Genomic DNA, 71,014 nt, shown 5'->3' on the forward strand with positions numbered 1-71,014 from the left:
GTTTACTCTCATAAGTAGGCAAAGATCCGGCCCACCTGTTGCACCCACCCAGGAATCTGTGTTGCTGAAGTTAGAATCCAGAGCTTTAGTAGAGACTTCAAATTTGCTTGATTTCCCAGGTGTGTTCTATAGAAATATTCAGCTAGTTTTTCTTTCATTTTATTTTTATTAGCACTTTTTGTTTGTATATATCACTTTCATTTCTGAATATATCCCTCCTTCTTTGCCTATCTCCAGAGATATTCCTTGTCATAAATATTTCAAAAAGAAGAGAAAAAACAAATTGAACAAAACCGTTTCAGAGAGTAAATGAAATATTCTACCCCTAGAGTCCCCCACCCCTTCAAAAAGAAAAGGGAGGTGCATTTTCTCAACTGCTCTGGGGCTAAGCTCCATCTTTGTAATCACACATATTTAGTTAGTTCTTAATGAAAATAATAGTAGTTCCATTTCTATAGCAATTTTGAGGTTTTCAAAGTACTTTCCTCACAACAGCCTTTGAGGGAGCAGGACAGGTATTAGTATATTCATTTTTAAAAAGATGAAATTAGACTCAAAGAGAGGAAATTATTTTTTTCACTTTCATTTGTTTATTCATCTTCTTGTACAAAATGACTAATATGTAAATGTTTTACAAAATTGCACATCTATAACCTATATCTGATTGCTTACAATCTCAGGGAGGGAGAGAAGGAGGGATAGAATTTGGAACTCAAAACTTTAAATAAAAAGGTAAAAATTACAAGAAAAAAAAAGAGAACACATCACCAAGACGAGAGGAAATTATTTTGCCCATGCCCCCACAGCTAATAAGTGTTGAGGCCAAACCTAAGTTTCTTGACTCCAACTCCAGACTCCAAAGACTCTTTCCACAAATATCTTCTGATCAGCTGAGTCACATGGGACCTCGGGAGCTGGCTATGAGCTCCTACCTGAATGGGTATATCCCTTCCCAGGATCCCCAATCTAACAACCATCTTGAAATTAAACAAGTAATTCTGTTGAAGATTTCTTGGGACTGCCATCTCCCTAGACTACTTTTTGTACTTTGGACCAGTTAGAATTGCCTCATATAGCACAGGAATAATCCGCATCATGGCAACTTCCACTCGCCACCCCTATGCTCTAGGGCCAAGCAGAACGAGTTTGGGGCAGGAGAGAGCCTGGGGGGGGGGGGGATATGATAACGAGTTCTAAAATTTTTTTTTCCAAATTTGGTGACAGTGACTCCAAAGGACCTCTGGGGACAGGTGTCCCAGGTTTCTTAGCGCTGTTCTGGAGCTGGAGATGAGAAGAGAGAATGTCCTGGCCTAGGGAGTGAGGGTGGGGTGTTCTTTGAAGGTGAGGTTCTCCCGTGCCCAAGTGCATTTGTTACAGAAATAAAGCTGCCTCTCATCCAAGCATCCAGGTGAGGGGGAAGGCAGGGCGGATTCTGCATCCCACGCTTACTCAGCACTTGTACAGTCAGGACCACACAAGCTGCAAGAGACTTCGGACTGAAAACCACTAGGGGAGACGAATGAATTCTGCTGGGGCTGCGCATGCACAGACAGGGGGTGAGACGATAGGCGGGAGCAGAGAAAAAACAGGGAATGAAGCCAGAAAGCAGAGGAGGAGAAGGGGGGGGGGGGGGCCCGGAAAGAATAGGGGGAGGGGCAAGACGGGGGGGGGGGGGGGGCCAAGCCCGGGATGGGAGGGGAGGGGGGGCAAGAAAAACAGGTCTAGGACTAGGATGGGGCGAATGAAATCAGGGTGGGTGGGGCCAGGACTGGACTGAAATAGGCGGGAACTGTCATGGGGCGGGGCCGGACCCAGGATTGGGTAGGAGGTGGAGCAAGAAGCAGGTCTAGGACTAGGATGGGGGGAATGTAGTCAGGATAGGTGGGGCCAGGACTGAACCAGGATAGGTGGGGCCTGGTGTAGGGAGGGCCCCGGCTCAGGATTGGGTGAAAGGTGGAGCAAGAAGCAAGACTAAGAATAGGATGGGTGGGGATGAAGTCATGGTGGGTGGGCGGGGCCAAGATTGGGAGGCAGGGCAGGAGGAGCCAGCCTCCACCCCACTCCCTATTCGGAGTTCACTCTGCCAGGTATCTTCCCCGGCGCCATGGCCTCGGAGGGGCACAGCAAGGAGGAGACCCTGGCCCTGCGAAGGCAGCTTATCGGGTAGGAAGGCGTACAGACGGGACCGGGGACCTAGGACTTGGCCTCTGCGGAGGCTCCAGGGGGGTCAGGTCAGGTCAGGCCAGGCGAGGCCAGGGTGCCACGTGGTCAGCGAGGGTGGGCTCCCACAGTCGGCTCGCGGGCCTCCTTCCACTCCCAGACCCTTGACCCCAGCCCACCGTCCCCCTCCCTCCCCTCCCCTTCACCGCAAGCCTCTGCCAGTGCCTGAGGGACAATGTCCTCTGCAACAGCTGCTGCTTGGACACCTTCAGGATAGGGAGCTCACTACTTAGTCCCCGAGACAATTGGTTCCAACTCTTGGACAACTCTAATTGTCAGGAAGCTTTTCCTTGATGTCGAGGTTAATTTTGCCTCTTTTCAACTTCTGCCCATTCCTCCTAGTTCTGCTCTGGGACCAGGCAGAACAAACCTAATTTCTCCTCTCTGAGTGACAGCCCTTCCTAGACTTGAAGGCTCAGGGAAGAGGGAACCGGGCTTGAATTGGAAGACTGCAGTTCAGGAGTTCTTATCCTGGGGTCCCTGAACTCCTTTTAAAAAACACTTTAATAACATTCTGTTAATGTAATTGTGTTCCTTTCTAATTCCATGCATCTTACTTTATCCATTTAAAAACATTCTGAGAAAGGGTCCAGAGGCTTCATCTGATGCACCAAGGGGTCCTTGACACTAAGAATCTCTGCCTTAAGCAGGTCAGGTCCTGACTCCAGATCCCTGAACCTCAGAGTTGGAAGGGCCTTCAGAGTTTCTAGTCTAATATGTATCAAACAGGAATTCCTTCTAGACAAGTGGTATAGACGAGTCAGGTAGCCTTTGCTTGAAGCTGTCTGGTGAGGAGAAGCTGACTGCTTCCTGGAACCAGCCTTGGCTCACTTTAGGGTAGATCTAATTATCAGAGAGTCAGTAAACATTTATTAATCACACACTATGTTGGAGGCACTATGCTAAGCATTGGAGATATAGACAGGTAAAAGACAGCCCCTGCCTTCAAGAAGCTCACAGTCTAACAGGAGAGACATGTAAACAACTATGTACAAACGAGCCATATACAGAATAAATTGGAAATAATCAGCAGAGAACTGAGATCAGGAAAGGCTTCCTGTAGGTGGTGGAATTTCAGCTGGGACTTGAAGGAGCCCAAAAGCTGGAGATAGGAGGCAGAGCATTCCAGGAATGGGAGACAGCCAGATAAAATGCCCAGGGTTGGGAGATGGAATATCTTCTTTTTGGAATAGCTAAGAAGAGGTCATTGTCACTAGATTGAAGAACACAGGGGGAAGGGGCATAAAGTGTAAGAAGACTGGATAAGGGCAGGGGAGTGGTGTGAGAGCAGATTATTAAGTGCGTTGTATGCCGAAAAGAGGATCTTATATTTGATCCTGGAGGTGACAGAGGGCCAGTGGAGTTTATTGAGCAAGGGTGGTGAAGGGTGGAGGAAATTGGACTCGAGTTTTAGGAAACTCATTTTGGTGGCCAAGGAGGATGGATTGGACTGGGGAGAACCTTGTAGCAGGCAGACCCACCAGCAGGCAATCGACATAGCCTCCCCTTAAGGTAATGAGGGCCTGAAGCAGTGTGGTGACAGTGTCACAGAAGAGAAGAGAGCTTATCTGAGAGATGTTACACAGGTAAAATCCACAGGTCTTGGCAAGAGATTGGATATGAGGGGTGAGAGATAGTGAGGGACTGAGCATGACACTTGAGTTGGGAACCTGGGAGCCCGGGAAGATGATGGTGCCCTCAGCAGTAATAGGGAAGTTTGGAAGGGGGGAAGGTTAGGGGAGAAAGATAAGAGTTCAGGTTTGGGCATGTTGAGTTTGATATGTCTACAGGAAATCGTGGAAAGTTTTTCCTCACATCAAGTCCAAACCTGTTTCTTTGCAATTTCTACCCATGACTCCTAGTTCTCTGAACCAGGCAGAGCATGTCTAAGATCCATTCCCCACTCCCATTTAATAAGATAATAGGTGTAAAGTACTTGGCAAACTTTAAGTCACTCCATATGTAAATATTAATTGTTGAGAGGATGGTGGTGGGGATAGGGAAAGGCAGTTATTGCCAGGCTGAATGTTCCCAAATCTCCTATCTGTGCTGTAAATTCAAGACACTTCACCATCCAGTTTTCTCTTCTCCGGCTACCTGCTTTATCAATGTCTTTCCTAAAGGAGGTATCCCCATCTGCCCAGACTCCATCCAGATGTACCACATCCACTCCCTATGTCCTAGACCTCTCATGCCTTTGCCCCAATTCTTCTCATTTACCCTATCCCCTCTCATTCCCCTAGACTACCCCCAATAGTTATATGTCCCCTGTACTATCTGCTTCTTGGACCCTTCAGTCCTTTGTCATGAACTCTCTGACACATTTTCCCTTCAGCTTCCCCTACCTCTACCCCAAACACCCCACATGCCCTGCCTCGTAGGTCCCCCAGACTCCCCACATACCCTGTCCTCCTCAGCTTTCCCCAAACCCCCTCCTCCCTAATCTTACATAGACCCTAGCCCCAAATTCCCCCATAGATGCCATCGTACCTCCTCCTCCCCCCTACACAGCCCCTCCTCCAAAACCATTCTAACCCTCATTTCAAACTGTAGACATAGCATCCCCTCATCCTCCCTCTATCCCAAACTATTCCCCCACACCATCCTACTCTACCATTTATAGGCACATTATCCCACTCCCAGCCAAACTGTTCCCTATCCTCCAAGCCAAAATTCACATACACACCCCCCACCACCACTTACTTCCCTATCCAAATCTGCCTCTGCACACCATTCCTCCCATCCAACCCCTTCTCCAAACTTCCTTCACAGTCCTGTCCACTTGCACACCCCTGCACTGGCTCAGCTCCCCAACATGAATACACACTCCCACTGTGGTCCCACATACCCGGCCCTCAGCATCACACACTCCTGAGCCCTTGGCCCCAGAACCTTCCTTTCCTCACAATGCTCTACCCCAAACCCTGTAGCTCTTCATACCTGACTGCCCACTCCTCACTCCTCTGCCTCTTAGACCTTTTCTTGGCTTCCATATCCCTGACCCCTGATCTTGCCAGAGTGGAGCTCATGTCCTTACTGCCCCCCTCCTTCCCTAGGCAGCCACTCACACTTGTAGGAGCAGCAGGTTGGAATTCTTTGTCTCAAGTTAGTGCCCTCTGCCCCTCAAGAGAAGTAGGCAGAGGATTCCAAAGTCTTTGGCCCGGTGCCTGGGGCACCACCAGCCCCTCCTTTCCCTTCCCCCCTTCCATCCCGAAGGGGCTCCATCAGCACTTTTCTTGGGCCTGCAAGAAGGACACAGGAAACCCAGGGCCAAAGGTACAAGAGGGAGGAGTTTTTCAGAGTGTTCTTGCTTGCTGGCAGTGATGGTGATCACCACCTGTGGGAGGGGCTGCCTGCCATTCACCAGGGCCATGGAGGGAAGAACTGCTGGGTGAGTGTTTGGGGAATCCAGCAGCCAGGGATCTGAATGGAGAAAGCAGCTCTTGGAAAATCTCAAAAAAAAAAACCAAAAACACTGGGAAGAAAAACTAACTCAGCTAGGGCTTTCCTGGGCAGTTTCAGTCTTATCAATAGAATGCCGCACCCTTCATAAGGCCTTTTCTCTAAGTGCTAGCCCCCACCCTCCTACTACCTCTTCTCCCCCTACACTTTTTTTTTTTTTTTTTTGGTGAGGCAATTGGGATTAAGTGACTTGCCCTGCTAGTGAGTGTTATGTATCTGAGGCCGGATTTGAACTCAGGTCTTCCTGACTCCAGGGCCAGTGCTGTATCACCTAGCTGCCCCTTCCCCCAACACTTTTTAAAAAAAACATATTCTGTATTTACTTATCTGTGAACATGCTGTATTCCCCTGGAGAATATAAACTCTTTGAAGCCAGGGACTATCTTGTATTATGAATGCCTAGCATTCAGTTGATGCTTAATATAATGCTTGTTCTGTTTGCAAACATATCCTGTATTATCTGTCAACATGTTGTATTGTCCCTGGAAAATATAAGCTCCTTGAAGCCAGGGATTGTCTTACTTTTATATTTGTATTACGAGCGCCTGATATTCAGTGGGTGCTTAATAAATGCTCATTGATTAATTGATCTTCGAAGAGCTGGGAGGCTGAGGTCAAACAAATAATCATGGGGCACTATGGTTAGATCCACACAGATGGAGAGCTGGAAGGGACCTCAGAGATCATCAGGTCTGACCCCCCTCATTGGGACTTGAACCCAGGTCCTCCGACTCTGGATCCCCGTCCTCCAGGGAACAAAACACTTGCTTTTATGTAGCTCCCTAAGATTTAGCCGGTGCTTCCTTCACAACCGACCCTGTGATGTAGGTAGAACAAATGTGATTATCCCCATTTCACAGATGAGGAAAAGAGACTCAGAAATGACTTACCTTGGATCCTATCGCGTGCAGGTGTCATTGCTGTATGACTCCAGCTTCCTTCTGACTCCAAAACCAGCCCTCTTCCACTGTATCACACTGTATGCTTGGGCAGGGATAGAAAGATGAACAGAGTGCCCTTCACCTCCCAGGCAGATGAAGGAACACATGCAGAGGAGGGAGCCTCATTCTCTGAGGCGTGATCCCACTCTGTGACCATTGCTCCAAGAACACGGCACACGGCAAACTTCAAAGAGAGTTTGAACGGAGACCGGCTGGCTCCTCAGACTTGATCCTCTTATATTAGCGGCTCCATTTAGTTCAAGGGTCTGACCCTTTCTATCTTGGGGGGCCCAGGGCTTGATTTTATCAACCGACTAAATTTGTAAATGATAATTCCTATGTTGTTGTTATTCATTCATTTCAGTCTCTTCGTGACCCCATTTGGAGCTTTCTTGGCATGGATACTGAAGTGATTTGCCATTTCCTTCTCCAGCTCATTTTACAGATGAGGAAACTGAGGCAAACAGGGTTAAGTGACTTGCCCAGGGTCACGCAGCTAGTAAGTGTCTGAGGCCAGATTTGAACTCAGGAAGATGAGTCTTCCTGTCTCTGTCCACTGCGCCACCTACCATACAGGCTGTTTCCTTGTGGACCACAGCTTAAAACACAAAAATGATGGGTCTTGGCAAGAAGGGAAGTGTGCTTTAACCAGGCCTGATAAAAAGCATATTTGCTTGGAGTGCTACACATCTAACTGAGATGAGTCTAGACAGAAAAGGGAGGAGGAGGGAGAAAACCACCCTCACAGACCTGATAAGCAGGTACCCCAGAGTACAGCACATACTTACAACACAGGAGGAAGAGAGAAGGGAGGACTAGCCATTCCCAGGAGCCAAGCCAAGAATACAAACACACGAAGGGATAAGTTAGGTACACTGGACATCCTGAGGCAAGGAGGCACCCGGGCAGTGGTTAAAGGAGCCTGTTACCTCTGCGGTCTCCCTTTGCAGCTCTTCCTGCAGGCTTTTTTTTTCTGAGGACCCTGTGAAGATTGTGCGGGGCCGAGGCCAGTACATGTACGATGAGAAGGGAGTGGAGTACATTGACTGCATCAACAACGTGGCTCACGGTAGGTACCAGGAGCAGTACCTCGCTCACAAACCAAGGGCTGCTGGGACCATGGAGGTGCTGCAGGGCAGCTAGCAGTGCACGTTTGTCTCCTGTCCTGCCAGGACCCTTGTTAGCCCCTGATTTGACTTGGGATCATAGACCTAAGTAGCGGTGGGGAACCTGCGGCCTTGAGGCCGCATGTGGTTTTCTAGATCCTTAAGTGTGGCCTTTTGACGGAATCCAAACAGTACAAATCTGTAAAATTTGGATTCTGTAGAAAGGCCGCACTTAAGGATCTAGAAAGCTACATGTGCCCTCAAGGCCGCAGGCTCCCCCCGCTTGACCTAGAACTTTCTAGTTCAACCCCTTCCCTTTCCAGATAAGAAAGCTGAGGCCCAGAAAGATGACTTTAGGTGACTTCTCCAGAGCCAGGATTTGCAAGGGGGTCTTTTGACTCCAAATTTAATACTCTTCTCTGTTGTTCTCACGGTGTACTTTTGGTATTTATCCCTTAGATCTCACTCATCTCACAACCTGTTTCTTTCTTATTTTCATGGTATCTTGAGAATTCCCTCTTTTGAGGCAATTAGGGTTAAGTGACTTGCCTAGGGTCACACAGCTAGTAAGTGTTAGAGGCCAGATTTTTTAACTCAGGTCCACCTGACATCAGGGCAGGTTCTCTATGCACTTTGCCACCGACTCCCCTCTTCTGTTAAGCATCTTTTAGCCTTGAAGACTCATGACCTTCCCTTCTGGGGTAAAGGGCAGCAAGGCTTCTCTCTAGCCTCTATTTGCTTGTTTGTCCATGTGGGTGGGAAGGCCTGGGGCAGAATGACCCAACCTATCTGATGGAGGAGGGCTGGCTGACAGGATTGAGATAGAAGCTCAGCCCTTCCAGGGCAACCTCAGCTCTACCCTCTCACTCTGCCCCCTTTCAGTCGGGCACTGCCACCCTCACGTGGTCCAAGCCGCGCATCAACAAAACCAAGTGTTAAACACCAACAGCCGCTTCCTGCATGACAACATAGTGGATTATGCTCGGAGGCTGTCCCGAACGCTGCCCAAGGAGCTCTGTGTGTTCTACTTCCTGAACTCGGGGTAAGTCTCTGAGCCACCAGGGATGTCCTGCTCCCACCCCCACCCCCCAAAGAGGGCTGTACCTTGTTAGCTAGGCCAGTGGAGGGAAAGCTTCTTTTAGGGCAGGGACTGTTTTTGGTCTCATTATCTCCAGTGTCTAGCACAGATCCTGGAAATAGGAGGCACTTAATAAATGTTTGTCGATTGATTGATGGCTCTGCAGTGTAAGAAGCAAGCAGCTAGGTGGCACTGGCTGTCATCAGGCTGGGCCTGGAGTCACAAAGACCTGAGTTCAAATCCAGCCTCAGACACTTAACCAGCTGTGTGATCCTGGGCATATCACTTTAACCTTACTTGCCTCAGTTTCCTCCCCTGTAAAATGGGCTGGAGAAGGAAACTGCAAACCACTCCAGTATCTTTGTCAAGAAAACCCCAAAAGGGGTCACAAGGAATCAGACATGACTGAACAAAAACAATTTGAGACCCTAGGCTACGTGATACCTCCCTGTCTTTCCAGCCTTGCCTGCCACTCCACCCCTCTCTACACTGAGTATTCTAACCTAACTGGACTCTCTCTGGCCCCTAAACAATCCCTGTGCTCTCTGACCCCTGCCTTTGCTCACCTTATTCCCTGTCCTTAGAATAGTCTCCTGCTCCCTCCCCCAACCTTTAAATTCCCACATCCAGCACGGCCTTTGCCGAAGTCCCCCAGAGCCTTTAGGAGGAAGACAGCTTCATTTTTGTCTTTGCATCCTCAGTGCCGGGCACAATTTTTTTTTTTTAAATCTGGACCTGGGATTTTGTCTGTGGAAGAGCTCCCTGGGGGAAGCTCCTTCTACCAGGCAGATAGCAACATCTCCACATCTGAGAGCATCAGAGAACTGCCCAGAGCCCCGAGAGGTTGTGGCCCATCCAGGACCACATACCCAGGGTGTGTCAGGTGGGACCTGAGCCCTGGTCTCCTGGACCCCTGCCAGGCCCAGACTGCCTGGCTTCCGGGCTAGTAAAGCCATATATGCTTGATGAATTGAATTGTTAAATGGAACTTTCCCTGGTGAGTAATCAGTCAGCCTACATTTATTAAAAAAGTGCCTGAGGATACAAAAAGAGGCAAAAAAAAAAAACAGTCCCTGCTCTCAAGGAGCTTACATTCTAAAGATGGAGATAACAAGCAAACAAATAAATACAAACCAGGCTACATACCTGACAAATACGAAATAATTAAGGAGGGAAGGCACTGGAATTAAGTGGGGGGTTAAAGATGGGATTTTAGTTGGGATTTAAAGGAAGCTAAGGAGGTCAGAGTGGAGGAGGGAAAGCATTCCAGAGAGAATGCCTGGAGCCCAGTCACTGGATGGAAAAGTATATGTGGGGGACTAAGGTGTCAGAAGACTGGAAAGGATAGGAGGGGACTAGGTCATGAATGCCAAACAGAGCATTTTGTATTTGCCACAGGACTTTATTAAGAGTGGGAGCCCGTGTGTGTGTGTGTGTGTGTGTGTGTGTGTGTGTGTGTGTGTGTGTGTGAGAGAGAGAGAGAGAGAGAGATAACTGGGCCTGCATTTTAAGAAAATCCCTTTGGTGACTGAATGGAGGACAGATTGAAACAAGCAAAGACTCCAAGCAAGGAAACCTATTATTGCAGTAATTGAGTCGTGAGGCAATGAGGGCCTGCACCAGCGGTGGCAATGTCAGAGGAGAGAAGTGGGCATACCTGAGAGATGTTGCAAAAGTGAAATCAATAGGCCTTGGCAACAGCTTGGATATGGAGGAGGGAGAGAGAGTGAGAAGTCCAGGATGACTCCTAGGATGTGAACCTGAGGGCTGCGAGGATGGTGGCTGTCCTCCTCTATAGGGAAGTCAGGCAGTGGGAAGGATGAGTTCTGTTTTGGACATACTGAGTCTCAGATGTCTGCTGGATATCCAGTTTGAGATGGATGTAAGGCAGTTGGAGGTTGGAGATTGGAGGTGGGCTGAGAGTTTGGGGCAGGATATGTAGATTTGAGGATCCTCAGCAGAGAGATGGGAATGAAATCCATGGGAGCTGATGAGATCACCAAGTGAAGTAGTCTAGAGGGAGAAGAGATGTCCCAGGACACCTGTGGTTAAAAGGTGTGATCTGGATGATGATACAGCAAAGGAGGCAAAGAAGGATCGGTCAGCGAGGTAGGAACAGAACCAGGAGAGGGTGGTGTCCTGAAAGACACCAGTCCTGGAGAAAAGAGAGTGTCAAGGAGGAGAAAGCGATCAACTGCGTCAAAGGCTGCAGAGAGGTCAAGGAGAACGAGGACTGAGAAAAGACCATTGGATTTGGCAACTAAGAGATCACTGATAACTTTGGAGAGACCGATTTTGGTGGAATGATGCGGTCAGAGGCCAGACTGGAAGAGGTAGAGAAAAGAGTAAGAGAAGAGAAAGCGGAGGCACCTCTTGTAAATGACCTTTGTGAGGAGTTTAGCTACAAAGGGCGGAAGAAATATAGGATAGTCATTAGCAGAGATAGAAGGACCAAATGAAAGTCTTTTCAGGATTGGGGAGAGATGGGCATATTTGTAGGCAGTGGAGAGGGAGAGATTGAAAATAATGAAAACAGCAGAGATGACGGAGGGACAAGGTGTTGGAGGAAAAGGGATGGAATGGGATCCCTTCAACAAGTAGAAGGGTGAGCCTCGGTAAGGAGTAAGGCTACTTCACCATGTGAAACGGGGTGAAGGAGGAGTTAGTGGCAGAAGGCACCTGCATGATAGGAGATAAGGAAGAAGGGAGAAGAGGGACCTCATGGCAAATGGCCTCCATTTTTTTTCTGTAAAATATGAGGCAAAGTTCCCAGCTGAGAGTGGAGGGAGATTTAAGGAGGGATGAAAAAAGGCTTGGAAGAGCCATTGTGGAGAGTGGGATAGCGAGTTGGTAAGAAAGGTATAGGAGGGTTGCCTAGTATCAGAGGGCCTAGTTGAAGTCATATAACATAAATTTGTAGTGGGCACACTCAGAAGAATTGTGTGATTATCTCCACTTTCTTTCGTGACTGTGATCCAAGGATGACTTTTGGCTGGGAGTAATCATCAATGTGATAAGGGAGTTAGGGATTCATGAGAGGAAGTCAGTGTAGAGCTGAATTGCTTCACCAAGGGATAAGGCTGGAGAAAAAGAATAGAATGGCTAGTGCTGAGGAGATGGTCTGGGAGAGGATGGAGGGGTCAAGAGATTAGAGGTCATGGTGCAGACAAAAGGTAGGGTTTTGTAAGGGAAGGCAGAGGGATAGGTGAAAAGCCAATTATGGTCAGATCAGAGGATTTTAGAATTCTTTAACCTGGAGGTGGTACATTTTTGGAGGGTGACTATCTTTGTGTGTGGCTGAGGTAAGGTAGTGAAGTAGCTCGTGAGAGATGAGTAAGTTGAGGAACTGAGTGGTTAAGGTATTTGAGGGGGAATTGGTATATATGTGGAAATCCCCTAGTTTGAAGGCAGGAACTGGGGATAGAGAAAAGTTGTGAGCCAGCTACTGAACTCAGTAAGGAAGGGGAGTGACGAGGGGAAGGGGGAAGTCTGTGGACAAGAGTTACTAAGATTTTGATTGGGTGGTAGATGTGAGTAGCATGAAGCTCAAAGGAAGAAAGGTTACCCAGTGATGGAGAAAGGCAGAGAATCTGGAAGTGGCAACGGGGTGAAAGGAATATTCCAACGAGATCTCTCGCCTTGACCAATAAGTCAAGGAGAATAAGTGAAGGTGTAGTCAGTACTGGAAAGGGTGGTCAGTCGGGCGATGTTGTTGGGGGGAATCAGGTTTCAGTAAAAGCTAATGGACAGAAAAAGTGGGAGAGGAGCAGATTTAAAATGAAAGGAAGTTTGATGTTTGTGAAATAGGCATTCCAGAGGGCCCAGAGGAAGGACTGGTGCTAGGTTGAAACTTTGAGGTGGGACGATTGTGGTGGATGGCAATGAGGAATCAGGTAGTGGGAGGTGGGGAATGGGGTTTGGATGATGACCTAGAGGAGTTCAGAGTCACTGGGATGTGAAAGGTAGGACCAGGCATGAGAACGTTCACCATCAGGTAGAAGAAGACAAGCCCAGCAGGAGATGAGAGACAGAAGCCAGAGGCAGGGTTGCTCTTTGTACTGGGGGGTCTCTACATCCCCTTTGGGAGATCAGTCCAGAGCAGGGAAGCAGAAATTGCCTCAGACTGGCACAGTAGCTTTGGGGCAGGTGGGAGAGGCCTGGCCCAGCCCCTAGCGGCCTTTCCTCAGAGACATGACATGCTGTGCTAGGGCACAGGTCTGAGGTCTCTCATCTGAGGGCAGCGGCTATGAGGTGGCATTAGGAAGGGACAGACTCCCTGTGTACAGGACAGATGGAAGGCCCAGCCTGGCCTTTCATCAAGGCACAGGCTGTGCCCAGCAGATGAAATAATTGGATGTAGCCTTTTTTCTTTTTTTAACAGTTCTCAGACATATTTATCAAACATTATCACATACTCTAATTATCTGTGTTCATGTCTTACCTCCCTATTGGACTGTAAGCTCCATGAAGGCAAGGACTGAGTCTTATCTAAACCTGTCCTGCTCCTGGCCCAGTATCGTACTATGCTCACTATAAGTGCTGGAGGCAGCAGCTGGCTAGCAGTGCCTCTCTGGGGCTGCCCAAGAGAACCTAGGGCCAGAGGAAGCCCCAGCAGGGGCTGCTTCTACAGGGGGCCTTCCCCAGCCCCTCTTCAGTCTAGGGCCTTCCCTCTCAGTGATCTCCCATCTAGCCCGTGTATAGCTGGTTTCACCCTAAATGCTTGTTGTCTCCCCCATTAGACTGTGAGCTCCTGGAAGGCAGGGGCCGTCTTTTGACTTTTTTTGTGGCCCCAGCATTTAGCACAGTACATAATAAATGCTTATTGCACTCCACAATGAAAGGAAACCTAGCCTGCTGGTCAGTGATCTGAGTGGTTGTCACCATCTATTGTAGGTCTGAAGCCAATGACCTGGCCCTGAGGCTGGCTCGTCGGTATACTGGACATCGAGATGTGGTGGTAGTGGACCAGTAAGTGCCAGATCCTTCTAAAAAGGTCTCCTAGGGGGCAGCTAGGTGGCGCAGTGGAGAGAGCACCGGCCCTGAAGTCAGGAGTACCTGAGTTCAAATCCAGCCTCAGACCAAACACTTGACACTTACTAGCTGTGTGACCCTGGGCAAGTCACTTAACCCCAAATGCCTAAAAAACAAAAAAAATAAAAATAAAAAGGTCTCCTAGGAACCTCTGTGAGCCTTGGTTTCCCCATCAGTAAAAAGGAGATAGTTATATTCACAGGTCCTACCTTCCAAGGCCATTTACCTATGTGACCTTGGGTTAGTCACTTTCTGCCTGGGCCTCATTTTTCTCTTTTGCAAACTGAGGGATAATTTGGATTTAGAGGACTTTCCAACTCGAGACCATAGATATGACCTTAAGTGCTATGGAAATAAATTATTATTACCACTGTTGGAGAAAGACATGGGCTGGGGATGATTCTTAGGGATGGAGGGTTTTGCTTTGATTTCAGATGCCTTAGACCAGGAAAGTCTAAGGCAGAAAAGAGGAAGGCACCAGGACCAGTGGGTGACAGGAGCAAAGTCCAAGGGTTGGTGGTAGAGTCCCCTATTCCTAGAGAATAACCGTATTCCACATCCACTTTCATCAGGGCTCCCCTGGAATTGGGAGGGGAAGAGGATGACAGAGGCACCTCCGGGGAGGTGACAATCCCTGATATATACACCTGTCCCATTGCATTTGATAATAGTCACGGTATCTGTTTTTGTAGTACAGTACACCTCACATGAGGTGAGGAATCACAGTATTGTTATTCCCATTTTACAAATGCAGAAACTGAGGCTCAGATAGACGTCACGCAGCTCAGGAAGGGTCAGCTCCCAGATTCCTCACCAGGTCTCCTAATGCAAGACTCAGGGCTCTTTTCTGGAGACCTCTTGAGCCAGCTAAGGAGTGCCAGGTCTAGGAGGAAGCTGCCAATCCTGGGGAGTCAGTGAGGGTGGCCATACCCAGGTGTAGCTCATATTGAGGGGTATCTCCTGGGGGTGGGGCAGGGCCTGCAGCTCTACGGAAGGACTGATTTCCCCTTCTCTCCTCAGTGCTTACCATGGGCACCTGAGCTCTCTGATTGACATAAGCCCTTACAAGTTCCAGAGTCTGGAAGGACAGCCAGAGTGGGTACACGTGGTATGTATCCCTAACCCAGGGTCATGATGATATTAGTAACAGCTCAGAGATGCATCAGGGCCTACTAGATGGAGGGCAGGCCTCTGAGTCAGAAAGCGCTGGGTTCAAATTTCTCCTCTGGCACATACTGGTTGTATGCTCCTGAGTAAGTCACTTAACTTCCCAATGCCTCAAAGCAGCTAAGACGGCAAGTCACAGAGAAGGTGCCACCATACACTGGGAGAGGGAATTTCCCCTAGTGGAATTCCCTACACTAATGAAGTCTGGACCTGTCCCTCCCTCCACTCATAAGTTCATACTCATATAGCCCTTTAAGGTTTACAAAGTGTTCTACATGTATTACAGTATTTCTATGCATAGGTCCCTCTCCCAGATACCTTCCGAGGGCTCTACCGAGAAGACCACCCAGAGCCAGCCCGTGCATATGCAGCAGAGGTGAAGCAGGTGATTGACAGCACACAGGAGAAGGGCAGGAAGGTAATGGTCTTGGTAGCATGCTTGCTAAGGCCGTGGGGCCGTGGGGGCCTCCGGGGGCTCTGTGGGAGAGGGTGGTAGGCGAGGAGATCCCAGCCCAGCAGGACTCGTCCTCCCCTTCCCCAGCGCCGAGCCCTCGGCAAGCCTGTGCCCTCTGTGCTCCTTTGAGGGAAAGTGCTGCCCGTGTTAACACAGCCACAGCCTCGCATCGCTCTCTCTGTCCACAGATAGCGGCCTTTTTTATTGAGTCTTTGCCCAGCGTGGGAGGCCAGATCATTCCCCCGGCTGGTTATTTCCAGAAGGCAGCGGAGTAAGTAGGTCATTGCAGAATTACAGTGGGAAGTGGATGAGAGCATCTGTGCCTCACTGAGGGTATCAAATGTGAGAAATCTTAGGCCCTCAGTCCTTATTCATGATCACCTGCCTAGGCTGGGCCTGTCTGTCAAAAACGCCTAAGTAGATCTTGAGTTCCAAGAGCACAGCTTCCACCTCTCAGGACAGAAGTGGTGTACTGTGGGTACAGAATGAAGTATATGTTGTCAGCCATGGCCAGTGGTTTTACTCTTTTGACTTGACCACTGATCTGTTTTAGAACGGTTCTAGAGGTGGTGAGGAGGTGGGAAGGGGAGGGTGAGAGCATAGCCATGAAAAACAAAGAGCATCCATACAGTATTTAGATAAAAACTCTTTTTAAAAATTTTATCTCCAAAGATAGAAGGAATCTTAGAAACCTACCACCCCTGGCCCTCTTTAGTTTGCAGATGAGGAAACTGAGGCCTAAGATTATAGGATTGGGTGGAAGAAAGGACCTTCTCTAGACTAGCTTCTGCCATTTAACAGATGAACAAAGTGAGGCCTTGGAAAGAGAAGCAACTTATCCAAGTTCACAGAGGTAGTAAAATAGCAGAGCCAGGCTTTGAACCAGGATCCTTTGATGCTTACAAGGCAACATGGTAGAGTGGAAACCGTTCCAGATTTAGTCTTGTTTCGAATTAGATCTCTGTTGCCTAGAACGAGCCACTCTGCTTCCCTGTTCCTCAGTTTCCTCATCTGCAAAATGAGGCACTTGGACAAGATGACCTCTAAGGTCTCTCCTAAACCTGTTAAATCCATAGTCCTGTGGAGTCTCCAAATCTGAATCTTTCCAACATGACAGTGACTCCCTGGAATAGGGGTAATGCGACTTGACAAAGGTCACAAAGCATTTCCACGGCCCTAAGAACTAAAATGGAGTCTTTCCCAGGGTTCTCACGTTGCCACATTCCCTAAGTGGGCAGAGGGGAAGCAGCAAATCACCCCCCACCTTACTTTTCTGCAGACACATCCGAAGGGCTGGAGGCGTTTTTGTGGCTGACGAGATTCAAGTTGGCTTTGGCCGAGTCGGCAAGCATTTCTGGGCCTTCCAGCTGCAGGGGGAGGACTTTGTCCCCGACATCGTCACCATGGGCAAGCCCATCGGTAACGGCCACCCCATCGCTTGTGTGGCCACGACCCGGGACATCGCCGAGGCCTTTGCAGGCACTGGCGTTGAGTATTTCAACACGGTAAGGAAATCCCCAGGGATCCACGCCCCTCCTCCCCAGTTCTGGTCTTCTTGCTGAGCACTCTGTCCACCCTAAGCCCAGGCTCAACTGGGAGGACAGAAGCGGGCCGGGGATTCGCTGGCTTAGCTCCAAGGATACCAGGCAGAGGAAGCATTTCTAGTGCAGAGGGATCAAAATTTTTTTTTCCCCTAGTAATAAGACACATGATCGGCAAATGCTCTGTGTGTGGGCTTCAGAAATTCTTGATATTATTACCATATATGATAATAACTTCTACCTCTAGAGTGCTTGAAGGTTTACAGAATGCTTTCCTCTTAACGCCCCTTGGTGGTGGGCAGCACAGATATGATCATCTACATTCTACAGATGAGAAAGGCAGCAGAATAGGGGAAGAGTTGGCCTTGGAATGAGGAAGGCCAGGGTTCAAGCCCCTCTTCCGACACGTCCTGGCTGTGTGACCCCAGGCAGATCACTTAACCTCTCAGTGAAGACTAATTTGTAGAGCAAATACATGTTGACCTACAAGTAGAAGAGGTTTCTTCACTAGATGTGAATGATGAAGTTGCAGGTCTGGTTGAAAAAACAGATGAAGAAATCGCAGCCCCAAGAGGAGCAGGGCTGTGCTCATGTAATAAGAGTCGGAGGTGGGATTGGAGCACAGGTGTCTCCTGACTTCAAGGCCTGTGCTCTTTCTACTGTATCTCACCTTTGCAAACCTGCTAGCATGGAGCCTGGCAGCAGTCATTTACCTAGGAGTGGCAGTAGGCTGTTCCCTGGTGACCTTTGCCAGCTCATGTCGGATAAAAGCCACCTCTGCTAAAATAATTCACCAACACCCTGATGTCTGGTGGGCCCTGTGTGGCCCATGGGCGGCCTGCATGTGGGATGCCTGAGCCCTGCTGGGGTACAGCTCTCTGTCTGGTCTAAAGAAACCCAGCTTCTGAAACCCCACCTCTGATGATTACTGCCTGTGGGAGGTTGGGCAAGTTTCCCCAGCCTCCCTGGGCTCCACATTCTTCTTCTGTAAAAGGAAGGGCTTGGCCTGAATGGTCCCAGAGGTCCCCTTCCAGCCCGTCACCCCTGTGAGGACCGAGGACCGGGCCAGCAAACGCCCAGTACTTAGTGTAGTGGGAGGTCTGTGTGCAGCACTCTGGGAGAGCTGAGCATCTGTATGAGACAGGGTTCACCTGGGGAAATGAGACATTAATCAGCAGTCCATGAAAAGCTGACAACGGGAGAGATAAGGAACAGTCGAATGAAGTAAGTTTCACCAAGCCATGCACAAGTGATAGCCCAGCACTGGGCCAGACAATAAAAACTACAGGAGTTCAGGGGAGAGAGCAGCCACTGTGGGAATACTTTGTCCTGTGCTTATTATGTTCTGTCTTATATTGTAGTTATTCCTGTATTTATCTCATCTCCTTTTCATGTCCGCAGAGCTGTGAGGGCAGCAACTATGTCCTTTCTATCTTTGCATCTCTCCTAGATGCTAGGATGTCCCTGGCACACGGGAGATACTCTGCAGCCCGGGGTGACCTGGGAAAGCTTTCTGGAGGAAGGAAAGCAGTGATCTGGGCCTCGAAGTCTTCCCAATTTAGAATTTAGAGATAGGGAAAGGGGCATGGCATGTCACAGCAAGAACAAGGAGGTTAGAATGCTTAAGGTATTTGAGGTACAATAAGGAGCCTCAGACACTTCCTACCTGTGTGACCCTGGGCAAGTCACTTAACCTGTTTGCCTTAATCCATCGGAGAAGGAAATGGCAAACCACTCCAGTATCTTTGCCAAGAGAACCCCATGGACAGTATCGACACATCATGGTCCATGGGGTCACAGAGTTGGACATGACCCAAAACGACTGCACAACAAAGAGGGACCTAGTTTGTACAGACTGAGTGTCTGTGAAGCTAGGTGCTCAGAAATAAAGTTGAGAAGGAAGTTAAGGGCCATATTATATTGTAAGAGGACTTTGAACCCAACGCTAAGGTGTGGAGACTCTGTAGGTAGAAGGGAGAGCCACTGAAGGTGTGTGGCCAGGAGTATGACATTTTAGAGCTGAACAAACTAGTCCAGAGATCAGCCTACAAGGGCCAGATCTGGCTGGCCGGCCGCCTAGTTTTTGTATGACCTGGAGCTATGAGTGGTTTTTACAGTGTGAAATACAATAAATATTTTAAAACATAAAAACCACTCTTAGCTCACAGGCAGCAGGCAAGTGTGGCTGTAGTTTGCCAACTCCTGACCAACTCCAACCCTTTAATATTGCTGCTGTGGATCACAGATTGAAAGTTGGAGGGGACCTTGGAATTGAAGACCCTTTGTTTTGCGTCTTGGAGATGGGTGCCTTACCTGTGCTCACACAGCCTCTAAGTGTGAGAGGTGCAATCTGAGCCCAAATTTTTTGACTGCCAAGTTAAATGTTCTCTCCACTATGCCATCCATGCGGCCCCTCCTCAAACCAACGAAGGGGATGGGCTCCACCGATGTTACATGACTTACCTACAACCATATTTTTAATTAGTAGCAGAGCCCAGACCTAGATTAGTGCTCAAACCTCCAGACTCCCTCTCTGCCCAGTACCCTGTACTGTCCCATGATCTCTCACAGCAATTTTTTTTAGGATTAATTAGGCAGTGTTTGCAGTATCAGTTGGAAGCAGGAGGCTATTTGAGTAGTTGGTGATCATGGGGATGGAGAGGAAAGAATGGACTATTGCTACATCGTGAAGAAAGAATCAGACTCTGAAGTTCTGAGCTTGTTCCCAAAGGATGACAGACGGCAGGAACAGGGAGGCTGGGGAGGAGTTGGTTTCTAGACAAGATGAGTTCAGTTTGCAATGTTAAATATTTCTGGGTTAGAGGTTGTGGTCAGACGCATACATGGAGTCTGCCCCCATGGAGGCTCGGGAGCTGTGGATTGGATGAGCTCTAAGGACAGAAATGTAGATGAGAAGAGGCAAAAATCGTCATCATAGGGGCTTCAAACACCAGCTAGTCTAACTTCATTTTACAGATAAGGAAACAGAGGCCCCAGGGACTAAGTAACTTGCCCGAGGGTCGCACAGATACTAGGTGAAGGAAAATGAGGCCAAAGAATGGAAGTGTTTTTGCATAAGGCAGCAAAGCCAAATTTCCATCCCCCATCCAGATTTAGTCCACTTAACACTAGACATCAGCTGCTTCGATATGGTATTAACCCTGAGAAGTGAGGGCTTGGCATAGCTCAACTTTGGAAAATAGCCCACTTAAACAACTGCACAAATTGTGGTAAATAACTGAAATACTATTGGGTGTTAAGAAACAATGACTTTAAGGAATAGGGAGAGAATCACAGAAAGCCTTGTATGAACTGGTGCAAAGCAAAAAGTGAGCAGAACCAGGGGAATGATTTACCCACTGACAACAACAATGCAAAGGAAAACCACATCCAAAGGCATCAGAGTTTTGATCAATGACAGGACTAATTGTGACTTCATGGTACCGTAAGTAAAGCATGCTTCCCTCCTCTTAGCAGAGAGGTGGTGGACTACAGGTGCAGAATGAGGCATGCATTGTTAGACATGGCCAGCGTGTTGACTTGTTTGGTTTAGCCGTATTTGTTGTGAGGGCGTTCTACATGAGGAGAGGAAGAGGGTGGCAGCCATATTTTTTTTTAAATAGTACCAATTAAATATTTAGTTTAAAAGAAAATAAATGAATCCATCTGCAAGCGTCCCCTGCTTTTCCAAGAAGGACTGGTGACAGGAATTAAGTAATTGAGCCCTGTTGCTTGCCCTGCATTGATCAAGCCTTACAGTGGACAGAGAAGCAAGACAGGAGATAGTCCCTGCCTTCATGGAGACTGCGGTTAGATCCACAACCAGAGAATGATTCAGTGCTCCATGGAGTGGTACAGGAAGGTGTGGCCTACAATCTGGAGGAGACTTCAGGGTTGGGGTGGACATTTAGGGCCTGGTGAGCCCAGACGGATGGGAAGGAGAGTACGGAGGACCACAGCAAGCAGCACAGAGGAAGTGCAGAGGATCGTGGAATCTGGAATGTCGGAGATGATCATTCCACAAATGAGAAAAAAGACTGCAGGAGTATGAGCACTTCAATGAAGGGCACACGGGTTCACACCAAGTTCAAGGCACAGACCAAGCTCCCTGTGAGGAATGGATGTAAGAGGCTAAGGAGAGACCAAGTTCTCCACAGCCTAAAGTAGGGTAGCACTAGTAGTTGAATGGAAACTGTGACATAAGCATCAAAATATCTCCCATTTACGTAGTGCCAGCATCTATAGATAGCACTTTCAGGTTTACAAAGCAATTCACATTTTTTTTTCAATTGATCTTCACAACCACCCTGTGAGGTAGGTGCTATTATCATCCCCATTTTACAGCTGAGAAAACTGAGGCTGAGAGAGGGTGAAGTGCCTTGCCAGGGGTCAAACAGCCAGTAATGTCTGGGGTAGTCTTTGGACCCAAGTCTTGCTAATTACTTCAGGTCCGGCACTCTAACCATTGCCCCAAATTGCTTCTATTTCAAAAGTGGTGTTTGGGGATGATGAATCTGGCCGAATTTTTGGAGGCAGTCAACCAACTGGGAAGCCATAAGTCATGCAGCTGTGAGATGAGAACTTGGACCAGGGTGGCAGAAATGGGAATGGAGGGGTTGGAGTGGATACCAAGGCATTCCAAACAAAACAGCAGGTCTTAGTGACAGACTGAAGAGACCAACCTACCTTTCAATCAATTAATCAACAAATATTTATTAAGCGCCTACTATATGCCAGGTGCTATGCTGAGCTCTAGGGAATACAAGTATAAAGAATATGAACAGTCCCTACTCGCAAGGAGCTTCCATTCTAATGGGGAAACAAATACATATATATGAATATATGCAGCATAAACATAAAGTGAATACAAATAAATACAAAATAGTTAAATATAAGATAGCTTGGGAGGGAGGGCACTAGTAGTTGGGAAATAGAGAAAGGCTTCATGCAGAAGGTGATGTTTGGATTGATATTTAAAGGTGGAAGATAAAGAGGAAGTTAATTCCTGACATGTGGGTTGGCCAGGCCAAAGGCATGGAGATGGGAATGGAGGATCATGTCTGAGGAACAGTAGGAAGGTCAGTTTGAGGTTCAGTGAGGCTGGACAGGTAGGCTGGGGCCAGGTTATGAAGGGCTGTTTAAGAGAGGAGTTTCTGTTTTATCCCAGGAGTCAGCAGAGGTGATTTTAGTCACACTGAGTCACTGTTCTCACTAAGCAAGCAGTCGTGTAGGAGGTTATCTAAGTGAAAGGGGATGCATATCTGCACTAAGGTTAGCTATGTGAGTGGAGGTCACTGAAACAAGGTCTGGAAACGGATTGGCTTTGAAGGGGCGAGGGAGGAAAGGATGTCGAGGCTCATGCCCAGGTTACAAACCCAGGACACTGGAAGGATGATGGAGCCTTAGACAAGGAAGTTTGAAAGAGGGAAAGTTGGGAGGGGGAAAAGATACTGAGTTCTGTTTTGGACATGCTGAGCTTGAAGTGCCGGGACATCCAGTTTGAAATGTCCAGCGGGGAATTAGTTTGACATTATCTCCTATTTGCTTCTTACTGGAACCCTATTTTAATTCAAAGAGGGCAGACTCAATTTCTCCAAATACCTTATACACTCTCTGCCACTGAACCCCACCTTCAAGATTTCGTCTGTCCGCAGCCTTCAACACCCTGCCTTTTCCTCTCACCACCTCTTTTCCCCGTTGGCTGTCTGCCCTGATTGCTATCCCTCGTCTCTTGGCCTCAGTTTGCGGGAAGTCCTGTTTCCTGTGCAGTGGGTTTGGCAGTCTTGGACGTTCTAGAAAAGGAGCACCTCCAGGCCCATGCTGCCCATGTGGGAGACTTCCTCATGGGGCTGCTGAACCAGCAGAAGGCCAAGCATCCCATCATTGGTGATGTCAGGTCAGTTTGATGGTTTGGCCCTCAACCCTGGTCTTGGACACTCTTTTGGAGAACAGGCAGAACCTTCTCCACAGCCCTAAGCCCTCAGCAGAGCATATAAAGGCCAGGTCACCCAGTTACCTAACCTTCCTATCACAGAATTGCCCTCCTGTCCCTTCTCTGAAACTGCTTATTTCTTTCTGGTGGTTTTACCTACCTGAGTTCCCTTTCTACCACCAAAGAGATCTAGATGATAGAAAGGTTCCCTGGTTCCTTGTCACTGGGTCTGATGTTAGCTATTATAACTATTATTATGAGCTTCATCATAATGAAGCAGGGGGCAGACCTGGGCAAGCCAGTGGAGTCTTCCTGCCATCCCTTAGAGGGAGAATCATCATTGCAGTGTTCTGGAGCTCGAGGATCTGGGTTCAAATCCTGCCTTTGACACTTGTGACCTTGGGCAAGTCATAACCTCCCTGAGCTTCAATTTCCTCACCTGTAAAATGAAGGGGGTGATCTAAATATAGTCTCTGAGGTCTTCTACAGCTATAGGCCTATGATCCTATGTACCACAGGGCTTAAAGAACTCATTCAATACTTTTCAAGAGAGGTGAACTGAATTCCCTAACAAGGAACAGGAAAGCCAAGCATTCAGTCAGATAAAATGCTGTTTTTTCCAGGGGTGTTGGATTGTTCATTGGTGTGGATCTAATCAAAGACGAGGAAACAAGGACACCAGCCACAGAGGAAGCTGACTATTTGGTTTCTAGGTATGTAGGTTTTTTCCTCTCCTTTTAAAGTATCTTCCTGCACCTGCACTCTTGTTCCCCAAAAGAGAGGAAAAGATGGCCCTCCTTCACTACTTTGAAACTATGGGTGGGCACATTGCACATGTCACTCATTTGATCTGTTGGTTAGGTTTGCTGACCTTTTCCCCCCTCTTTTGTATTCTTCCTTATAAGGGATGGTTCTCTGGATAGGGATGATTTAAAAATGAGGTGGTATAAAAACAAAAGTAAAACTGAAATATATCTTCCTACACCTAACCCAGCACCCATGGGGTCCCTGTGTCAAAGCTAAGAAGGGCCCTAATTGGGAAGGGCCAAGGGGGTTAAGGTAGGGGCCCCACAGGGAAGAATGAGACAAGTCAGGGCCAGCACCTAAGATCCAGGGAGCTCCTTCTATGAGCTCATCCCTGTCAGGAGTACATAAATCCCCAGGAGATTGGGACTGGGGCTAGTCGGTTTTCAATGGGCAGTCTTTCATCCCATACCTGAAATGGGATCCAACTGAATGTTCAGAATCAACTGATCAATCAACCAACAAGCATTTATTAAGTACCTACTATAGGCTAGATTCTGGGGATACAAAGACAAACAAGAAACAGACCCTGCCCTCAAGGAGCTTACATTCTAATGGGAGAGATTACACATACATAAATAAGAATACACAGAATATAAACATAAGGGAAGCAACCCTCTCAGTGCCCCTAAAACGAACTCTCACTCTCCAAAAATACTTTTTTCCCTTGGCCCCAGGAGTTTGGAATGGACAAATATCTTTCAAGTCACTGCTAATAACTTATAGCACTATCAATTTAGAACCTTGAGCTATGAAACAGCTGCTCTTTTCCCTTCTCAGAAACCTACTTCACTCAGACCCTAAAACATCTGGTAAACATTTTCAGCCTTCAGGACAAAAAAAAAAAGGGGGGGAGTGGGGCGGGTTTTACCTGATTTGTGATTATATTGGTACTGTAGCTCCCACTGAGGAATTTCCTCTCCCAGTGTAGATCACCCACTTTCTCTTTAACTTCAGTCTTAAGAGTCGTCTGGGGACAGGGCAGAGGTTTAAATGATTTGTTTAGGGTCACACAGCCAGAATGTGAGAGATGAGACTCAAACCCAGGTCTCCATGACTCCAAGGCTGGTTCTATCAACTAACTGCACCATGCTGCTTTATTTAGCTCTTGGGAATTCATCAACTTCCACTGGGACCCTTCTCAGCCTAGGAAATAACATGGTACAAGAGGAAAAGTGATGAGTAATTCCTTGGAATACAAGGATGTGGGTTCAAATCCCAGCTCTGCTACTTATTACCTGTGTAGGTCACTTTAGCTCCCTGGGCTGGAGTCCCCTCAATTGTGAAATGAGGTTGGTCTAGGCCTCTAAGGTCCTTTCCAACTTTAGCTATAACCCTATAGACTCCTATATGTAGGAGCCAGAAATATCTATAGAACCCTACCTGAATCAAGCAAAATATGTCTTGCCCTTCACTCAATTCACTCTTGATTAAATAAGATGGCTCCCACATGATGACTGTATCTCAGAACTTGAAACTGCCCTCATTCCAGGGAAGCTGACCTTTCCCCAAAGTACTTCAGTTTTTGTGGATTGAGGGGGAATGAAATCTGGCCAAACATAAAACATTTAGAATCTGAGTTGTGCCACTGTCATCTAATCTTGCAAACCCCTAGCTATGTGTTAAGCTGTGAACGTCCTTAGGTCTGAACATACTCTCCGGAGCTTCCTCCCCAGAGGAACATCCATTGCTGGGTTTTGACTGCGAAACTGAACCCTGGATCACTAGATACTGCATGGGCATGGGACTAGGACAATCTCCCCTCCTCCCTTCTCCATCTTCCCTACCAGCAAGAGAATAGAAGGAAAGCAAAAGACAAATCCTCTGCCCAGTACTGGCATGGGTTCAAGACAGACCATATGGGGAGCTGACATATGAAATGTTCTCTGTAGCCTTTGCCCTCGTTTCAGAACCAGGTTGGTGTGACTGATGCCTTTGGGCCACCCAAACATCTTCTGAAAGAGAAGCAAAACTTCAACAGCTTGCCTTCTCGGATGCTTTTGTTCTTCCAGGTTAAAAGATGCCTGTATTTTGTTGAGCACTGATGGACCGGGAAGAAATGTCCTGAAATTTAAGCCTCCAATGTGCTTCAACATGGACAATGCCAGAATAGTTGTGAACAAACTTGACACAATTTTAACAGGTGAGACTTTGGCCAGTAGTTACATTTAAGTCACCACACTTGGTGGTTACTCAGTATTTTCTGAAGAAACTGGGGAACCTGCAAACAAAACCTCATTTTGCATGACTTGATTTTCAGACAGTAGTATCCTCATTTTTGAAACTCACCTACTGCAGGGCATAATGGTTGAGTTCTCAGGGGACAGGCTAGTCCTGCTGCCCTGGAGGTGAGGGACACACACAAGGATTTTCTGTGGACTTTAGGTCTAATATCACTGATAAGAGGGTTAAATAAATAAGAGGGTTGATAAGAGAGTTAAAGGAAACCCACTGTCTCTGGCTCCTGAAATCTCCAGTGGAAGACCTAGATTTATCTTAATATGCCAAGATAACTTTGCATCTTTAAAGAACATCTTGTTATTTCCCCAAGCAAAATTTAGCTTGTCTTTTATGCCCCCACTATGTTGGACATCAAATTGCAATGGAGCTAACAGCATAGTTTGGAAAACTTGTAGTGCAGTGGATGGTCTAGAAGACCCAGATCAGCTATGGCCTCAAGACATTAGCTGTGTGACCCAGGGGCAAGTCACTTAACTTCCTCAGTTTTTTCATCTGTAAAATGGAGTTAATAGCACCTACATTAAGATCAAATGAGGTATTTGTGTTTTGCAAACTTTAAAGCACTATATAAATGCTAGTGGTCATTATGCCACTGGCAAGTAGAGATTACTGTGGGATAGAAGCCTCTAGATCTAGTAGAAAACATCCCCAGACAGACCTTTTGCTCATGGGGTGTAGTTTTAGGGTCAGTCTGTCAGTTTCCTGGACTATCTCATATTGATGTGAGGAGGGAACCAACCTACTGTGTAACTCCCAAACCCCACCCCTTAAATGGTTTCATTTATTCATTTACCCACTTCCTTTCTTACTCCCCCCACCAGCCCCAACTACTTATAACTTGAAAGCTTAACCAGTTCTGCACGTTAGCTGACCTTGTTATGTATCCCCAGAAATGGAGGAGAAGATGAGAAGCTGTGAAACCCTTCAATGTCCCCAGTAACTTGGCTAGATCTTCCCTGGGAACCCTGGGTGAGTGTGGTTCTTCTGAGACTCGACTCTGTGGCCCCTCACTGCACTTTAGATTTGCCTTCACAATTCTAAAACGCCTTTCAGCCCACACCAAAGAGCTGACAGAGGCACCACCAAGGGCTACTATTTTGTACACCCCCTCCCCTTAGGATTAGGGATGTGTGTCCTACATCCATTGAAAAATGTCTTACCTAGCAGGCAAACGAGATTTGTGAATACTTCATTAAGTCAGAGCAACATCTGGGATTCCTACCTGGGTTCCTACCACTCCCATTTGTAAATATTCATTTGGGCCCCACTGTTGTCTTTGCCTGTGAGGATATGATGGTTATGACAAGTAGGGGTGTGGGGGGAGGGGAAATGGGGAGATGCACAAATATCCCACATACATGAAAGTAGTTAGGGTTCCAATGAACTTCATCTAAAGCCTAAGAACAGAAATCAAAGTGACTCTCTGGCCAAAATTGGGCAGTGTTATGTCAATGTGTTATGACTAAGTGGAGACCAACAGTGCCCTGATGGAAAGACCTAGGACTTTTGTCCCAACCAAGACTGGATCAAATCCTAAAGCAGTACAGTTTGTTTTCATGAAAATAGGAAAATCTGTGGAATTTAGGAATGGAAGAGGAGTGTGGATTAGATGAGATCATCTAATCCAGCCCCCTAATTTTAAAGATGACAACATTGAGATTCTCTAGAACCCTCCCCAAGGTGCTACTGGCAAAGTCTTCCATTTGACCCTAGGCCAATAGCAACCTTTCTTCTGGCTAGCTTTCTTTATTTCCACCTTGAACTACATTACCTATAGCTACATAGATAAATCATTGTCTCTCCAACTTCAGGAAGCATCTGGCTGTTCAAGGGATGGTTTCACTTGATCTATTGTTTTCATTAAAAGGGCTATCTGAATAAAGCTATAGGATGAGTTTGCCAAGTGAAGTGAGTGATAAAAGTTCACTAGTCCAAATAAAGGGAACAAGTTAAGTCTTATTACTGGCCAATCATTGGAAAGACACCTTTTTGCCCTGACCCTGTCTCTTTTTACTTTTAGGTTCAAGAAGAATATTCTAAAAGGTGAAGAGGGGAACCCTGACAGCCAAGATAACAAGAAATTTAAACTCAACCCATTCACAATTTACCTTGTAACATGGATTGAACCTGTTAAAAACCAAACAAAAGTGTTTGTTTCCATACACTGGAAGGCAGAGGGGGCTAGTGAGACCCATACTTCTGAATCTCCCCAACACACCACACTCTGCTCCATTACTGTTACTAAAGTCAGACGCTGGGTCAAAGTGGTTAGAAAATGTCCCATTAAGGTCAGAAAAGAAAATACAGGGAAGATGAATTCCTAAATATAACAATAGTTTCTACCATTTGCCTTAGGGCAAATGACTTAACTCTGCTCTGGTCTTAACTAAGCTTGAAGACCTAAGTGTCTTCTTCAATGGAACGTTTTGAAAATGTCCAAAATTGCTTCAACAATTAAAACCACCATGAAATGCCTGTATTTTTCTTTTAATTTTTTAAAAAAATTAAAACATGTCAAACATTTATTTGTTCAAATTTTTTATACCACAATGACTCTTGCCTTAAGGACAGTTGGCTGTAGTGGGAGCCTATCCTAAGTCCCTGAAATAGACTCCCAAATGCCCCCAGGATGAGCAGACGGGTGTGGTCAGATCTGTCTATATTCTTTTAAAAGCTGGAAGATTAAGAAATGGCACACTAGCTGGTTTGGGGTGTGTTTTTTGTTAATTTTTTATTTCAAAAGCTAGGATAGCTTCAATATCCATGTCATGGTAATCAGGACACATGTAAAATACCTTACAATACATTAGATTCCCAAAAGGTACCAAAAAGTACAGTAAAATTAACACTTCCATTGCCGGAAATGTATGACACAAACAATATAAAATAAAAAGGTGAAAAAAAGGAGGCATTTTCATCTGTACAACCAGAGCATTGCAGAGGCCATGCTCAAGCCAAGAGGCTGAGCTGGACTTTAAGCAGACCCTCAAAATCATTGCTGTTTAACCTATTAATAAATTCATTCATTAATATCTTGCTTAAGACTGGCATTTACACACCACACACTGTCTAAGACAACTAGAGATCTGTAAATATTCAACATGAAAGACATTTTCCAAGGGGGAATTTTAAATAAGATGCACATTGAACAGGCCATAGAAAGTTTGCAAAGTTAAATTTGGTACATAATTTTAATGTCCACCTAGAGCATTTCCGTATAAAACGTGTGCAGTCCCTCTGAACACTGAGCATGCCGCTGCATACCGCACAGGACTGCCTCAATATGGCTTATAGTTATTCTGATGACCACCACCACGCCTTGGAGTCTTTCCATAATTTGTACTGCCCTGACCTACAAAGAAAACATTACAGATTGATTAAAGAAGCCCGGCACAGGACACTTGCTTGCTCTACCCCACACTGGTCTTTACTTACTATAGTCGTAGCCTGGTCCATAGCCGTAATAGCCATAAGGGGAGTAGTCGTAGCCGCCGTAACCGCCATAGCCTTGCTGATAGCCATAGCCCTGGTTGCCATATCCCTGATTCCAATAGTTGCCATAACCTTGATTCCAATTTTGACTTTGAGCTGCAGAGGAAGCAAGGCCCAGGGTTCTGTTTAGCCCATGTAAAGAGGGAAGCTAAAAAGGGACCAAGGCATACCAACCTGCCTGCAGCACCATGCCTCTGACCAAGTCTGCCCAAGAGAGGGATTCCTGTAACCTCTCCATATAGGCTTTTTCAACCCAAAACTGTACTTGCATTAAGAGTACCAGTATCACACTGATCCTGCTTAAGAATCAGTAACACTGTACAGAAGATACGTAGGTATGTGTGCCTAAGACTGTCCAAATGGGTAATTAACCCTAAACATCAATAATGCAGACAGTGGATGGACACTGTCCCCAACACAGTAGAATTAATTATCAATTTAGGAAGTCTTAACACATCAGATCCTACTAAAGAATGAAGAAGCATGGTACGGTCCAAAGAATGTTGGCATTAAGTTTGAGTCCCAAGCCTGCCATTAATTTATTAAGCCACCTTGTAACAAGGAGGGTCAGACTAGAATGCCATGTCCAGCTTTAGCCTGCTCAAAGCCTAAAAGGGATGAAGAAGAAAGCTAGAATGTCTACCTCAAGAATCTGACCTGTCAGCCCAATCTCTCCATCAACATAGACCACAATCTTCTGTAATTGGTCTTCAAGAGTTGCTGTGACCAAAAATTTCACTCATCCCAAAGGCCAACCTGGGCGATGAATCTCTCCCATTCTTAGCAGTACTGGTCCTCAGACAAACACACAGTACACATTGTTGGCTCCAAAACTGAAGCCTTTTATAGCTTAGTCAAAGTTGCCAGTTCAAACTTTTCTGGCATCACCTCAAAGAACCCAGATTCACCTCTAACACCATGATGAGGAATTAGGGGACTTGAAATGGTGTTACGGGGTTGGGAATAGACCTACAAACTGGGACTCAGTCTACCAGAAACTTAGAGATGATCTAGTAGAGCTCCCTCATTAAAGAGGAAGCAGTTTCCAAAAGAGGGAAAGGAACTTGCCCATGGTCAAAAAAAATCCCTATCTTGATTTTAAATCCACTCTCCTTTGGCTCTTCAACTTTTAATTCCCTGAATTCCCATTCCCATACTATGCTATAAGCATTTCCTTGGTTCTGAGAAGGGGCTAGGTAATTGACAACTTCCTTTATTCCTTACATTTCTGAAATGAGCTAGTTTTCACCTGCACCATACCTAGTATACTTTTGAAGTTAGTCAGGAAAAGACAAACCTAACCCAAAGTCAGGAAGCTATAGAATGATAAAGCAGCATTAAGGATGTCAAAGCCAAAATCAAGGAAAGCAGCTGACACTGGCTATTGCATCTACAATTTAGTGTAGGCCCAAGTTTTATAAAATTGTACCATAGGAAACCAATTTGAGAGAAACAAAAGGCTGAGTGTCCATTTAATAATGACCTTCAAATAAAAGATGCTGACCAACTGTCCCCAGTAGAGCTGTAAAGCAAACAAGAACTATAGCTTATAACTTAAGCATGGTGGGTGTTGGACAAGAAATACTTCAAGGCAAAAAAGTCCCACCTCTCTGTGAAAGATGGACAGGAGTTATGTAAGTGGAGAAAGCATTTTAGGAAAGGGAGGAGAGCCTGAACACAAATAAAAGTAGGAAAAGCCATGAGGCACGGAATTGTAAACAGATCCTCTATCCTAGCTATGCCTGCATGACCTTGGGCAAATCACTTTCTTCTCTTCTCTGGACCTGTCTCATCTGTTGTCATAGGGGCAAGAATGAATAATCTTTAACATTCCTTTTCCAGTTAATCCCTGCAGTGCCTTGTCCATGGTAGAAGCTTCACATCAGTAGCAAATTACCTTAAGTGAAGGGGAGTTGCAGCATAATGGTCCCTTTTCTAACTTTTTTGAGCCAGTTCTTCCCCTATTCTCCTCTCTTCCCCCTTACCCCACACTTTCAATGACTGAATCTCGCTATGGCTCCAGTATGACATGCCATCATTCCCTCCCACCACCACATCAAGAGCCTCATGTTTCTTGATCTTGCACGAAACAGGGCAAAAATCCAGAACTTGAGGCATCACCATGAACTAAAAAAGCCTCATGCCAAAAACTGAAGACCAGAGGCAGGGAGGGCCATCATCTTACTCCAGGATTCTGCCATGGCCTCAGCTACAGCTCTAATGCAAACTGCAGAGAAAGCTGCCTTGTTAGGAAGTCTGAGTGGTATCCATGTCTCACTCACCTCCCCCTCCACTGCCTCCACTGCCACCACTTCCACTGCCTCCACCGCCACCTCCAGATCCTCTACTCCCTCGGCTCCGGCCTCCTCGGCTGCCTCCAGAGCTGTACTGCTGCTGCTGGTACACTTCTTTAGGCTGGGCCACTTTGATCTCACACTGAAAGGAAAAAGGAAAACACCCATCAAGCTCTAAAATAGTGAGCATTTGCACTTTTGCTCTAGTAGGCAACAACCAAATGCAACCCTATCAAATGAGTTATCCCTGATAGTGAAGGTCTTGTCTAAAGAACTCAAATAGTCTATTGATTAAAGTTCCATAGATATGGCCAGAAGCCTTTGGATCAATGCAATTGATCTGCCGCCAGAGCAATCAGAGGGCCTTTCTGATTCTCCACAAATGAGGGCCAGGGCATATGTGCAAGGTCAAACTACCTCAGCTTAACAGGACATTTGCTGACCGACCCCCCCCCACCTCCACCGCCAAGTCACCTGCCTAGAAAACAAGGATATCAAAAACAAGGCTGTTGTTTTCCTTGGGGAAAGCAGTTGTGTTGAGTGTGTGTTCCTTATCTGTACCAAAAATGATTTAAGTCTCCAAGAGAAGGACCAGCTCGTTGCCACTGGCTGCAGTCATTAAGGAAGGCTTCCCTGGAGGGTTTCTGACATTAGTGGTAAGGGGTATTCCAAAGATTTGCACAGATTGAGCCAGGGTGCTAAGGAGCCCAAGGGGATTCCTTATCTACAAAGCCCAGCTGGACTCATGTTAATATACCTGGTTTTAATACTACAAGGCTGCTAAGCGCCTTCTGTAGAGCTCAGGGTTGACATCACCCTTGACATATGGCAAAAATCACACTGGGCCATATACATACCAACCTACCAAAGCGTTCATAGCAACATTTTTTTGCGGTAACAAAAAGCTGGAAACAAAGTGGTTGCCCTCTGATTAAGGGATGACTGAATAAACTAGTATGTGAATGCAATAGAATTACTGCACCTTAGGAAATGAGTGAGAATTTCAATGAGAAACACAGAATAGTGTGAACTGAGAGAATACATATAATGACCACAATAACGTAAATGAAAAGAACATACTCAAGAATTCAGATTAAATAGCTTCAGAGGACTAATGGTAAGATACCTCTTCCTCCCTTTGATAGGGGAAAAGGTGTGGCAAAATCAGAAGCCATCAACTCTGATGGTTCCCAAGCCATGACATTTTAATAGGAATCGAGGTCTTGAAATCCAACACGTCTTCCAAAATAAGATGTGGGCCATTAATCAAGAGGCAGGTACCTGCATCAAGTTTCTACTGGACATAGACCTACAGACCTTAAAGATTCACCTAATCCAGGTTAAAGAACATTTATTATTCAGCTCAACTCTGCCCCTAACTCACTCTGGGACCTGAATGAGTAAACCTCAACCACTCTGAAGCTCAAGTTTCTCAACTGCAAAATGAGGGGCTCAGATTAGCACCAAAAATCTCCCTCTGCCCAAAAAAACTATTAGGGGAGCCATTTTCCTTCAAACTCAACAGGACCTTGATGCAGCCAAGTCACAGTTTAATAGCACTGAGAGGCTCTGCTTCTCTTCTTGAGACTCTTAACAAAAGCCTTAGGAAATGGGGTAGAATGAAGGATCTCAACATACTGTTTGGGGGATTTCCAAAGTTTCTTCTTGCTCTAAAATTCTACACTGGTCAGACTGACTCATGAACTGATAATCATTTAATAGTAGGAAACGTCACCGATTGCTGGCTAGCACCCCTAGTCGAGACCCTCACCTAAATCTTCATGACCGCTTCTACCATTCTCTCTACTGCACACCTCAGGCAATCTAACATTAAAAATACCCATTCAATGATTCCTGGGCCCAACCTACTCAGCCAGCCTTGCCTCCCGGTGCTTCAACACTAATCATTCACTCCAGCCTTGGATGGTGTCAAGTTTATTAATTCTTTCCTCTAGGCTCTTGCTCAGATGATCCAAAAATATGGAATGCCCTCTTTTCTAAGGAATATCAATTTGAACTCACCTCCGCAAATAAACCTTCCCCTAGCCCATGCTGTGCTTTGTGCTTTTCCCTCTCTTATTTTTCTTGGGGGGGGGGGGGGGGCCAAGGGTGTGGAAGAATGGGAGGTTTGATAACCATTTAGTCTTAACACATGAAACAAAACTATGCATATCTTATCTACCCAAAAAGACTTTAAGCTGCTTGAAGAGTCTTAAGAAAAGTGCTTTGGGGACTAAATTCTCATCTTAGACATTCACCTAACACAAACCTAGGCACATAGGAGGTGCTCAGTAAATACTAGAAGGATGAGCTCACATCCTCATCTACTGCTGTTACTTAAAGGGTTTGAAAGCCTTAATTGGCAAGTGGGAAATCTATCCAGTAGTCAGTGATTGGAAGTGACAGAACACCAGAGCCTTTTAAGTACTAAGGCAAACATTAACGACTAGATCGAGGCGAGTCTAGAATAGCAGCAGTTCCCTAGGAGAAAAGAAATAATTCTCTAGTTATAAATCCAGATTTCTTACTTTACTTCCACCGACATTATGAAATTTCTTTTCTAAAATCTTCTTAACAGGGTCTTCTTCTTTAAAAGTGATGAATACAAATCCTCTTCTTTTGTTTGTCTTTGGATCCATTGGAAGTTCGATAGATTCAATCTGGAAACATGGCACATCAGAACTCAAAATGAATTCCTCAGATGTAAAGTCTGATTCCAGCCTTTAGCAAGTTACTTAAATTTGAGGTTTTATGTATAAAATACCCATAATATAAAATCTAACAAAGATTTCTACAACAACTTTGGTTTTAAAGAAAAACAAGGTGTTTTAAATGTGTTTATTTGGCTTCGTTTTGTTCAACATGTTTATAAATTACTTGGATGAAAGCAGAGACAGAAAGTTCATCAAATGTAGCTATGATCCACAGATGGAATTAATATACTGTGATAATAGAATTAGGATTTAACTGAATATGGATAAAATGCAAATGATTTTTAAGTAAACAATGGAAAAGATGTGGCTAGACAATAGTGCATGTGAAAGAGAGGACGTTTTGTTAATAAAAACAGCATTTAGAGTATTAGACCTATTTACTGTCCTCTTCTCTGGCCCAGCCCACACCTGGATTATTATATTCTGCTCAGGATACATTTTAGGAATGACATTTTCAGTAAGCTAGAGTGTATATCACATCCAAGGAAGAATGACCAGGATGCTGAAGGGATTCATCATGCCACATAAGCTGAAAGAGCTGAGAATCTTTAATATGAAGACTGGAGAAGGGGACAGGGGTGGGAAGAGAACAAAGTTGTCTTCAAAAGGGACTGAAAGGCTGTCATATCAAAGAGGATTCATATTTGTTTGTTCTTGGTTATTATATTGAGACCAAAACAAAATGATTGGCTGAAATTGCAGAGGCAGATTTCAGCACACAATTTTATAGTGTTTTATAGTTGGCAAAGAACTTTTAACTCCAACAGCATTGAACAGCCCCATTTTGTAGATGAGGAAAAATGTGGTCCTAGAAAGGCCAAGTCAATCATTTAGTCATATAACAAGTATCAGAGCCAACATTCGAACTCAGATCTCATAGCTCTAAGTCTGGAGATCTTTCTATTATACCTTGACACTTCCAAACAATTAAAAAAGTTCTCCAAAAGTATATGGACTGCCTTATACATCACTAAAGTTCAAGCAGAAGCTACTGTATGAGACCATTTCTGAAATGTTATACAGCAGATAATCAGTTAGTTGGACTAGACTTCTGGCTGAGACTAATAACAGCCCCTTCCTCTCTACCTGGATATTTGAGTGTAGAGTTAGTCTGTTGGATACACACCTCTCCAAAGTCTCCAAAATATTCCCGGATTTTATCTTCTGTAGCTTCTGGATTAAGTCCTCCAACAAAGATCTTCTTCACAGGATCTTTCTTCATGGCCATAGCTTTTTTTGGATCAATTACCCGTCCATCTAATCTGTGTTCTTTCTGATCCAAAACCTGAAAATAGAAGAAAATTTAAATTCCTGGAAGGTCCATATCTATTTCCCTCAGAAGTTCCTGGTCTAGCCCCACAAAGAATCTTCCACCTCACATAATCAAGTATAAGATGGTGAGTAGCCTAGAGAAGTATGAGGAAATCCAGGAGATACCTTCTTTCACCCACCCCAAGCTCCCAACTTAAACAATAAACCTTGATTCCTGTTTTACTAAGATTAAGAGTTGCATTAATCCACCTTCATCTCTTTTTCTCTTCATATCTAAAAACGTATCTCAAAGAATGAGGTGGCCAGCCCTCCTAGCCCAAACTAACTCCTTCATCTGTGCCTGTGCCCTTGATCCTTTATGAAAACTCTTGAATTTTAATTATCTCTAAGCCCCTCCCCAACTAAGAACATCGTCTGAGTTCTTGCTTCCACTTTCCCATTCATTCTCTAGACAGAGTAGTAACTTTTCACTACTCCCTGAAGCACCCCCCATCCTGTCATTTAACTTGTCCTCAAAAACTTCACTGAAACTGCTCACTCCATTAGATCAGATTCTCTTCTCAGCCTTCCTACTTCTCTAGCTCTCTGAAGACCACTCCCATGGTGCCACTGCCTGGCATACAGTGCTTAATAGATTCTTATTTAATAGAACTGAATCATCAGGTGGCCAGAAAGTGTTTTCCCTAACAATGAGAACTAATGCCCAGAAAGGAAGACTTAAAACAAAGAACATGTATCTAACATGCTCTATTTCCAAGTAGCAGGTAAGCAAATTCAGAAAAGGGACCATTTTTTATCTTTGTATTCTGCTCTCCAACCCCCCACCCTAACACAGTGGTTTGCATATAGTAGGTACCCAAAATATATTGAGTTCAATTGAAATTGAGAGAGAGAGAGAGAGAGAGAGAGAGAGAGAGAAAGAAATGGCTTGGCAATCATTTCTGGTTCTAGGCTCTGTAATTACCTGTGGTATCTCAAGCAAGTGTCTGTTCCCAGCCTCCCCCCTGCCCCAACTCCAGCCAATTCCTCTCACATGGAATATGGTAGAAGGGGGAACAAACTCAAGAGTAGATGGTCTTTAAATCCTCTTCTAGCTATCATTTTTGCTTCCATAACTGGGCTATTTATTCTCTAAGCAATGGAAAAGTGTTAATCCCCTATATTCTAGGTCTCTTATAACCTGACCCCCACCCTACCTTCCTTTCTAGCCTTATTCAGCAGCATTTTCATCAGTAAAGGCTCTTCATTTTAGCCACCTTCACCACCCTCAGATCTCTTACCAACTAAGTTTCTCTTCTCAGTCTTTTATTTGTTCAACTACAAATTTAGGAGTACCTACTAAGGGTATAAATTGTACTCTTGAATATAACAGGAAGGATGAAACAAGTACCCAAATAACTGTAATAGAAATTAGGACAAAAGTGCCTAAGAATCAACAAGACCTGTCCCTTAAGAGTTACTTTTGAATATATCTCTTCCAATATTCAACTGTTCAACAATGCTTATTCAGGACCTGTACTCTGTGCTCGAGCTTCCCCTTCCCCCCTTAAACTCTTACAGAGTTTAGTGTCTTTTGGGTTTTTAATCTGTCACACACAGACCTCTTTTTATATATGTAAATGTTGTCCCCAGTTGGTCAGTGATCGAAAGAGCAGGGGACTGTGTCTGATGCTTCTTTGTAACCCCCAAAGTAGCAGTTAACAATGACTAACAAGTAGGTGTTTGATATTTGATTAAATTAGTTGTTTACAGTTAGTTACATGTATTTCTGTATGTTATATATTTCTTACCTTATCAACACTTGCAGATTCTTTAAAGAGGATAAACCCAAAACCTCTTGATCTTCCTGTATTAGGATCCATCTTTATCGTGCAATCAACCACCTCACCAAACTTGGTGAAATAATCTTTCAAGTCCTTTTTGCTTGTGTCCCAACTGAGGCCACCTACAAACATTTTCCTGAAATTGCATGAAGGGAGGAGGAAGTATTAGAACTGCCCATTTGATCTCAACAAATGAAAATGAGATAAGCTCCAAGTTCAGTCTGGAGAGAAGTCTAGGACACTGAATGACACTCCAAACAAGAAATGGCTTATGTAGTAGACTACAAAAACTTTCACTGATCAAAAGAAAATAACTACCCATCCCCACGTAAAAGAAACCAAGCTCTATTCTTGAAATTTACTATTCAACCTCCAACTCCATCAAACCTTCAGAACTACAAAAGAGCAGCAAAAATAAAAAAATAAAATAAACTATCTTTTCCATTCTCTCCAGGAGTCTGAATGGAGAGCACCAAAAAGTAGAGAAGGAAAGAACTTCAGAGTAGGAAGGGAAAAGGTTTTGTAAGCTGCCTCTAAATTAATAACAGGAAGAACTTGGAGCTGACTGCTTGTAATCACAACTAGAAAAGGAAAGAGTGTATAAAACCAACAATTACCAAAGCCATCACTTTTCTGATAACTTGGTATTAGATCCCTGTTCCAGATATCCTCCACAGATATGTATTTTAAAAGGGGGGGGGCAAAGACCTTTCCCCTTTGAGACCACTGAAAACTCAAAAGTGCTTGCTCCAGCAGATTTTCCCAGTGAAAAGCAGCACTAGACACTGAAATTGTGTAAAATATACCCAAGGTCAATCAGAAGGAGCTAAGACACTCTCTTCTGTTTTATTCGATTTAACAAATGCACTAGAAAGCCATGGGTTATCATCCATCCAAATTCGGAGTGCTAAAAAGGCACAGAATCAGATTTAACAAAGAGGTATTTCAAACTCTAAAAAACCCAAGACCACTTGGTTTCAAAGCACGATTTTTAGCACAGTGCCCGGCACACAGTAAGCACTTAATACTTTTCTATTCAATCATTCTGAAACGCATGTTCCATACTATACTCAGCCCTGATTCTTTCTTGTAAATCTTGGGAAAAGTCTAGTCAAGCAGCCATGCTGAGCAGGCCAGATAAATGAAACAACTAAGTCTTCCTTCCCATTCTCTGCCAGCCAAAAGAGGAAATTCTCACAAAGAGACGGGGCATCTCCAATATTCATCTGACGCGTTAATGAAGCCTCCCAGTAACCAAAGCAGTCTCCGCCAAGCAAATTTAGGAGACAAGCAAAGTTAAAGTTTTTCTAACTGAAGGCAGTGACTGCAGGCTCCCGCCAAGCCCCTAAGTGCCAACGACCAGCTCGAAAGGCTCCAGCGATAGCCACCGCAGCAGCCCCACCACAATGGGGGGGCTTCGGCCTCCAGGCCCCGAGGAACGTCAGAGGCGGGCGGGCAGCAAGGCCGGGCAGGAAGACAGAGGGGCCTTTTCCTTTGGCACAAATTAGATCTCCCGCCCCTCCCCCCAACCACATGGCGCCAACAAAAGGCAGCCCCAGAACAAAGGAGGAGCCGCCGCCGCCGCCGCCGAGGGGCCGGCCCGGCCCGCGCATTGTCCGCCCCGCCCGCGCGCCCACACCTCCCCCCAGCCGGGCCCGGGGCCGCGAGGGCCCCCCCAGAGCAGGTGGGGGAGGGGCGCGGGCGAGATGGGGGAGGGGTGAGCCGAGCCGAGAAGGAGAGAAGGGGAGAAAGAGGAGCCGCCGCGTCCGTCCTTACCCTGCATCCTCCTCGTTCTTGCTGGCGTTGATCTGGTCTCCTTCGGCCCCGTTCTGGCTCCCAGCTGGGGCCGCAGGAGGCGCCGCCACCGGGGCCGCCGCCCCGGACCCACTCCCGCTCCCGGTCGCGGTCCCAGTCCCGGTCCCGGTCCCGGTCCCAATCCCAGTTCCGGTCCCGGTCCCGGTGCCGCTCGCGGCCTCACTCGGAGGCTCCCCATCGGGGGCGGCTTCATGGCCGTTCTCAGTAGCGGCCGTTTCCATCAGCTGCTGCTCCTCCGCCGCTTCAGACATGATGGCCCCGGCAGCGGCGGCGGGGAAAGGCCTGCAAAGAGCAAGCAAGACAATGAACTCAGGCCCGGCGACGAGGGACGCGGGCCCGGGCGCGGCGGAGATGGCGCCCCGCACCCCCTCCCCCTCAAGCGCAGCCCGGCTGGATCCCCGCCCGCAACTCACCTCGCCGCCCAGTGACGTTACGGGCCTCGGGCCGGCCTGGGGAAAGCGGCCTCGGCCTCCGCCGCGGCGCAGACGCCGGCCCCTCGCTCCGATTCCCGGCAGGCGGCAGCGCAGAGCTCCCGCTCCTCCCACCCTCCTCCACCCGGCCCCTGTGCTGTTCGGCCGCCTGACAATGCCAACTCGTGGCGCCCTTTATAATACCGGAGCCCCGGGCCACCTCGCAACAAGACGCCCGTTCACTGGCTCTAAGCCTCTGCCAGTCACCCACTCCCCGGCCTCTCATTGGTCGAACCTGCGCAGCGCGGTCTCGGCCCAGGGCTGGGCTTTGTCCCTCACCTTAGACGCACGCCCGTGGCTTAGGCCGCGAATGCCAGAAGGGCGGGTGGCCTCCTCTTCCCTCTGCTCTCCCTATCCTGCCTCTCTGGAGTGGGGTCGGCGGCGGGTCGGTCTTTTAGCCTAGGGGCTGCAGGAAGTCTGCGGGTGCAGGCCCTGGTGCTTCTCTTAAGATGGGGCGCCCAGAGCAGCTCTAATGCCATAAGTGTTGGAATATATTTGAGTACTAATGATCCATAATACCAAAATCTCCCTGAGAGCAGATGGTGCCAACACCTACCTGAAAAAAGGATCCCAATAGGAGATCATCCAGACTCTGCTTGAAAGTTTACAATTACAGGGAATTTAGACTTTGCAATTTCATAGTCTTAACAAAGTCTTATACCTAGAGTTCCTGGTTGTACCATTGAGGTCAAGCATGAAATGCTACCATAACAAACCTCGATTTGGCATCCACTTTATGCTGAGTGAGAGGCAATAGACGATGAGCTGGCCACAAAGCCAAGAAGTTATGATCAAGTCCTTCCTGGGTGACCCCGGCCCTTCTCGGTGAGCTACGCAACTCAGAAGACTTAAATGACAGAGATGCTGCTTACCTGCCTGGGTGGAGGGAGTATCCTCACCAAAGAATTCCCCATAGCAATTAATTCACAGGTGTAGTCCCTTTATACAGAGCACTGGGCTCCGAAAGATAATCTCTCCCTCACAGGTCTTACCTTTATGCCTACAAAGTTTACAATTTAATATGTAAAACAAATCTAACCCCTCCTCCTCATGACAATCCTTCAAACAACTGCATGCAGTGATCCTGTCCATGAATAGGAGGTGACTAGATATTCTAAGAGAGAAGTAGCTGCTTGTCTTGTAAGGAATAAATGTGGGTCCAGTGGTGCTACCAGGAGACTGTCCAGTAAAGGTCATGGAAAAAGAGACTAAGAGCTATGATTATCTGCAGAATGGTATTAAAGTTATTTGTCAGTCTGATAATGAGACAGGCCTACTACTACTGTCTTCTCAAAACTTGTGTTCACCTACTTCCTGGTTCCCTCTCAGCAGAGGATTCATATGTCAATGAAAAAACTGAGACCATCCAACTGAGCTCCCTCTCCGCAACTCTATATTCTCAGTCACTTCAACCTAAGCTCCCATTCTCTCTAGTCATTTAATGATGCATAAAGTGGCCCTCTCCTTGCCAACACCAATCCCAAGACCTAAGTGTCTTGACCTCATCCCCTCCTGCCTCCTCCAAGAGCTTTCCTGTTCAATTACCTTTTTTTTTTTTTGGTATTTTATTGATATACTTTGTTTTCATGTCACCATTTCTGAATCTATGCCTCCCTTCTACCCTACCCAGGGAGACATTCCCTGTAACAATAAAAAAAAAAGCAGTGCAGCAAAACATGAATACGTCAACTAAGACAATAATATGTAATATTCCATTATCCCATAGTAACCCCTGTGAAGATCATCTTTCCCTAATTTTCAATCTCCTTATCCAATTGGGTTTTTTCACTACCTACAAAACCTCCAACCTTAAAAACAAATAAACCTTTAAACTGAAAAAGGAGAGGGGAAAAAATTGTATGTACATCCACCAAGCTAGATATGATGAGAATAGCTACAATGTAAGAAAAAGAATAGCAGTTGTGACATGTGACACTCAAATTTCACAGGGTATTAAATCCAAGAAAGGAGCCAATAAAATCCAGTGTTGGCTGTCTATACACACATGCACAGTGGTTAATAAGCAAGATAAATTAGAAGTCCTAATGGAAGAAGGCAAATTTTACTTAAGAGGTATCATTGGGACTTGGTAGGATGAGACTCATTACCAGAATTTGGCTCTAGAAAGGTTATAGAATACAGAACAGATGAAAGGCACAGAGAGGTAGCACTGTATGTAAAGAAGTAGGACATCTAAAATCCAGAGAGTGGAAGCATGACGGACAGATTTTGGATAAAGATCACTGGAGACAGAAACACAAATGATTTTGTTACTAGAGTATAATACAGAGAGAAGGAGGAAATAGCTGAAAATTTTGGAAAGCATATTGCAAGCCTGGAACAGAGATCTAGGATAGCAGTGGTGGTAGACTTCAATTATGCAGATAAGTCCTGGAATTCTCTCTTGGCCAAAAAAGAAGAACAGCTAATCATTTCTTGATTTGCCTTAATATAGTTTCATGCCTCAAAAGATGGGGAAGCCAACATGCAAAAATGCTATTCTATATCTGACTTGCACCAGTAAGGAGAAAGCTGGGATACAGTCCTTGGAATTAGTTAGAGAGGAGAGGAAAATTAGAAACGATGTGGTATGTAGTCTGGATTGTCAGAGAAGAGTTTTCAGGGAGTTCAAAGGAAGGACATCCAGGATCCAATGGACTGAAATTCTGCAGAGAAGTTAGCCCAAGAAGGTTAGGAAGTTCTCAGGCATTAAGTCCTGGTCTGGAGCTAAGATATATAAGAAACTTACTCAAGTATACCAGAATGATAGCCATTCTCCAATAGATCAAAGGATGTGAACAGGTAGTTCTTCAAGAAAGAAATGTTTCAAATCACTAATAATTAGAGAAGTGCACATTTCTCTAATGCAAACAACTCTGAGTTTCACCACCATACCTATCAGACTGGCAAAAGATGACAAAAAGGGAAAGTGACAATTGTTGGAGGGGCTTGTGGGAAAACAGACTCATTGATACATTATTTGGTGGAAATGTGAACTAATCCAACCATTGTGAAAAATAATTTGGAACTATGCCCCAAAGTCATTAAATCATGACCTAACAATACTACTACTAGATCTTTAAAAAAAAAAACAGGATATGCCCATGAATTGGGGAATGGTTGAACAAATTGTGATAAATTAATCTAATAGAATATTTTTATATTACAAGAAATGAAGAAAGGGATGACTTCAGAGAAACTTGGGAAGACTTAGATAAATGGATACAGGGTGAAGTGAGCAATACCAGAAGAACAATTTAAACAGTAATAGAAACATTTCAGAGAAAAACAACTTTAGAAGAAGTTTTATAAAAGTAGTGACCAACATTGAATCTAGAGCAGTGGTGTTAAACCCAAATAGAAACAGCCACTAAACCATACACACGGATCCCTATGGGCTACATGTTAGCTTAGAAAACCACACAGTAACATTTTCGATATTCTAGTGCATTTTTATGGTTTTTTTGTTAAATATTTTTCCAATTTTATTTTGATCTGATTCAGGCACACTAAGTATGGGGGCTGTGTGTTTGACTCCCCTGCTCTAAAGGATTAATGATGAAGCATGCTACTCACTTTCTGACAGGAGTAATAGACTCAAGGTGTAGTGGAAAATACATAGATTTATTTTGGTTAACTAAGCTCATTACTTATAAACTTTTTATTTTTTATCTGGGAAGAAGTGGTTTTTTGGGGGGGAACTAGCAATAGTATAAATTCAAAAAAAAAATTAAATTCTTAAGATACTAAGAAAATTTCAATGAGGGAAAAATGAGGAAGTTGTCTAAAGAATGTGAATGCACATGGAACTCAGTTTTTTTAAAAGAGATATATGGAAAAAGAAAGCAAGCGCACAGAGGATGAAACACAAACATTTGGCATGATTCTTTAAGAGTAGTCTTAGGAATTCTACAATTCAAAATAAAAAGGCTAGAGAGAGAAGCCAAGGAAAACAAATGTGAGGTCCTAAAGCTATAATGGAGAAAAGAGGAAGCTAAAAAAAGTAAGAGAAATGCTACTTAGGGTAATGATAGCTAACATTTATATGGCACATATGATATGCCATTAGCTAAGTGCTTAACAATTATTATCTCATTTGATCCTCACAACAACCCTGGGAGATAGATGCTATTATTATCCTCATTTTACAGATGAGGAAACTGAGGCAGAGGTTAAGTGACTTGCCCTGGGTCACCCTGACAGTAAGTGTCTGAGGCCAAATTTGAACTCGGGTCTTCCTAACTCCAGATCTAGGGCTCTATCCACTTCTCCACTGGGTAGATGGGACCATGATACATGATGACAGAGAAAAAGTAGTGCTACTTAGTTCTCATTTGGCCTTTATTTCTTTGCCAGGAAGAAAGATTTTTGGAGAAGAAAGACCAGAATAAGGGAGTGAATATGCAAGAGAAGTGGAGTAAGAGTGAGCAGGGTCCTCTTGATCACTGCAAGTCCCTTGCCCCAAGTGTACTGAATCCTTATGTACTAAAAGAAATGGCAAATGTTGCTGACCTACTTAACTATCAGTCATCTTTGAAAACTCATGAAGAACAGGACTGAAGAAGGACAAATGTCGAAAGAAAGGAAGAAAGGAAAAAAGGAAGAAAGGGTTAAAGAGCAAACTACAGACTAGTGAACTTGACTTGAATAACTGCAAAAAAATTCTAAAATGTATTACTGGAGGACTAGTTAATGAATATCTGGAAATGAAAGCAGTGATCTGAAAGGCTTCATCAATAGACAGGTAATATGTGGCACAGTGGAGAGAACACTGGCTCTGGAGTCAGAAGACTTAGGTGCAAATCTTTCTTCTGTACATACTAGTTGTGTGACCTTCTATCCTTGTGACTTAGCCTTCCTGGATCTATCTCCACACCTGTAAAATGAGGAAGTTGGCCTTTAAGGTCCTATTCAGTTCTAAATCTATGGTCCAATTAAAAAGAGGCAGTTTATGCCAGAACCAAACTAACTTTCTTTCATTCATTCTTTTTTTTTTTTAATAGGGTTACTAGACTGGTAGATCAGGGAATACTATAATGTCCACTTGGATTTTCGCATAGGGTTTTGATAGTTTCACATGCTATTTTTATTTAAAAAAAAAACTTGGAGAGATATGAACTGGATGAGAACACATATAGCTGGATTTGGAACTGATTGAATAACTGGACCCAAAAAATAACCATTAATTGTTCGATGTCAACTTGGAAGATCTCAGTGGAATGCCCCAAGGACCTGCTCTTAGCCTTGTGCCACTGAACACTTTTATCAATGACTTGGATAAAGGCATAGATAGCATGCTTACTATAAAACTTGAAGATGGCTCAAAACTATCATAGTAGATGACAGAATCACAATCCAAAAAGATCTTAACAGTCTAGGGTACAAAAAATTGACTTCTCAAACTAGACACCAATTCTTCTGAAAAAGATCTGGGGGTTTTAATATATGGCAAGCTCCATCCTGAGTTAGCAATGTGATAGGACAGAGAGCATAATGAGATCTAAGTTAAAAGAAGCCCAGCATCCACAAATGAGGAGGTAATCCCCCTGCTTTACTCTTGTGAGACCATATCTGTGATACTGTGTTTAGTTCTGAACACCATATTTTAGTACAGGTGTGTGCTCCCTGAAGCAAACAGAGCACCACATTTCAGTAAGGATATCATTAAGCTGGAAAGTGTCCAGGGGAGGGCAAACAGGATGGTAGGATCTGAAGTCTATGTCACATGAGAAGCAGCTGAAGAAACTATGGCTGTTCAGCCTAAAGAAGACTCAGTGGGACATGATAACCATGTTCAAGTTCTTGAAGAGCTGACACATGGAAGGGGGTATAGACTTATTTCACTCAGTCCCAGAAAATAGATATGGGAGCAATGGGTCAAATTGCACAGGCAAATTTGGGCTTGGTATAAGGAAAAACTTCCTAACAATTAGAGCTATACAAGAATGTAATACACTGCAGTCTATCATGGGGAGGCCTGGCCGGAGGTCTTCAAGCTAAGGCTGTGCATGGCCATGAGAATTAAAGGCCACTAAGGTCCCTTCCATCCCTGTGATCCTGTGGTTCTTTTCTAAATGACAATCCTAAGAATAGCTAAAGACATTATCATATCTTCTAAGTAATCTTCTTTTTTTTTTAGATTAATAACATCTTTATTTCTGAAAAACAAATCAGTCATATTCATATAAACACTGATGTTACAAAGTATGTGGAGGAAAGAGAAATAGAAACCTCTACTGTCCACCAAACAAGACCAGAATGCTCTCTGTCCCTTGGACAACCACTTAGGATAAACCACAAATAAAACCTCCTTTGGGCTGAGATACATTGTTCCCTTCTGAGAGGGCAAGTAAAAAGAAGGGGAACAGGGACCATATAATGGCTAGGTTTTTTTTTGGCAGGTCTCCTCAGTCACTATAGATATTGCTGTACTGTTAATAAAAATATATATGCTTCTCTTTAAAGCATAAAAAAAAATTCCATAGGCGATATTGTGGAGGCCTCTCCGGTGTCTCCAAATGCAGTGCCATCTTCTCCCTGTCCCTCCCATGTGTTATTTCTTGGTCGTTTTGCGGATCAAGGCCATTCTCTGTTTGTGAGCCTCTGTGGTGCAGGCCTTTTTGTAGGGTCATATTTCTTCTGAACCAAAACCTGGGATCCACATATTCCACTGGAGCTCTAAATGTAGCTGGACATCTTTGACTTCTAAAGTGTCAGATTTTCGATGCCGGGCCAGTTGGCACGCTGCCGTCACTACACTCTCGATGAAGTCATCAGCAATCTGTAGTAGCATCTCTTCCGCATCTTCATCCAGCTGTTCGTTGGGATCGACTTCTCTAACCAGGTCCTGTAATTTCTTCTTTGTCAAAACCTGACTGCTTTCTGGACTAAGACACCCCCCTGCTCCCGGGGGGCCTGGCATCTTTCCCACTGTGGTACTGCTGGCCATGGGCCCCTGGAGGGGGGGGGGTGCTGGAAGGTTCTGGTTTTATGGATGAAGAGTTGGAGAGGTTGATCAGGGCTGAGGGGCCAGACTGGTTCATAATCTGCCGGGCTTTGGCCTTCAGTTCATGGAGCTTGTCAAGGTCCTGTTTTTGGTGGGTATTGTGGGGGCCGAGGCCAATCAACCGCAGCCAAGTCTTATCTGTCCATGATCCCCGGCCTCCCAGCCAGCACAAACTTGCACTCCCAACTGCCGGGTCCGAATGTCTAAGTATCTTCTTCTTTAGGAAACACATCACTAGGTTCATTAACCAATCTCATATGACATGGCTTTAGGACCCCTCCCCATCCTAATCACCCTTCTCAAGGTACATTCCAGCTGTACATTCTTCAGGGTGCCCAGAATTGAAAAACAATATTCCACCAGCATTGTGATAGGACAGGGTGCAATAGGACCATAATCTCCATCATTCTAGGCACTAACCGTCTGTTAATACAGACTAATAATGTATTGGATTGTTTTGTCTGCCAACTATCAATTAGTAATGAGCCTGCAGTCCACTAAAATACCTAGGTTTTGGTGTTGGTTTTTTTTAAACACCAACTGTTGTCTACTTACATCTATCTATTCTTAGATTTGTATGTTTCATTCCTTTAAACGGAAGCAAAGGACTTTGTATTTATCTTTATAAAATTTCATTTTATTAGGTTCAGCATATTGATTTAATCTAGTAAGAGCTTTTTAGAGCTCAGTATTTTTTATCATACTATTCCTCTCAACTTTGAAATCAGACACGATTTTGATAAGTATGCCTTTACCCAAAAGATAAGAAAATGCTGCCTAAAACAGTGAGCACAGTATAATATTAAAAGGATTGAACTTGGAGTAAGATTTTTGGTTCAATATGATCTCAGCATTAAAAGGGACCTCGGCAGTAAGTTGGTAATACAACTTATATCTGAACCAAAACCTCCTCTATAAGATACAAATGGTAACCCAGCATTTTCTTTCAATACCTCCAAAGGCAATTCATTCCACTTTTGGACAACTCCAGATATAAAGAAGTTGCCCTTAGGTTAAGCCTAAATTTATCTTGCTGCAACTTCTTTCTATCTATAGCTACTAATTCTGACTTCTTGAGTCAAGCAGAACAGACCTACCCCTTCTTAGAAATAGCAACCCTTCAAATAGTTGGGGATATGAAATATGTCCCCTCTGAATCTCTTCTCTACGTTAAACATTCCCAGTGCCTGCAACCAAACATTATGGGACATGACCTCAAGGTCCTTCCTCATCCTGCAGAGCCTCCTCTGAACATCCTCCAGCTTATCAATATCCTAAATCTGTGGTCCCCAGGACTGAACACAATATTCTGGATGTGGTCTGATCAGAGCAGGGCTAAGGAGGATTATCACCTCCCTAGCCCTGGATTCTATTCTTCTCTTAACACAACCTGATTTCACACTGGCTTTCTTTGACTAGTGTATCACACTGTTATCTCGTATTTCCATTCTTACCTTTTTGAAGATCAGACACCTGCCTTTCTCCAACCCTATGACACCTCTTTCACTCTTCACAATCTTTCTGATACTGACAGTGGCCCAACAATCACATCTCCAAGTTCTTGTGGTACTCTAAGACGTAGTTAATCTGGACCTGGTAACAAATTCATCAAGTTGAACTAGAGGTGCTCTCATCATCTCCCTATTTGTTTTGAGTTTCAACCCCATATTAGCCATTTTTATTTTGTCCTTCAGAGTTCAAGGATCATTCTCCTTGGCAAATACAGAACAAAAACAAGAGTTCAATATCTCCATCTTCTCTCCATTACAATTATCCTGTGCTGAATAGTGAGCCTGCTCCTCTCTTTATCATTTCCCCCCAATACAGCTTTTAAAATAACACCACCTTTGTTTCTATAGCTTTCCTCACTCTGTAAGCTCATCCTGAGCTTTAGCAATCCTAACACTATTCTTAGCACTCTGACACTTTCTTAACACCCTATATCACACTTTTGAATTCATCTTGTTAACCTGCACTCTCCTTTTTCTACTATACATGTTTTTTAAAAATGAATTAACATCAATTTCTTTAGGTGACTCCTCTTCATTCTCGTTGGAGTTATTCCTCTTTGTGTCTTTAGAATTTCATCTTGACAAAAAAATTTCATCTTGAAAACTTCTCTCCTGGACTGACTTCCTCTAAAGAATTTTTGGTAAGGATCCTACTTATCCTAACCCCACTGAAAGTGCTCTCTGAAAGAACACTCATATTCTCTAAATTACTAAATTCAATAGACTTTTCTTAAAGCTCATGCTCCTTGACTTACTCGAAAGCACTACTTCTGTTAAACACTGACTCTTTGATGTTGTCTCCTGTCTCAGTTTCCACGGTACTGATCTCTCGGGTTCTCCTTGTCCATCTCTTTCTCTGCATCACTGTTCTCCCAGATTAAATGTGTTCAAAGCAGAACTAATCTCTACCCTTCCCCCCAACACACACACACATCCACCTCAAGCCTGCCCCTCCTCCAAAACCTCTCCATTTCTACTGATAACAACTATCCTCTCAGTCACCCAGGCTAAAAATCTCAAGAGTGGCTTCTGACTCTCTCCCTCACCAATTTGTACAATAGGTAGTATCAATTCAACCTCCACAATATCTCTTAAATCTGTTCCTTCTTTTCCACTCGCAAGTATGTACCACCCTAATTCAGGGCCTCATCTCATCCCTTCTGGACTATTACTCTCATTGATTTTTAACTAGTATCCCTGACTCCAGTCTCTTTTTTCCTCCATCATTCATCAGTCACATTAATCTTCTTAATGCAAGGGTCTAATCATGTCATTCGCCCACTCAAAAACCTTCATTGGCTGAATGCTACATAATTATAACGACTAGAGAAGAGTTTAAAAAACATATCTCTTTCTCTTCACTGCAGAAGTGGAGGAATATGAGTAAGGAATTTAGCAAATACTGTCATAAATAGCTGACATATTGGTTGGTTTTGCTGAACTGTTTTTGTTTTCCTTTTTTAATCCTTATTACAAAAGAAGTCTCTGGGCACATCCATGAAGAGATATTTAGAAATAAATGTGATACAAGAACAAAGGCATTTTTTTAAATGTAAACCTTTAATTGTCCCTACAAGGACTTAAGGCTCTCCATAGTCTTGCTTGAACCTATTTTTCTAGCATATTTTACATTATTTCTTTTCCTGTGTGCTACATTCTAGTCAAATTAGTCTGCCAGCACTTTCCAGATCTCATTCTGTCCCCTCCCACCTCTGTACCTTCCCTCATGCCTGTAATGCACCCCTACCTATGCCTGCTGAAAACCTTCTCTTCCTTAAGGCCCAGCTCCAGTGACTGCCTCCTGAATTTCCTAGCGAAAAGTGGTCTCTCCCTCAGATTTTTCTTATAACACGTTCTCTCTCTTCTTTACCCTTATGACATTCAAACTTGCAACATACTTGTTGTTTGCATGTTATATAACCTGAATCACAAAATTTTAATTGGAAGGGGCTTCTGAGGCCATCTAGTACAATCTGTATGTGATTAAGAATTGCCCCGGCTTCCAGAGATCTATGATCCCACTGATGTGGGGGCTTGAAACCCATTGAGGCCTCTTCATCCCTCACAATTATTATCTCTGTCTTCCCATAAATCCTCCACAGGCAATCTACCCAGTGTGCTCTGGGCCTCTTTACATTACGTAAATTATAACTGAACACACAAGCTGAACATTCATCATCCTCACTTTGACTACATCATGGCTGGCCCACCTCTATTTCTAGGCACACACAGTTTTTAAAGATACCTTTTATGTACTCTTACATCCATTTCTTTTTTGTTGATGTGCTGTAGCCTATTTACACTCACCATGTGTCTCCATTTCCTTCTAGGTGACCAGCAAATTTGATTCTTTGGAGATTGTGATATTCCATAGTTAAGTCACATAGTATTACAAGAACATTGCTGGTATTAAAAATTTAGGTTATTATTTTAGGGAGAAGCTTGGAGTCATTAAAAAGCACTATTCTAACTAAAACAAAAGTTTTCCATATAAAATGATAAAGTCCCAGTCCTCAAGGATTTCATAATCTTTGAACCCCAACAGAGTGAAGCACAGTGCCTGGCAGGTAGTGAACAATTAATTAATGTTTGTTGAATTTAAATCTTTTTTTTTTATTTAAATCTTTACTGCATTGCATACAGTTAGGTAGAAGGGCACATCAGTATTTACCTTTTCAGGAACTACTAATTTGGAAGTAACAGAAATGACACTTTTGTACAATAGTCCCAGTCCTTCCAGCTTGTAATTTTTAGCAAATATAGTTTAGATTGAACATGTTTTACACAATTAAATCCAGGCACCAAAAATACCAGCTAGCATTTCTCTCAAACTAGTAACAAGCTTCCCTGCTAATGACATTTCACTACTACAATAAGCAGTTTTAAAATTTCTTTAAGAGGTCATTAAAACACTGGAGACAAGCAAAGATGATGTAATATGAAGTAGTAACACAGACCAGGTCTCTCACAGAACTACTCCAACAAAAAATTGATCTAGAGAGTGGGGAGATAGCTAGAGGGCCTATGGGTACTGGGGAGGGAGTTTAGCAAGGAAAGCTCATGCATGCAGGGGCTAGGAATAGGGCCTGGGGTCTGCAGATGTATAAGGAGGAAAAGAGTGCATATCAGGGGTGGGCAACTGTGTTGCTCTGACCATGAAATAGGGATGAGGAAAGACAATGGCTAGGGTCTATGACTATTTGCCTGGGCTAGGAGAACAGAGACTGTAGTTGCATCACTCTCACTCTGAAACAGGATCACAGATTAAGCCCACAGACCACCTCTAATGCCTACAGCTAAGTAACCAGGGCAGGGAACTAGGACCAGGGGTGGGCCTGCAGTTCTATTGTTCTTAACTTATAGAGCTTTCCAACTAGCTGACGGGTGCTAGGACGAACAGATGTCTCCTGAAGTTACAACAAAGAGCAAACCTGTAATTGTGTCTCCCTAACATACACTAGTTTCCATAGCCTGCAAAGCTCAGAGAGGAAGAGCAATGATCAGACCATGCCCTGGAGGAGACCACTTGGGAGTACTGGAAATGTGCAGCTCCCTAGCCTGAACTCTCCACTGAAGAATAGAACGCTCAATACCCAAAGAAAGGAAAAGCCGGACCAAAGACAATACAAATCAACACCAAGCAAATCTCTAACGTTCCCTCCAGAAACGTGCAAAGTGTGGACCTAACACCAAGTACCAATTCAGGAAGTAAAGCTGGAAAAATAAGTAAATGAAAAAAGATCCTGATGAACTAACTTTGATGGAGCTAGGAACACTCAAAACTCAAGCCCAGAAGAAAAGAATAATAACTTTACAAAAGCTATAAGGAAAACCTCAAGCAAAGCACAGCATGACCACAATTCCTGGTAGGAATGAATCAAGTTTAAAAAATGATATTGTAGCTGGAGAAGATGTGGGGAAATTGGAACACTAATGCATAGTTGGTAGAGTTGTGAACTGATCCAACCATTCTGGAGAGCAATTTGGAACTATACCCAAAGGGCTATAAAAATGTGCATACCCTTTGACCCAGCAATAGCACTTTTAAGGCTGTATTCCCAAGACATCATACAAATGGGAAAAGGACCCACATGTACAAAAATATTTATAGCAACTCTTTTTGTGGGAACAAAGAATTGGAAATTAAGAGGATGCCCATCAACTGGGGAATGGCTGAACAAGTTGTGGTATATGAATGTAATGGAATACTACTGTGCTATAAGAAATGATGAGCAGGCAGACTTCAGAAAAACCTGGAAAGACTTGTATGGTCTGATGCTGAGTAAAGTGAACAGAACCAGGTGAACATTGTACACAGTAACAGCCACATTATGTGATGACTAACTTTGATAGATTTAGCAATACATGGATCTAAAACAACTCCAAAAGATTCATGATGGAAAATGCTATCCACATCCAGAGAAAGAACTATGGAATCTGAATGCAGATCGAAGCATACTATTTGCTCTCTCTTTGTTTGTTTTTGTTTTGTTTCTTCTTTCTTGTGGGTCCTCCCATTGGTTCTAATTCTTCTTTACAACATTACTAATGTGAAAATATGTTTAATAAGAATGTATATGTAGAGCCTATATTAGATTGCATGCCTTCTTGAGGAGGGAGGTGCGGAGGGAAGGGGAGAAAAATATAAAACTCAAAAGCTTATGGAAGTGAACATTGAAAGCAAAAAAATTAATTTAAAAAATTTTCTTTAAAATGATATTGTAAATGAAATGAGAGCTCTAGAAAGAGCTGGGAAGAGAATTAAAAGCTTGGTTCATTCAAGAGGTACAAAACCTTACCAAAGTAACAGACACCCTAAAAATCAGAATGGACCAGACAAATCATTGATTCTATGAGACAAGAAATATAACAGAATCAAGACTGAAGAAGGGAAAAAAAAAAAGGAGAACATGTAAAATATCTCATAAAAACCAACTGACCTGGAAAACAGGTGAAGAAGGGGAAAAAAATAAATAAGAATCACTGGAGTATGAAAGCTAAGATCAAAAAAAGACCCAGAATACAATGTTTCAAGAAATCATAACAAAAACTTCCCAGACCTTAGTGTCTGGTACCTTATCCTGACAGGTGATCTTCTGAATCTTCTTAACAGAATTCAAATGGAAGAGACTCAGTTTCCTGGGATGGTGCTGGTATACTGTCCAGGTTTCACAGGCATACCACAATGAGGTCAGCATAACAGCTCTGTAGAACTTCAGTTTGGTAGTTAATCTAATACCTATTCTCTCCCACACTTTCCTTCAGAGCCTCCCAAACACTGAGTTAGTTCTGGAAATGTATGCATCAACCTCATTATCAATACATATATCGCTGAAAAGTATACTGCCAAGGTAAGTGAATTTATCCATAGTATTCAAAGCTTCTCCATTTGCTGTAACCAATGGTTCTATGCGTGGCTGGTGTGATGCTGGCTGGTAGAGCACCTGTGTTTTCTTGGTGTTAATTGTTATGCCAAACTTAGCATACGCAGCAGAGAGTCAATCCATACTTTGTTACATCTCAGCTTCAGAAGCTGCATTGAGTGCACAATCATCTGCGAACAAAAAAGCACGCACCAACTCCACAGATACATATTCAACATAACAGGGAGGCAGGAGGGAACTGGGAGAGTGGAAAGGGGAGTAAGAGAGATGGTGGATTCAAGGTGGGGGATTAATAAAACAAACTTCAGCCTCAGAAAATGGATCATGAAGGAAGGTATAAGAAGAAAGAAAGAAAAGGTAAAAACTGTGATTGGAGACCTGTTGTAAGAAAAAAAGAAGAGAGGCATGGGAGCATAAAATGATTTCATCAAGCATATATCACTAGTACTGAGCACTCTTTTCTCACCACCCACTTCTTCTTGTAAAGAAAAGGGCAAGGAGGCAAAGAAGGAAAAATTATAAGAAAATAGGATAGTAGGAAATACTCTCAATTTACATTTAATTATGTTAAATTTTGTTATGCTTTAGGTAAACTCAAAAAAGAAAGGGTAGCAAATCTATAAAAACTGCATTATGCTTTAATGGCACCCTTGACAATAAATTATTACATACACTTAACACATGCACTAACTAGCATAGCATCTTGATACTTAAAGGAAAAGTAAACAAGTTGTAGGAAGTAGACAATAAAACTCTAAAATTGGAGATTTCCCCTCAATATAACCCTTTTAGATTTAGACAAATATAACAGAAATAAATAAGAAATAATTAAGGACCAGAACAAAATTTTAGAAAAGTTAGATATGATAGATCTAATCTCTAGCAATTACTAAATGAGAAAAGAAAGGACTATAAATACTTCTCAGCAGTATATGGCACTTTGACAAAGAACATATATTAAGGCAAAAAAAATTCACAAACAAATGCAGGAAAACAGAAATATTAGACACATCTGTGACTAACCATAATGCAATAAAAATTATATACAAAGAAGAGTCACTGAAGGAAGTGTTAAAAATCAATTGGAGACTAAATAATTTAATTATTGGGACCCCCAGGTCAAAAAAAAAAAACAAAAACAGAATTGTTTTATCAAAGAAAATGACAACATAGCAAACAATGAGATAACACCAAAATTTGGGGGATGTAGCTAAAATAGTTCTTAGGGGGAAATGTACATCTCTAAATATTTTAATCAAAAGAGAAAAAGAACAAATCAATGAACTAAACATGCAACTAAAAAATCTAGAAAAATCTAGAAAAATCTAGAAAATCTAAAAATCTAGAAAATTAACAAATTTTAAAACCTAATTAAATATCAAAATAGAAATTCTGAAAAGTCAAAGATGAAATTAACAAAATAGAAAGCAAAAAATAAATTAATAAAAATAAAGGCTTTTCTGGGAAGAAAACAATAAAACACATAATAATCAGTTTAATTTTTAAAGAAGAAAACAAAATTGCCAGTATTAAAAATGAAGAAATAGAATTCACAATAAATGGAGAAATAAAGGCAATTATTAGAAATTATTTTGCCCAAGTATAGTTATGAGAATTTAGTTATTATTACAAAGACAGGAATGTATTTTGCTTGATTATGTATATTTGTTACAAGAGTTTTGTTTTTCTTTTTTTAATTTGGGGAGGAGGGTGGGATGGAAAAGAAGTAAAAATAGAGTTTCTTATCCTTATCCAACTCCCTTTCCCAATAAAAGAACAGAAGGAAAATCAAAAGGCATCACAAACAAGAAGGACAGCTTTGAAAGTTATCTGTTCAAATTATTTCAAAATTTCACATTTTCCACATTTCAAAAGAAAAACAAGCACTGCTTAATAAAGATTTAAAGCTTCATATAAAATCCTCTATTTCTTCTACAACATGGAAACATTGAAATGTGGAAATACTTATTTCATATGATGTTTATTAAATTCAGAAATAAAAATTAAATAACATTTTAAGGCTATTAAAACTGGACCCTATCAAAGTTTCAAATTTTAATTCATTCTAAACACTGTGTTTAGGCTACAAACTCTTTTAGCAGTCCTTAAAATGTTTTCATTTATACAAAATATACATTTGCAAAATGTATGTTTAAAAAACATGTTTTCATATTGCTTTAAATCTCATCAAAATGTTTTCCTCAAAAAAAAAAAACAGTGAGGTATAAATATCATGATTCCCCATTTTACAGATGAGGAAACTGAGAGTCAAAAATATGAACTGACTTGCCTCAGACCCTGTAGTCAATAAGCTGGGATCTTAACAAAGAACTCCTGACAAGTCCACTGCTCATACTATTGTGCAACACTGCCACTCAATATATGCAGTACATAGTATACTTTATCAAAAAGCATTCACACTGAAACCTTTGCAAGTAGGAACAGGAGTCTCATCACTTTATAAAGGATTCTTTCCTCCTAGATAGTCTATAAATAGCAGCTCCCCTGTACAATTCAAAGTACACAAAAAAGTTTTCAAGAATAAGTATTTTTCGCAAAGTAAGGTACACCTACAAACCTACTCAGAAAACCTAAAGGTGCAAAGTAGATGCCATTTCATTGGGAAATGGCTGAACAAATTATGGTACATGAATGTAGTGAAATATTACTGTGCTATAAGAAATAACAAAAATAATAACTACAGAGAAGTATGGAAAGACTTACATGAACTGGTATAAAGTGAAGCAGAGCCAGCAAAACAATACAATTAATACAACAATGTAAATGGAAAGAACAACTACAACAAAACAAGCAAAACTGAATTTGGTGAAAATACTAAGTCCAAGCGTGATCCCAAAGAAGAGATACCAAAAAACACCTCTTCCTCCCTTCCTCCACCCTTTGCAGAAGTAGAGATCTACAGGTGTGCAATACTGCATATAATCTCAGACTTTTTTCAATGAGTTGACTGCTTTTGCTGAATTTTTGTCTCTTCCACTTAAAAAAAAAATCTTTTATATGAAATGTTGAGTGACTGGATATGGGGTAAATGTAGTTTGGGTAAAAATAAAAGATATCAATAAAATCTGTTTTTTAAAAAATCAAGATGATATGAGGGAGACAATTTTAGAAACTGACAAGATAAGAGAAAGCTTCACAAAAGAGTAAGAACCTGAGCGGAACCTTCAAGGAAGATAAGGTGAGCATGTGGAAAAAGCAAAATGAAAGAATTCGACTAGTGCTCTCTTACAAAGGAGTGTGCACCCCTGAGGACAAACAAAACAATCCATCAAGATGATAAAAGAAAATATTAAAATGTCTATATAATTTTTTTTGCTAAAAAATAACTAAGAAATTAAGTTTTTCTAAAATGTATTACGTCAATTGATACTTGTGCCCTCACCGTATGTCAGATAGTCAAGTGTCACAATCATTATGGAATTCTGAGAGTTCCACAACACAGAAGAGGGGTTAACAGTGATGTCATCACCCATTCAAGCACTTTCTGTGTATTGTGATATACTGCAGTTCTTGTGGGCCCAATTAGGATGATTTATGAATATTATCTAGTTTTAATTAAACTAACCCTCATAAAATAGCCAAGTAGCTTTAAAAAATTCCTGCAGAGAGACCTCAGATTGAGGATAATATAATAAGGCAAGTATAAATATACAAGAAAGTAGCAGAGCTGACACTTGCCCTAGTCAGTGTGAACTCTTCATTAACCACATCACAAAGTAAGAAAAAAAAATTCTGATTTGATCAAATCTGAGAAGACAGTCAAAAAAGTTTTAAATTATAATATGGATTTATATCCACTATTGTTAATAATGAAACATGCCCTAAGGCAGGGGTTCTTTTTTTCCCTTCTTTGTATTATCTTTCTTCTTTTAATTTTTATTTTCAGTTTCAAACTGTCTCCTTCCCTCCACCTTTTCCACTGCCACTGAGAAGAAGTATGATACCCATTTTACATATGAAGTCATGTAAAACATCTTTCCACATTAGCCATATTGCTCCCCCCTCCCCCCCGGCAAAAAAAAGCAAGAAAAATAAGGTGAAAAAAATATGCTTCAATCTACATTCAAGAGTTCGTCAGTTTTCTCTAGGTGGATAGCATTTTTCATCGTGAGTCCCCTGGAATTGTCATGTATTGATCAGAGTAATTAACTCTTTCCTAGTTGATTTTCATGACAAATATTGCTGTTACTGTGTATAATATCCTACTGGTTCTATTTACTTCACTTTGGATCAATTCATTTGTCTTCCAGCTTTTTTTCAAACCACCCCTTTATCATTTCTTTTTTTAAAAAGCATCTTTTAAATTTTATTATTTAGTTTTAGCATTCTTTTTAAAAAAATTTTTTTGAGTTCCAAATTCTCTCTCCTCCCTACCCCCACCCATTGAGAAGGCAAGAAATGTGTGTCAATTATACATATGAAATCATGCAAAACATATTTCCATATTAGCCATGTTGCAAAAAACAAGGACAACAAAAAAAATATGCTTCAATCTGTACTCAGACTCCATCAGTTCTTTCTCTGGAGGTGGAGAACATTTTTCATCCTAAGTCCTTTGGAATTGTCTTGGATCATTGTGTTGCTGAGACCAGCTAAGTCATTCACAGTTGATCATCAAACAATATTGCTGTGGCTGTGTACAATTTTATCGTGGTTCTGCTCAGTTCACTTTGCATCAGTCAGTTCATGTGAGTCTTCCCAGGTTTTTCTGAAAGCATCCTGTTAGTCATTTCTTATAACCCAACTGTATTCCATCACAATTATGTGCCACAACTTTTCAGCCATTCTCCAAATGATGGGCATCCCCTTACAAGGCAGAGATTCTTAACCTAGGGTCTAAATATCAGGAGGTCTGTGAAGCTGGATATAGAAAAAAATTATATCTTTATTTTCACTAAACAATAACCGAAATTTAGCATTTCTTTCAATAATTTAAAAACATTATTGAGGCAAACATAGGTTTCACTAAATTGTCAAGACAGTCAAGACATTTACAAGCTATGCTTTTATTTTGGAAAAACAATATTAAAAAAGTCACCTAAAAAAACTATCCAGCCAGAAACCTAGTGAAAAACCATAATTTTCCTAACATTTGACAAAAAAAGGCATGGCCTAGAGGTACAGAACGAGAGAAGGCAAATCAGTGGGCTTGTTTTGGATGACTATGCCTACTTGTTACAAGAGGGGGCTTTTTTTTCCCCTACATCTAGAGATAGTGATGTTCAAAAAGAGAAAAGAGAGAAGAGTGTCAATAAACATTTTATGTGAGAAAATAGGAGGAAATTGTATATTAACTATATAGAAACCAAAGTTCTGGGTCCTAGGCTACTAAGAGCCTCGGTCTCAGTTTATTTCTGCAACTGTATGCATTGCTAAATAAATCATTGTCTCGATGTAACTACTTGGTTTCCTTATTCCACCATAGTAGTTATGGCAACCATGAAGGAATTAAGGCTTTAAGTATCTATGTGATGGCCAGACCTTTGTCGAAGGAACATCTGAGGGTACTCTGGTAAGATTTCTATCAATGGACTTCCTCAGCCAAGGACTGCCCATTCCTAGACTTCCATATCCCCCTGAAGCATATCCAGACAGTACCTCCTTAGAGGTGAGTGGTACCGGACAAAGGATGGACATCCCCTTAAGGAAGGAAGTTGTTATTGGACTGAGGACAGGGGAAGCTTTCCATTCAGAAAGTGATAACTAAGAATAGAGCTCTAGGAAGGTCTCAACAGAGACATAATGTAAAAGAGAGAAAGAGAGAGAAGACCATGGCACAAGAAAGAAACCACTTTGTAGGGAAAAATCAGAAAAAAATGGTAGATGTTCTGTGTCTTGGCAAATCAAACTTTTTCCCATGGCCTGATCAGCCAACAGAAAAAGAGTGGAAAAAGTGAAAATTTTTCATAAAAAGTCTCTCCCTCTTTCTTTCTCCCCCTCTCATTCACTCTAGTCAAACTGGGGAAGCAGACAAGAAACAAAGATAAGAAGGAAGGAAATCTCAGTTCCCAAGTCTGCAGAAATATACTGTAAAACAATTAGAGTTATGGGGAAAAGTTTTTGATCCTTTGAGACAAGGATTTGAGAAACTTTTTTTGAGAAATGCCTGTCAACAATTTCAGACAGACAATATTCTATGAAGTTATAACATTTACCAAATGGAAACTCTTAGATGTAAATTAGCAGCATAAAATTATTTAAATGACAGGCTGATACTCTATCCTTGAATGATCATTCAAAGGGCATGGCTGAACATTTGGGGCCTCTTAGGTTCTGAAGCAGGGAGACAGAAATTCAAGGCTGAGGGTTTCCTGGGGCTAAAAGTACAGAGAACAGTAAATGCCTTGGGAAAAGGTGTGGTTTGGTTAGGTTGAAAAAATAAAAAGAACTGATTTGATTTTTCGGGTGATTGAAAAAGAAATAAAGAACAAGTCATGGGGAGCTGGGAGCACCACTACGAATTTTTTTAATATGAGCTAACTAAAAACAATGGGCCCTTGGGAAAATTGAAAATTTAAGTGTTACCATTAGTGATTATAAATCCAGATTTGATTTGGTCAAAATCTGTTCTGTAACTAAACCATAATGTAGTCTAATTTACAGTAAGATCTGTTCTCGTACCAGGCTAACTGTGGTAAATTAGAACTCAATGCAAGATACATTTGATATTGACAGGAAGGAGACATGCTCAGAAAATTACATGGATTAGAAAACTTGAGTTAAAATCTGCTCTCAGAAATTTATTAGCTATATAATCTTCAGCAAGTAACTACACCTGTTTGCCTCAGTTTTCTCATGTGTAAAATGGAATAATGATGGCACCTACCTGTCAGGGTTGGTGTGAGATCACTTGATTGTATAATGCTTGGCACAGTGCCTGGCACATGGCAAGCAATATATAAATGTTAATAAATGTAAATACTCTATATTGGTCTTCAATGCAATCAATATAAAATACCAAAAGTGATAAAATGAATTTTTTTCTATGTAAGATTATTTGGAAATACATTCAACTGAATCAATGTCACCTGACTGGTAATACGTTTTGTTTTGTTTCGTATTTTAAATACATGATATCATACCTGTTATTATTGTGTTTCTAAATTTTCTTATATTGTGAAACTTGGGAAATGATTATATCAAAAATATTGTAAGAAAAATAACTTTTCGTTTAATCCAGATGCTGTTAGAAGAACGTGGTAAAGAGCTTATTAAGATGACAGATTAGCGTCAACAACCAGCTGATTCTAGTGAACAGATGTCAGATTTTGTCATAAGCCTTTTCAGCATCTATTGATATAATCATGTGGGTTTGGGGTATTTTTGTTATTAATATGATCTATTATATTTATAGTTTTCTTTATATTAAATTAATCCAGCTTTCCTGGTATGACCCCAAACTGATCATAGTGTAAAAACACTTAAGTATGTTGTATTCTCTTTGCTAATATTTTAGCAACAACATCCATTAGGGGTAGTGGTTTACAGTTTTCTTTTTCTGCTTTGTCACTCCTGGCGTTGGATATCAAGACTATATTTGTGTCATAGGAAGAGTTTGGTAGGATCCCTTCTTTGATTATTTTTTTCAATTTATGTAATGTTAGAGTTAATTGTTCTTTTTGGTTTTTTTTTTTAAGCATTTTTTTTTGGTTTTTTTTGGTTGGGCAATGGGGTTAAGTGACTTGCCCAGGGTCACACAGCTAGTAAGGGTTATGTGTCTGAGGCCAGATTTGAACCCAGGTCATCCTGAATCCAGGGCTGGCGCTCTATCCACTGCGCCACCTAGCTGCCCCTGTTCTTTTGTTAATAGAATTTCTCCTTCTGATTCTGGATTGTCTAAATAATCTATGTCTTCTTATATTAATAAGTACTTTACATCTTTAAGTATTCGTACCTTTCAACTAAGTTATCTATCAGTCTTATTGGCATATAATTGGGCAAAATAATTTGATAGTTTCTTTTATTTCTTCATGTTATTAATTCTTTTTCAATTTTGATACAATTTGGTTTTCTCTCTTAAAATCACTTTTTTATTAGTTAATTTATTTTATTAATTAAAAAACTGGTTTTATTATTTTAGTGAGACTTTTTTGCTTTCAATTGTTAATCTAATCTTTGATTTTTAAGATTTTTTTTGGTGTTAAGATGGGGGATATATTGATTTGTTGCTTTTCTAGTTTTTTACAAAACTATTTTCCCAACACATTAATTTATTCTTTTTTCTCTTTAGGTAAAACACTTAGAGATATAAATTTTCCCATAAGTATTGTTTTTGCTTCATCCTATAAATTTGGCATGTTGTCTCATCATTGTCTTTGAGGAAATTTTCTATTATTTCTGTTCTTTGACACATAGATTTTTTTGGATTTTGTTATTAAGCTTCCAATTAAGTTTAATTCTGTCTTTAAAGGCCTTTTATTGAGTATAATTTTATCATACTGTGGTCAGTAAAGGATATGTTTAGTAATTTCTGATTTTCTGTACTTATTTTTAAATTTTTATTCCCTATGTTAATTTTTTAAAAGATAACATGTAAGTCAGAGAAGTATGAAAATTCCTTTTTGTTCCCATTTGGTAATAACGAAAAAACTAACATTTTTTTTCCTACAGTACTATTCAGCACCAACCATGGTAGTATATACTTATAGTCCCCAGTGCAAGGGAGGCTGACTGCCTGAGTTCAAGTGTTCTGAGCTACAACAACGCTTAAACCAAATGGATGTCCATGCTAAGCCTAGCACCAAAATGACTGGAAAGGTAGATAAAGCCAGGCTATAAAGGTTTTTCTAAGAGCATCTAGTTCATCGTTTCTTATAGCACAATAGTTTTCCATCACAATAGTATACCACAAATTGTTCAGTCATTCCCCAATTGATGGGCATTCTCTCAATTTCCAATTCTTTGCCACCTGAAAAGAGCTGCTATAAATTTTTTTGTATATATAGATCCTTTTCCTTTTTATTTCTTTTGGGATACAGACCTAGCAGTAGTATTGCTAAGTCAAAGGGTATGCATGGTTCTATAGGCCTTTGGGCATAGTTCCAAATTGCTCTATATAATGGCTGAATCAGTTCACAACTCCACCAACAATGCATAAGTGTCTCAATTTTCCCACTTCCCCTTCAACATTTGTCATTTTCCTTTTCTGTCTTATTAGCCAATCTAATAAATGTGAGGTAGTACCTCAGAATTGTTTTAATTTGCACTTCTCTAATCAATAGTGATTTAGACCATTTTTTAAATATGGCTATAGATAGCTTTGATTACTTTGTCTGAAAACTGTTCATATTTTTTTTTAATCATTTATCAATTGGGGAATGGCTCTTATTTTTTTTTTCCCTTGTTGGTGAGGCAATTGGGTTAAGTGACTTGCCCAGGGTCACACAGCTAGTAAATGTCAAGTGTCTGTGGCCAGATTTGAATTCAGGTCATCCTGTCTCAAAGGCCAGAGCTCTCTCCACTGGGTCATCTAGGGGCCCCAATGGCTCTTATTTTTATAAATTTGATTTATTTCTCTACATTTTTGAGAGATGAGAGCTTTATCAGAGAAACTTGCTTTAAAATTTTTTTCATGGTTATGATTGCTAACTGTATTTCCCTCCATCCTATTTCCCCCATTTATTCTATTCTCTGTCTCTCCTTTCACCCTGTCCCTCAACAGTTTTTTTGCTTCTGACAACTGCCTCCCCCAATCTACTCTCCCTTCTATGAGCACCACCCGTCTTCTCTTATCTCCCTCCCCTTCTACTTTCCTATAGGGCAAAATAGATTTCTATAACCAACTAAGTGTGTATGTTTTTCCCTTTTTGAGCCAATTCTGGTGAAAGTAAGGTTCAAGCATTGCCTGCCATTTTCCTCCCACCGCCACCACCTTTCCCTCTAATACAAGCCTTCACAACATACAGCCCACCAAAAGATTTCAAGTGGCCCTGGAAAAATGTAGAGTTGCCACAAAGTATACTCCTGTTTCATCACATGACCCACAGCAACTAACCATATCAGTCTGTCTCTAGTCTAACCTATCTGTGGCCCCAAGAAGTTCAGCCTATTTTAATTTTGGCCCCTACCTACTGCCAAGTTGTGCAGGTCTGTTCTACTATAAAAGCTCTTCCTTTCATGCCCCTTTTACATGAGATAATTTACCCCATTCTACCTATCCCTTTCCCTTACTTTCTCCCAGTGCATTCCTCTTTCTCACCTCTTCATTTTATTTTTTTTAGATATCATCCCATCATAGTCAACTCACACCTGTGCCCTCTGTCTATGTATATGCCTTCTAACTGCCCTAATAATGAAAAAGTTCTTATGAGTTACAAGTATCATCTTCCCGTGTAGGAATGGAAACAGTTCAACCTTATTAAGTCCTTGATGATTTCCCTTTCATGTTTACCTTTTTATGCTTCTCTTGAGTCTTGTATCTGAAAGTCCAATTTTCTATTCAGCTCTGGTCTTTTCATCAGGAATGCTTGAAAGTCCTCTATTTCATTAAATATCCATTTTTTCCCCCGAAGGATTATATACTCAGTTTTGCTAGGTAGGTGATTTTTGGTTGTAATCCCACCTCCTTTGTCCTCTGGAATATCATATTCTAAGCCCTCAGATCCTTTCATGTAGAAGCTGCTAAATCTTGTGTTATCCTGACTATGGCTCCATGATACTTGAATTGTTTCTTTTTGGCTGCTTGTAATATTTTCTCCTTGACCTGGGAGCTCTAGAATTTCGCTATAATATTCCTGAGAGTTTTCATTTTGAGATCTCTTTCAGGAGGTGATGGGTGGATTATTTCCATTTCTATTTTACCTTCTGGTTCTAAAATATCAAGACACTTTTCCTTGATAATTTCTTGAAATATGATGTCTTTTTTTGATCACGGTTTTCAGGAAGTCCAATAATTTTAAAACTATCTCTCCTGGGTCTCTTTTCCAGGTCAGTTGTTCTTCCAATGAAATATTTCACATTGTCTTCTCTTTTTTGTTTTTTTTTTTGTTTGCTTGTTTCTCATTCTTTTGGTTTTGTTTGATTGTTTCTTGATGTTTCATAGAGTCATTAGCTTCCACTTGCTCAATTCTAATTTTTTTTTGTCTTTTTTTTTGGTGAGGCAATTGGGGTTAAGTGACTTGCCATGGGTCACACAGCTAGTAAGTGTGAAAGTGTCAAGCGTCTGAGGCCGGATTTGGACTCAAGTCCTCCTGACTCCAAGGCTGGAGCTCTATCTACTACACCAACTGGCTGCCTTTCCTCAATTCTAATTTTTAAGGAATTATTTTCTTCAGTAAGTTTTTGTACCTCCTTTTCCATTTGGCCAGTTCTATTTTTTAAGGAGTTCTCTTCATTGGATTTTTGTGCCTCTTCTACCAAGCTGTTGACTCTCTTATCGCAATTTTCTTGTATCACTTTAATTTCTTTTCCCAATTTTTCCTCTACTTCTCTCACTTGATTTTTAAAATCCTTTCTGAGCCCTTCTACAGCCTGAGATAAATTCATTTTTTTTTCTTTTTGAGGCTTTGGATGTAGGAGTTTTGACTTTGCTGTCTTCTTCTGAGCATGTGTTTTAATCTTCTTTGTTACAATAGTAACTTTCTACAGTCAGAATTTTTTTCTGTTCTTTGCTCATTTTTCCAGACTATTTCTTGACTTTTAACTCTTTGCTAAAGTGGGGCTCTGCATCCAGGGTGAAGGGTGCATTGCCCCAAGATTCAGGGTTTTGTGCAGCTGTTTTCAGAAATACTTCTAGGGACCTGTAAGCTTTCAGTTCTTCAAAGGTAGAATGATTAAGGAGATGTGTGTTTACTATTCTCCTGGCCTGTGCTCTGGTCTGTGAAAGCCCAGCGTATTCTTTGCTGCCCAGGAACTGTGACCAGGGTCGCTGTGCACTGCAGCTACAAGCTCTGGTGTGCTACTGCTCTTCCTTGCCCTGGGACTGCCAGCCAGGACTATAACTCCAATCTGAATATGGGCAAAGCAACAGAGTCCTGCCCCTAGTGCCAGCAAAGGGACCACTGTAATCTTCTTCTGATCAATTGTTCAACTCCTTATCATCTGTGGGCTGAGAGCTCCAGAAGCAGCCGCTGCTGCTGCTGCTGCTGCTGCTGCTGCTGTTGCTGATTCAGTTGCTCCCAAGGCCTGCTTCTGGTTTGCTGGGGCCCAGGCTGCCCTGGCACAGCCTGCACTGGACTGTACTACACTCTACCCCAGGTGAGACAGACCTTTCCTGCCAACTTTCTAAGTTATCTAGGGTTGGAAAATTCTTTCACCCCATCCTTTTGTGGGTTCTGGCACTCCAGAATTTGTTTTAGAGCATTATTTAAAAGTGTTTGGAAAAACAAAAACAAAAAAAAAAAAAGTGTTTGGAGGGGTTTGGGAGATAGCTCAGGAAGTCCCTGCATTTTCCCTGCCATCTTGGCTCCACCCCTCTGCAGCTCCAACTTTAAGGGAAAAAAAAAAGTCTTAATAAGCCTAATAACCTCTGCCAGACCATACATCCTGATCTGCAGTTTGTAAACTATATTTACTGTAAATATGGTCCCCAGCTTCTTCCAGGAATTCCAGAGGCTTTCTCCAGGAATGGATCTATCTTCTATACCCTATCTTTCCATCTAGGTTCTTAGACCAACCTTCCCTCTCTAAGCACAGGGCAAACCTATACCCAACCTTACGTCTTGCCTTATTCTATTCTCCTTCCATCTTGGGCTGCTTATCTTATTTTCTGATATTTCTGACATTATTTGAATTACTAATAGGGTTTAGAGCTATACATATGGAAACTGAGGCCCAGAGAAGGTGGCAGAAAATAAGCACCAAAGAGAAGATTCAAATTCAGGTACTCAGTCTTCAAAACCAGGGCTCTTTCCATAAGTTACCATATGTGTGTAAGTGTATCATTTTACAATTTAGAAAGCATTTACATGTTATCTCATGTGATCCTCACAACTAAGTAAAGTAGATTATTTGCAACATCTTATTTCTTTTGTAGATAAGGAAACTGAAGCTCTGAGAGACCAAGCAAATGGCAGGGGCAGAACTAAACTCAGGTCTTCTGACTTCAGAGATAGTGCTCTTTCAAGAATTTAACATTTTCTGTGCATACCCTTTGACCAAGCAATAGCACTTCTAGGGCTGTATCCCAAAGAGATCATACAAATGGGAAAAGGACCCACATGTACAAAGATATATATAGCAGCTCTTTTTGTGGCGGCAAAGAATTGGAAATTGAGAGGACGCCCATCAACTGGGGAATGGCTGAACAAGTTGTGGTATATGAATGTAATGGAATACTATTGTGCTATAAGAAATGATGAGCAGGCAGACTTCAGAAAAACCTGGAAAGACTTCTATGGACTGATGCTGAGTAAAGTGAACAGAACCAGGAGAATGTTGTACATAGTAACAGCCATGTTGTGTGATGACTAATATTGATAGACTTAGCCCTTCTCAGCAAGCCATCTCCAAAGGCCTCATGATGGAAAATGCTATCCACATCCAAAGAAAGAACTATGGAATCCGAATGCAGATCGAAGCATACTATTTGCTATTTTTTTTTCTTCTGTTGTGTTTTGTCTCCTCTTTCTGAGGGTTCCTCCTATTGGTTCTAATTTTTACTTACAACATCACTAATGTGAAAATATATTTAATAGCAATGTATATGTGTAGCCCATATCAGATTGCGTGCCATCTTGAGGAGGGAGGTGGGGAGGGAGGGGGAGAAAAATATAAAACTCAAAAGCTTATGGAAGCGTGTTGATAAATCAAAATAAATTAATTTAAAAAAAAGAATGCAACATTTTCTAATTCCTTGCTAACCAGAAAAGGCAAACTCTGTTAATTTTGTCAAAGGAATATCATAGGAGCATTAAGATATTAAAAAACTCTCGATTATAAGCAGGAAATATTTACTGGCAGTAACCTAAACAGTTTTTAACATGGTGTCAGTGGATGAGCTAGCACCTACCACATGCCTTAGACATATCTGCCTTACTGCGGGTACTAGTTGGCCCAGTGACGCCACATGAAGAGCTATTGAGTCAATGCTAGTTTCTAAGTGTCTGGACACACACACTCTCTTTCCATAAGCATATGCATACATATATGTATGTGTACATATGTACATATCTATACATATAGAGGTATGTGATATGTATGTATGTCTTCCTGGATCTCGCCTTTAAAACTAAGACCTGATACAGAGAGAAGATGGCAGGATACAAAGCATCCAGTTCCCTGCAAAGAAGCCTATAGGCAGGCCCCTCATGCCCTCTAGGGAATTAGATGCAACAGGGAACTCATGGAGGTGGAAGACAGCAAATAAGTTCTCAGGCCAGGCCACAAGTTGGCAGCAGGGCAATGCAATGGCAAAGAGATGGAGGCTTTCCTGGACCAAGTCTCCTGGACTCAAAGGAGAAGTTCCTGGATGATGGTGACTCCCTGTACCACTTGGAAGAGCTGCTAAACTGAACGAAGCTGGAGCCAAGGAGCAGTAAGGGACTAACCAAGACAGTGAAAAGTAAACCTCAATTGGTAGTCTGAATCAGAAACCGTGGAAGTCTGTAAGAAAAGCGTTGGATCTCTAGTGACCTTAACCAAGCACCTTCCCCCTGGTGGGGCAACCTCAAACTCTCTGGTAGTTATTGTAAGTGGAGGACTTTGGAAGTGGCTAGGAAGGTGGAGCTCACTAGCAGAAGGGGGATGCTCCATCCCTTCGTACCTCTAAGTGCTATCCCTTTGCAGAGGCACTCACCCTCAGGGTAGGACTGTAGAAGTCCCTGAGGAAGGTAGAGAGAGATGGAGAGGTGTTTTGACAGTTCATAAGCTTAGGTATGACTTTTTGTTTTGTGTTTGCTGGGTTAAATAAAACCTGTCCTGTATCTGATACATTGTTAACCTAGTGCTTGCGCAAAATCGAAAGGTCTTTTCCTTTTTGTCATAAAGATACAGATGTTCCCAAGGAAAACACTGGGTGGAGGAATGAGCTAAAATAAGACGTAGGAGAGGATCCTAAGATCGAACCTGGTCTATGTAAACCCAGAGCTCCAGTTTTAGACTGCATGGAACATAATGAATGCACCTGAAACAAAATAAGATCCTCCTCTTTTTTATCAGTAATTTTGTTTGGGTTACCCTGGACATATGTTGGAAGCATTTTTGTATGATAAAGCCAGAATGAAAGGATTTTGGAAAACCTTTATGGAGATAGGCTCAGCCCCAGTTTCCTGGGGTTCCAGCAACCTAGGATGATGGACTACCCGAAAGTATCCTAGGAAGTGGGTGGAGCTGATGATGTAAGTGTGAGGCTGACTGATATGCTGAGCTCAGAGCAGAACATTAGCCACTGCTGTTCTACTAACCAGCTCAGGGCTTCAGGGGGGCTTTCTTCAGATATGGAAGATGAAGAGGGAGTCTAGGGGTTCTAAAACAGAAAAGGAAGAGAATGCTTCTGCCTGGTGAAGAGAAGTGACAGTGTACAGAAATATACAAAGTAAAACTACTAAAGAGGTTGATCACTTTGCATAGGTTCCCAAAGTGGGTGATACCACCCTCTGGGGGGCACTGGAACAATGAGGGTTAGGGAGGGTCGGTAGTAGCCTCGGGTATATTTGGGGGGCGTTGAATAAAACTAAGGGTTAACCCAACCTAACCCTAGGGGGGCAATGAGTAAATTTTTTTAAAGGGGGCAGTAGGCCAAATAAGTCTGGGAACCTCTGCAAGACACAGCTTAATCAGAGCTTAGAAGTGAGTAAGAAATCTAATTCTTGAGGGCACCAAGGTCAAGCTGACAGGCTAAGGTGAAGGAAAGAAACTGGGGCTGGGCCATCCCTTCAGCTATACCAGTTAAATCAATTTCTGACTAGATTTCTGTTAAGTTTAGATCAAAAACTACGGAACTTTGAAATCTATCCTTTAGTTCTCCCCTTAGGAAAAGCACCCAGCTTAAGCCCTGTCTGGCTAAAACTTCAGAGAGACATGTCCAGACGAGACAGAAAAGGAAACATTTGGACCCTGGCAGTCAAGGATAGTAGTAGCAGCAACTGACCCAGTTCCAGGTTCCAGGGAGAACCTGTAGGCATTTGGGGAATAGGGAAGAAAAGAAAAGAGAAACATTCAGAGTTATTTTTCCCTTGAGGCTTTGGGCTCAGGGAAGCTCACTTTTTTCAATATTTGGGACAGAGGGGTATGGGAAACCTAGGACAGGAACAGATCTATAGGACTAGCTATAGAAATTGAAAGCTCTTCTTACCTGGTTATTTCATTAGGCAATGACTGATTCCAATATTCTGACAAGGACGCATGTCATTGGAAAGCACCACCGGGAAACATTGTGATGTGACATGGAAACATCATTAGACTTGGAATTAAGAAAATTTGGGTTAAAATCTCAGCTCTGTCAATACCTGTGTGAATTTGGGGTAAATCACAACTTCTGGCCTTAAGTTTCCTCATTTATAAAATTAGAGGGTTGGGTTAGATGTCCTCTAAGCCCCCTTCCAGTCTCATGCCTAGTTGTGAGAAGTATTTTGGGTTTGGGTTCTGCCCAGATCTCCTGTTACTTTGTGTATCTCATCACTCCATCTCTGTTTTTATCCTAACCCTTACCCATCTACCATTACTGACTCAATACTCTTAAAACACTACTTTCATCAGGTAACGCCCCTACTTAAAAATCTATAATGGCTCCCTAGGACTCCATGGCCCAGAGTTTAAGGCCCTCCACAAAAGACTCACACTTACTTTTCCAGACACATCTCTTACTACTCCCTCCTCTCTTTCAGCCTGTCTAGTCTCCTCGCTGCCCCTTCCCCAGTGCTCCACTCATTCTCCCCACTGTGCCTTTGTACTACCAATGAATATTCTTCCTCCTCCACTCATCCAAATCCTATCCATCCTTTCAGTCCTAATATCAATCCCATCTCTCCAAAGCCTTCTCAGCCTACTTTAGTCCATACTGAGCTAGTACTCCCTCCTCTAAATTCTTAAAGTACTTAATGATTATTCCATTCCTTTGACACCTAGATCACATACCATTTTTGTCTAACTTTTTACATCTAAATGTCTTTGAGAACAAGGATTATACCCTAGATCTCTCTGTATCCATCACAGATCTCTACATTTGATCACTGGTTGATTTGGCTCTCTTCTCTCTTCCTCTGACTGGCTCTCTACCTTCTCTTCCCTATTGCTTTCTTAACTGTCACTCCTAAACTTAAAAACCTTCAATGGTTCCCTATAGCCCATAGAATAAAG

The 71,014-nt window shown here is 42.7% G+C and overlaps 2 protein-coding genes and 1 pseudogene across 4 annotated transcripts; 1 reads left to right on the plus strand and 2 right to left on the minus strand.

The window, feature by feature from the left end:
- The first annotated feature begins 2,062 nt into the window (after positions 1 to 2,062).
- PHYKPL (5-phosphohydroxy-L-lysine phospho-lyase) lies at positions 2,063 to 28,377 on the plus strand. 2 transcript variants are annotated; one of them, XM_027867175.1, is made up of 13 exons: positions 2,063 to 2,163; positions 7,574 to 7,692; positions 8,612 to 8,771; positions 13,701 to 13,775; positions 14,859 to 14,946; positions 15,307 to 15,423; positions 15,648 to 15,730; positions 16,739 to 16,964; positions 22,742 to 22,896; positions 23,556 to 23,645; positions 25,749 to 25,879; positions 26,868 to 26,946; positions 27,998 to 28,377. In XM_027867175.1, the coding sequence occupies exons 1-12, from the start codon at positions 2,105 to 2,107 to the stop codon at positions 26,915 to 26,917; spliced, it is 1,353 nt and encodes a 450-aa protein (XP_027722976.1). In that variant the 5' UTR covers positions 2,063 to 2,104; the 3' UTR covers positions 26,918 to 26,946; positions 27,998 to 28,377. The 2 variants fall into 2 exon arrangements, with proteins under 2 accessions (XP_027722976.1, XP_027722977.1); XM_027867176.1 differs by lacking the exon at positions 2,063 to 2,163 and adding an exon at positions 7,088 to 7,122.
- Positions 28,378 to 28,689: 312 nt separating this feature from the next.
- Positions 28,690 to 39,894, minus strand: HNRNPAB (heterogeneous nuclear ribonucleoprotein A/B). 2 transcript variants are annotated; one of them, XM_027867177.1, is made up of 8 exons: positions 39,801 to 39,891; positions 39,349 to 39,669; positions 37,540 to 37,708; positions 35,604 to 35,762; positions 34,292 to 34,423; positions 31,752 to 31,905; positions 29,413 to 29,565; positions 28,690 to 29,329 (listed from the first exon to the last, which is right to left on the minus strand). In XM_027867177.1, the coding sequence occupies exons 2-8, from the start codon at positions 39,636 to 39,638 to the stop codon at positions 29,256 to 29,258; spliced, it is 1,131 nt and encodes a 376-aa protein (XP_027722978.1). In that variant the 5' UTR covers positions 39,639 to 39,669; positions 39,801 to 39,891; the 3' UTR covers positions 28,690 to 29,255. The 2 variants fall into 2 exon arrangements, with proteins under 2 accessions (XP_027722978.1, XP_027722979.1); XM_027867178.1 differs by lacking the exon at positions 29,413 to 29,565 and having other exon boundaries at positions 39,801 to 39,894.
- A 6,308-nt stretch (positions 39,895 to 46,202) lies between these two features.
- LOC114046799 lies at positions 46,203 to 46,806 on the minus strand (annotated as a pseudogene).
- Positions 46,807 to 71,014: the final 24,208 nt, after the last annotated feature.

Source organism: Vombatus ursinus, unplaced genomic scaffold, assembly GCF_900497805.2.
Source record: "Vombatus ursinus unplaced genomic scaffold, bare-nosed wombat genome assembly UNPS02014785.1, whole genome shotgun sequence".
Lineage (NCBI taxonomy): Eukaryota > Metazoa > Chordata > Mammalia > Diprotodontia > Vombatidae > Vombatus > Vombatus ursinus.

What these genes read in the sequence shown, in the direction of transcription:
- PHYKPL (XM_027867175.1), top strand. Translation starts at nt 2,105, where the DNA reads ATGGCCTCGGAGGGGCACAGCAAGGAGGAGACCCTGGCCCTGCGAAGG. An exon ending in GCGTTGAGTATTTCAACACG is followed by an intron (nt 16,965 to 22,741) that starts GTAAGGAAATCC and finishes TCTTGGCCTCAG; the next exon opens with TTTGCGGGAAGTCCTGTTTC. An exon ending in CCCATCATTGGTGATGTCAG is followed by an intron (nt 22,897 to 23,555) that starts GTCAGTTTGATG and finishes TGTTTTTTCCAG; the next exon opens with GGGTGTTGGATTGTTCATTG.
- HNRNPAB (XM_027867177.1), bottom strand. Translation starts at nt 39,638, where the DNA reads ATGTCTGAAGCGGCGGAGGAGCAGCAGCTGATGGAAACGGCCGCTACT. An exon ending in ATAATGTCGGTGGAAGTAAA is followed by an intron (nt 31,906 to 34,291) that starts GTAAGAAATCTG and finishes TTTTCCTTTCAG; the next exon opens with TGTGAGATCAAAGTGGCCCA. An exon ending in TGGAGGCAGTGGAGGGGGAG is followed by an intron (nt 29,566 to 31,751) that starts GTGAGTGAGACA and finishes CTTCCTCTGCAG; the next exon opens with CTCAAAGTCAAAATTGGAAT.